General features: G+C 43.7%; 1 protein-coding gene across 1 annotated transcript; it reads right to left on the reverse strand.

Moving 5' to 3' along the window:
- Window positions 1-10801: 10801 nt before the first annotated feature.
- Window positions 10802-52894, reverse strand: LOC147423894 (protein KINESIN LIGHT CHAIN-RELATED 3-like). The gene is made up of 2 exons (XM_086501020.1): window positions 50880-52894; window positions 10802-11346 (listed from the first exon to the last, which is right to left on the reverse strand). Exons 1-2 carry the CDS (start codon window positions 52799-52801, stop codon window positions 11265-11267), a joined length of 2004 nt encoding a protein of 667 aa, XP_086357146.1. The 5' UTR covers window positions 52802-52894; the 3' UTR covers window positions 10802-11264.
- Between the last annotated feature and the right edge of the window lie 19195 nt (window positions 52895-72089).

The raw sequence follows: 72089 nt of genomic DNA on the forward strand, positions 1-72089 counted from the left end.
AATCTCCTCATCAATGGTGGTAGTACTCATTCCTTTCTATCCCCAAAATGCTTGTGAAAGTTGAACCTGAATAAAAACCAAGCTAGACCTATGATAGTAGATTGGATTGAGGGAAAAATACTGGTATCTTGACGTTCTATGGGAACCCTCGATTCTGAACTAGGGGGCATGCTACCTCAACTTTCTTTAGAATCCTCCCACCTAGGATGTATGATGGGATTCTTGGGACGGATTGGTTATCTAGAAATCAAGTTAGTATCCATTGTGGCCAAGGCAGTTTGAGATTTAGATATAATCAGGCAAGGCAAGTCAAGGTACAGGGGAAGAATGGGATTCCAAGGATTCATTTGGTTAAAAACAAACCGTCTACTCCAAGTTTATGAGAGGAGGACAACACATATTTGTGGTCAAGTTGAATAAGGTTGATCCAGAATCAAGCAATACAAAACCCTCATGGCTTCATGAATATTCAGATGTTTTTCTAAAGACCTCACCACTCTTCCTCCTTATCGAGAAATTGACCATGAGATAGAGATACTCCTAGGAAGTGAACTTGTATCAAAGAGACCTTATAAAATGGTGCTACCAAAGGCCATTGAATTGAAGGAGAAGCTTTGTCAACTTTTAGAATAGGGATTTATTAGACTGAGCAAATCAGGTTAGGGAGCACCAATATTGTTCCAAAATAAAAAGAACCGGAACTCTATGACTCTGCATTGACTACAAAGGACTAAACCAGGTAATCGTTAAGAAAAACTATCATATACCATGAATCGATGAATTGTGGACAGGGTATATGGATCAAGAGTCTTCTCAAAGATAGATCTAAGATTTGGTAACTACCAAATCAGAATGAAGGAATCACATATGCCAAAGACAGCCTTCAACACTCAATATGACCATTTTGAATTTATAGTAATGTCATTTGGTTTGATTAATGCACCGGCTACATTCAATAGATTGAAGCAGGATATCTTCAAGCCCTACCTAGAAGATTTTCTCCTTGTCTTCTTTGATGATATTCTAATATACTCAAAAATTGAGGAAGATCACAAAGCTCACATGAGGAAGGTGCTAGATATTCTTCCATAACACAAGCTATATGCAAAGATAAGTAATTGTTCATTATTCCCTCCAAGGATTGAATACTTGAGATTCATTATTCCGCAAGATGGAATCTCAGTGGACCTTGCTAAAGTTCAACACATTGTTGAATGGCCCCAGTCATCTAATGTAAGCAAGCTTAGAGGATTCTTGAGAATCATAGGATAGTGTACAATCTTTATAAAAGATTATGCAATTATCACTTCACCCTTGATCAACATATTAAAGAAAGGGGTGAAGATAAATTGGGAACCACAACACCAAGAAAGATTTGACAAACTTAATATATCACTATTGCACCTTGCCTAAATCTACCAGATTTCAACCAGTCCTTTGATGTCTTCATTGATGCTAGTGGTATAGCAGTTGGAGGAGTATTAGTTCAAGAAGGAAGACCAATAGCTTTCACCTTTAAGGTTCACAAAAAGAACTACACAACCCATGACCACAAACTATTGGTAATCATTCATGCTTTGAAACTATGGATACATTACTTATTGGGGAGGAAGATTCGACTTATAACTAACCATAAGAGCTTAAGGTGGATCTTTACTCAAGAAACCTTGAATATGTGACAAAGGTGCTAAGTAGAACTTCTACAAGAATTTAAATTTTGAATTATCTATCACCATAGAAAGGAAAACTTGGTTGCAAACTCACTCGATTGAAAACACTTTTTGAGTCTCATATCAACCCGATAATTGAAAGGATTATGGAAGTTGCATCAATTAATCTAGAGTGTCAAAGGCAGCTTGCCCTTCTTCAAACCAAAGAATCAAATAATATACCTTCAATGTAGCACTTATCATATTATGACCATTGTCTCTATTATAGAGATAGGTTATGTGTACCAAAGGATCCTAACTTAAACAAGGATACCTTGGTCAATGCCAATGATAGTAGGACACCCAGAGTATGCAAAGACCCTCAATGCAGTGCAAAAAAGCTTCTATTGCATTGGGCAAAAGGCGACTGTGTTATGCTATGTTCGTCAATGCTTGACATTCCAAAGGATCAAGGCAAAGAGAGTTAAGCTCTGGAATAAACTTGACATTCCCCAAATGAAGTGGGAGTGTATAAGTATGGAATTTGTCATTAGATTTCCTATGGTGCAAAGAGGATATAATTCACTTATGGTGGTTGTTGACCTACTCACTAAGGTTGCACATCTCATTCCAGTCAAGACAACCTTTATCGCCTCCGACATTGCACGACTATTTTTTAAAGATATTTTTAGATTGCATGGATTGCCTGAACAAATTGTAAGCAATCAGAATGTGAAGTTTACTTCAAATTTTTGGACCTCAATCGTCAAGTCCATTGGAACAGAATTGAACTTTAGTATTGTGTACCATCCCCAATCAAATGGACAAACAGATTGACCAGCCAAGTCATTGAATGTTTTCTTAGAGATTATTGCAGTAGGAAGCCTAATAAATGGATTCAATTTTTACCTCTAGTAAGTTATTCTTACAATGCTTCACACCATCAAAGCATTGGTATGAGCCTATTTTGTGCCTTGTATGGTCAAGAATATGTCTCTCCACTCAACTTTTCAGATTCTACCATAAGATTTTAAGCAATTAGGAGGATGCTCAAAGAGATGGAAAACCAAACAAAGGCCATCCAAAAGTATATTCAAGCAGCTTAGGATCGCTAAAAGCGGTATGCTGATGCTAACAAATCTGAAAGAAAATTCCAGGAAGGAGACAAATTCTTTCTTTGGATTCATCCAAAGAGAAATAGCTATTCACTTGTTGGGAGGTACAAGAGGCCATTTCACATTATTGTGGTCCTTATGAAGTAATCAAGTGTATAGGTATCCAAGCTTACAAATTGAAATTTTCATATCAGATCAAAGTCCACAATGTATTCCATGTATGCTTATTGAAACCGTATATTTCCAGCGACAATGATCAACTCCTTGATGATGAACATATTTTCATGCTAATTCAAAACATCTTGGAGTTCCAACCAAAATTTTTGGAATCTCGAGAGAAAGTACTTCAAATAGAATTCTCAGAGAACATCTTGTTCAGTGACAGGATTGTCCTAAAAAGGATGCAACATGAGAAGATGAAGCCACCTTAGCGAAGGACTACCCTCACTTGTTCTCGAGATGAGGACATCTCAAATTCCTAAAGTGGACAGTTTGCAATATACCTGAATTTTTATCAATAAATTTTGCTTCCACTCAAGGTCTTTATTCTAAGTTTTGGAGCATTTTTAAGTGTATGGATAATTAGGGATTTTTGTTCGAGACAATCGGTTTTAAATCGTACATTATATGTGCCAATTATGTTAATTCTATGTTTTATATCTTAAGGAATAAAGAGAAGGTTTTAGATGCCTTACTTTTAGAAAATTGGATGTTGAATATTTTGTGACTCTCAGATAACCGACAAAAAAGGATTCCAAAAGGAGAGGCCAATGTAGAGTCATAGCTAAAAGAAGAGATCATCCATTATTGACTACACGAAAAGCAATAACGTGAGAGACTTGCAACCAAAAATAGTGATATGCGAGGTAAGAATCCAAAAAGCGCTTGCCAAGAATAACGAACCCCGATGTCTATAAAAGGAGGCAGAGGGTGAGCACAGAATGAATAGAGAACAACAAAACTTTGCAGTAAATGTTTTACATGACAGTGAGAGCATGCGATCCCGGCATTACATTCTTCACCTCTCCCGCTCCTTGACACCCTCCCAGGCGGAAACCAAGGCATAGTCCTTGGTATTCTTTGCAACAAGGATACAAAAGCTTTGTTGGCACCGTTGGTTGTGCACAAGGGACAACCGTTTACCCGGACTCAAAACTTCTCGGGAGGTCATCGATCCTAGTATTGTTTCAGTCAGGGAGCGTTTAACCGCAAGGTAACTAACCATTGAGTTAAACCTCTTTTTTGTTTATATCTTCAAAAAAATATAGGGTTAAGCTTGAGTTTTTTGCTTACCTAAGCTAAAACATATGAAAAATAAGCATATGAAGGAAGCTATAGGATTAGCTAAGCATGCATGTATGTGGGTGTATTATGGACGCATGCACTAGTAATTAGGGAGTGAAATCCATTGTTTTTGTGTGGTTATATTTATTTCAATCACCCTTTATGTTTCTATTACTCCTTAAATACCCTCTTCCCAATCACTTGGATGTGAAGCAGACTGTGTAGGCGATAAGAAGTGTTCCTAGATAAATGGATGCATAAAACTTTCAATAGAGTCGTATTCTTATGTAATTTACAAATGTTTTATAAATATATCTCCTTGTTGTAACTAAAACTCATGTGGTTCCGATTGATTTAAGTCTATATCCTTTTATCTTCTCTATGCGTGAGAGATTGCCCCACCAAGAATAAGAACGTGAAGCTCCAATGTCGTGCTTGAACCTCCAATCAACTCTCAACTTGTGGCACTAGAGAATAAGGTTGTTGGAGGTCATCCTCAAATGTAGTTTGTTATTGCACTCGCTCCTAATTTGGTAAGCCAATTGTCAGTTTCTGCATTATTCACATATAAGTTGATTGTAGTACAGGAAGCTTAGGATATCCTAAATTGACCAAGAATGTGATTATCATCACAAGAGACAACCATGTGTTTTTATAAATTAAGTTGAAAAAAAAATTAACAAAAGAAGTGTTTGATCTAGGGTAAACTTGTTTGATCACTATGGAAAGTTATCCGTAGAAAAGGAAGTTACTGATAGGGCATGCTCTTGCCTGTGGAGCTCGCAGTTAGTGAGAAATATTGTACGGAGAATAAGTTGTGGTTAGCATCACTTGCCTGTCACGGTGAGTATCCCTAATAGTTAGCAACAATACAAAAATTTTTGATTGTTGGCTTTGTGGTTAGCGCATAACATTCGCAAAGGCTCTATCAGTTAGATTGACAAAGTCCACGTGTCAGTGCGCGAATGCGGTGCGCGTGCGGAGAGTGAGAAGGGGAGAGGGAGAGAACACAGGATGTGGATGGAGCAGCCTCAAGAAGTAACTCAAGTGTATGAGTGAGGTGCTCCTTATTCTTATCTATAGAAAGAATAAGGAATTGTGTATACACAGTTGGCAGTCAGACAGTGGATGTCTGAGCTGGCAAAAGACGAAGCACCTTTACCCAACAATCTCCCACTTAAAGACGATGCACCGATAAGTGAGACCTACTAGCTAAACCACTAGTATGTACAAGAAACTAGGTGAGAGACTCTCTCAACATTTGCCCACTGGCTTACTCTGTCGATCTACACACAGTCGTATCGGCTCAAGTGGTAGGCGAGCGTGCGTACCACCGCTAGAACATGCATGTAAATCCCGCAGACTACTTTGTATTGTCTGCAAAGCTCCACAAAGCATCATGCTAGTGTCAATCACCGTACGACTGACTACCCGTACGCTAACTACCCCTGCTGCAAATGCTCCCACTACAACTGCTAGATCGGGCCTTGACACTAACAAGTCAAACATGAGACACCCAAAATCTGACAAAATCTACACAAACCTGGATGTACTCGCCTCCCCTACACTATCTGCAATCACTGCATCATCAAGACTACCCATCGCGTATGGATGTATCACTAGGGAACATACGTCCCTCTCACCCATAGGCAAAATTGTGCGTCCTGGACCCAACTAATCAGCATCTAACATGAGCATATCAAAGAACTCCATATATGTCAGCTTTGTCTCTATCTCTAGGGAGAAGACCTGCTCTACCTTTGCATGCACAAAGTCTGACAACACCTATTGTGTCTCACTAAAGCACTGCCTCTCTACCTCTATCTCTATAGAGTCTATTGGCACGTCTTGCACAGCTAAATGCTCTGTCTCATGAGCATGGTGGAGCTCACCTGTGAAAGATACACCTCTCATCTCTTGCTCAAAGCATGCTAGCAACAAAATCGAGACCACGTCATCTCGAACCTCACACATGCATAGGATATACCAGGCCACTGCAGCTCCTCTGGCAATCACTAGTGAACCACAACGCATCTGGAAAGACTGCTCGCTAAGTAGTATCTGACAGCCAAAAGCTGCTAATAACTGTCTCACTGAGATCAAACTCTATCTCAGCTGAGGAACATAACGCACATATCGTAGCGTGTAAGATGCACCACTGGGCAAAGACAAACAAACGTCTCTTGCACCCTCTCTGTCAAATGTTGAACCATGAGCAAGTCGCACACGACCAAGTCTCCCACTAGAAAAGTGATAAACCACTCACGATGCAGTGTAACATGGAAAGCAACATCGCTATCTAGTAACCACTGTGGAGAAAGTGTGTTATCCATGGACAAATCTGCAAGAGGTACACTTGAGGCAAGTGTGTCATCATTGTCACTGGCATAGACTGCCACTAAAACTACCTCTCTAACATGTGTCAAAGACGTATCTGCATCTCACATACGTCTTTGTTGATGTCTCATATGTATGAACATCGACGCCTAATATGCCATGTGTGACCACAATGCCAACAACGCAAGTATCAGCAAGATCGAGACCTCCGTCTCTCATGAGCCGTCACTATAGACTCAATTGTGTCACACATCATGTCAATGCATACGCGTCAAAAGTGGGAGATCACTCAACCCCTGCGCTAATCAAGCATAAACCAACCAGAGCTGAATAGTGAAAACCTGTAACTTGCATGTTGTAGTCTCACGCTCGGAATATGTGTCAATGTGAGAACATGAAGCAAAATCAAAGGAAACATATAACCACTACGACCATACCATAAATGTATGGCTAAGAACCAAAGTATGGCGAGAAATCTGGGTAAAATCTTACAGAATCTCCCTTGCAAACTGAGCAAAACCTCAAGTACAATCTCAACCATAAACCATGCCAAACTGGCAACAAAGTGGGAGGTAACTCAACCACTACACAATGCTCAAAAGCATGATCAATTGCATCAGAATTGATGCTCACATATGCATAAAACAACTCCACAATCTGCAAACTCTGCAAGCATAAACTGGGACAAACTGCTCAACCGAGCGTAAAGTGCATAACCACACACGCAAGTAGAGAGCAAACTAGTTCACAACACGTCCCACAAGAGAAATTTCCTGCAGAAATTCACAAAAACGTGACTAGCCTGTATTGTAGCCACACAAGCATATGCAAATCCTCACTCCTGCAAGAGTGGAAACTAGAACATCAAATTGTGTCCAAATTGACAAAACCTATCAAGAGTAAATACCTGATCACTGTCAAAATGGGAATATATCGACCACTGTACAAGATGTCATAACATTGCAAACTTTTATGGCGAGAAGATGGGGAAAAACGAACAAAATTTCCTTTACAAAATGAGTCAAAACTCAACGCAAATCACAAGCCAAAAAACTGCAGATAACTGCCAGAGTGGGAATCAACTCGACCACTAAATTATCAGAGAGCAAACTGTGAATACGCATAAACCATGGCAAGAAATCTTGGGAAAAATCTGACAGAGTTTCCTCTGGAAACTCAACAAAAACTCAAAAAATCTCACCAAATACTCATGACAATAGACATTGTCTCAATAGCAAAATCCACAAATGGTCTACATGCAATGCCAAAAGCCTGGCAAACTGGCTCACTCCTGATCGAGTAGCTCTATGGACGTGTACCTGTCCAAAAAACAATGCAAACCTTTAAACCTGCTTCTCGCGAGCTATGGCTAGTTCAAACTGTATCCGCATAATGCATACATAGTATGAAACTACACAAAACTGTACTAAAAAAGCTCTCTAAAATGTCCCACACAGTCAAACAATGCGCATGAAACCGCATCCGGATGTGTAACATTTCGAAAGTCATATCCCAAAGTATCACTTGCATACGCAAAAACAAGGTGAATTCTCTTTCAAATAGCACCACAGTGTATCATACATAGCTAAAGATACAAACCGCATCACTCTCTACACTTTAGGAATCGAACTACAGAACCTCGATATGTCGAGATTGTTGACAGGCTGCTACAAAAAAGTCAACGCTAAGAATTTCACTATTTTGATATGGCCAATGCGTTCGGAATGTGCCAAAAACTCAGGGTAGACTCATAGATCACATGTATTCGAGTGCGGGTGTAAAAGAGATGTCAAAAACCTCCGTTGTCGATCCAAAAACGCGGCATAAACTTGTTGTTGTTGCATTTGCTGTAATTTAAAGCAGAATTTCAAAAAATAGACATCACCATTGCATTCGGAATGTTCCAAAACCCCAACCTAAACTCCTAGATCATATCCATCTGACTTCGTGCGACCGAGATATACAAAAAACACTGTTTCGAGAGCCAAAAACAATAAAAACGAATTGCAACACTTCTTGTTTCTGCTCTTTCTCTGCAAAATTCAGCAACGGCTTGCTACACAAGTTGAACATACATGTCTAAGCTGAGATCTAACACCGTCGAGCCTATCGACCACCGCCGAACGCAAGCCGCCATAGTCCAGCTCTGTCGCTTCCGTCTCACCGCGGAAAGCCGTCGCACTCGCGACACCAAAGCTCTGATACCAATTGTGAGTGCGGAGAGAGAGAGAGAGAGAGAGAGAGAGAGAGAGAGAGAGAGAGAGAGAGAGAGAGAGAACACAGGATGTGGATGGAGCAACCTCAAGAAGTAACTCACGTGTATGAGTGACGTGCTCCTTATTCTTATCTATAAAAAGAATAAGGAAGTGTGTATACACAGTGGGCGGTCGAACACTCGACGTCCAGGTAGGCAAAAGACGGAGCGCCTTTACCCCAACACCGTGGGGAGAATAAGTTGTGATTAGCAGCACTTGCCTCTCGCGGTGAGCGAGTATCTCTAGCAGTTACAAACAAAGAAAGTTTTGATTGTCGGATTCGTGGTTAGCGGAAAAAAAAAACCTTTGTAAAGGCTCTATGAATTAGACAGAGAAAATCTGCAGGTAGCAAAAAACTCATAAAATTAGATAATTCTTTTTGTTAAAATATAGGACTGTTTATAGATCTTAGGTATATCAATGAGATTTTATTTTTGAAATATAGGATCTATATCTCATTATAGCCTTTGATTTATCATGGCTTGTGGTGTATCACCCTTAAATCAAAGGCTATAGGGACGGATGAACTAAGGTGTGATCGTGTGCCATGTCCATATGGACAACGAGCGCGCTAGCATGGTGGTAGGGCATTCGTATGGCAACCGAAAGGTCTTGGACTCGACCCACACCCCAAGGCAGGTGAGCTCGGGTAGGGGTGAACTCAGGTGGCCTTTTTTGCCCCGACTTCAGCGATGCGATCAGATGGTTGAGATCAAAGCCGTTGTGCATCCCAAAATTTAGGCCATAGATCCCCCCTGACTGAGCTCGTGAGAGATAGTGGCGAGGGATGTGGGGGAGGGTTGCAAAGGTTATTGATGGAGCAAGCCAATGGAAAATTGATGGGAAAGTTGTGCATGTGTATATGTGTATGTTTATGGTAGTCTTCAATCATCCTCTTATATTTTAATATAAACCGATCCACATGATCCTTCCACACGTGAAATACAGTTTGAGTGTAAGTTTCAATATATATTGAAGGGGTATATTCTAAGGGTTTTCTCATGTTGAGAGAGTGTGAGTGTTTGCTAGTGTGATCTCAAATTTTCTCGTGTGTGTGAGCATCCACGTACACGTGTGTATGTGAACTATGTTTTAAGTGTTTTGCATAGAGAGAAATGTAATGTGTAAATTTAAGAATCAAAGTAACTGCTAGTTTCCTAAGGTTTTTGTAAAAACTTCGCACACTAAATTTTACACTCTTAGTTGCGCGTGCACACTGAGGTGATCACACAATGTGCACGCACATGGAACACATGAAAATACTCACAAAATCACCACACACACACACACAATCTTCGTGGATCTTATGATGCAAGACAATTCCTAGCGTCAAAAGCGAAAACAGGGTTTCTCATGGCAGTATGGGCCGAGGTGTGGGCACTTGCCATATTGTTGAAGGGGTCGTCAGGGATGGCCACTTCCTCCTTTCCATGGATGGTAGCATGTACGTAATGCAAGGCCTGCAAAATCATGAAGAGCTCTGCAAGTGTGGTATCCACGAGGTGATCAGCCTTCTCTTCTTGTGCGCTTTGCTCGGGCCTGACTCCAGTTAAAGCCCGGAATGGGAGTTGGGCGGTTTGCATGTGGCTTGGTTTGGCATAAGCGGTTTGGTGCTGACTGTTCAGTCCTCCCCTTGGCAGGTGCTCGTTTTTAGTGTGGCTTTGTTTCCTTTTGCCGCCTGTGTGTGCACAGCTTGCTCGGGGACAAGCGTCTTCCTATGGTGACATCCATGTAAGCCATGGTTGTGTGTTCTGACTCGTGGGTTAGGCTTCCCTATAGAAAGCTTAGTCTTATGAACTTTCCGGAATCACCGGTTACCTTTGTCCCTCATGACAGTCTCTCATGAGGACTCTTTTGTACAGGTTTTTGGTTTTACTTAATATAGTCTGTCCCTAAGAGAATTGCAAAAACTGACACATACACAATGCATAACTTACCCATCTTTTGCCTTCTGCCTTGCTAAATCATTCAGCTTTCTCGGAAATGCACCCCCCCTCCCCTTTCTGCTAGAACAAAAAAATTAGGACTCAATAACTGTGGCCATTGTTACACAAGTATTCTTGATACATTCAATGGAGGTTATCATTGTGGGCATATGTTTGTATAGCTTCAACACCGTTCTGCCAACTAAAATCAATAGACATTCTCAAAACTATCGATAAGAAGCTCAAAATCCTGGTTAGGAAGCTTAGGGCATGGTAAATACATCCCAAATAGTCAAAAAATTTTGAATCTTGCATAACATATGCAAGTGATATGCTCCAAGACTCGGAAGTACATTCACCAAGCAAAACAAAGTAAAATTTAAGATTGACGCGGCACAATCGACCAGTGTGCAGATCTATTCCCATATAACAATGCAAATATCAACAAGTTGTGTGCATGTCCATAGGCATTGCCTCAAGGAACGAGAGAGGAAAAGCCTGCTCGCTACCAGGAAACCTGGGCGTAAGGAGAGAGGAACTTCATTAGCAAACCTTAATCATCTCAGATACGCTGACTATACTTGGAGCTTCATAACCAAAACTTTCAAAGCTACAACCACTACAGGAAAACGTATGGAATGAGCGTTCTTTTAAATGCTGTTGATTGCAGCAATTCAAAAACCCAAGTAAAGGTATTGCTTACACCTCTTCACCCTTCTCAATGGCCATCATCTTTAACAAATCATTAGCTGCCTTGTCACAATCCACTGCATCCCTGTGCCTGCACAGACGTACAAAAGCAGATCTCAGTACAATCTACCCTTTCAAGAAACAACTGATATTTTCTTCACAAGACACTCAATAAATTTGGCTCATCAGCTACTAAGTTGTGCATTAGCATGTGCCCCAATAAATCTGGCTCATCATTTGATTACATTTGAGTTGGCATGTAGCGGCAGCTCGAGAAGTTTCCATACAGTGTACGAATCCTCATTGCATGCAAATATTGCATACTCTACGTCCTTACTGTAAGACCGTACAATGCAACACACCGTACGATTTTAAACAGTTCTTAAGAGTTTTTTAAAAAACACACCTGAATTATATGATATAATTGTAATACACTGGATTTTCCTGTACGAAACCATACCGTACTTTCCTGTACGACCATATGGTGATAACCTTGGAGGCGGGGGATCCTTGTGTCTACTGACACAGCAAGAAACAACTCCTTGCCTCATTATCCATCTTACCTTCTCATGATTAGAACAATCTGGATAGTAACCACCCCCTATGCCTACGACGAGCCCAAATTTGTGTGCTTGTAAACATGAGAGCAGTCCTAAAACATGAGCTTACAGTGTATAAATTGATCCAATGGGACCTCTCCAGCGATGCCAAGTACATCACTCATGAGTCATGCCATGGTGCATCAAGCCAGGGAAACCCATGTTAGTTTGGTGATGTATTAACATGGAGCATGTGGAGCTTGTGGCCCAGATTAACTACACTTATAAGCACTTTTATTTAAATATTAAAGAAACACCATGTGAAACAACTATAAAATATGATTTGAATGTTTGCAATCAAGTGCCAAAGAGCACCTTTTAGTTACCTCAAACTACGTTCTACCATCTATTTAAACATTCTCCCTCCCTCTAATTCTCCATCCACTCCACATAGCCTACTCTCAAGAATCAAGCTCCATATGGAGCCAGAAGGGCACCCCATGCCAACTGATAATAGCATCCGGAACAGACTTAAAACACCACCAAAACAAATCTGCAACACCTTATTCACTTTAATTGAGGAGAGAGGGCGAACTTGGCACTGTAGACAAGAAAAGACACAAAGTGGCAGGAGTTCCATTCCCAATGCGCTGGCCCCTAGCTAGGCACCCCTTGGAGTATTTCTTTAATCTCTTCATGCATTCAACTGCCGGAAGGAGCTTGGTTCACTACTGATACCCAAAACTCCCCAAAGGCCCTTAATTAGAAAGGCATTGTGTCCTAAAGCAGGTGGCGAAAAACAGGCACCCCAAAAGCTCTACCAATTAAAAGCTAGGGCTGCAAAAGTCAACTACTTCCAAATCTAATGCCCAAAAGCACCAGCGTCCATCTGCCACGTCAGTAACGTGTACGGTCTGCCACGTCAGCATCGTGAAACGCAGTTGAGCCCACCACAAACTCTGCCACATTTTGCGTTGCTGCCATGTCAGACTAGTGTCCTCCATTCGGGTCCAACTCTAGCATGCTTGTAATGTGTGGCAGAAGTGATTTATAGTGATAACTCAAGATGAGTGCTATGTGCATACTCTCAAGGTTCCTTTTACTTCACGAGAGAGATGTGCAATAGACTAGAGAGAAGAGAGAAAGATATTGTGAATGAAGGTTCTGTGAGTGATAGACTAACATCGGATGGGGTCCCAAACCCCCCTCCAAGGGCCCCCCTCTCTATCGCTAGAGAGGTATTTGCTTTAGATTGCACAAATGTTGATACAATGGTCCTAGATGCTGAGATGCTGATGGAATCTTGCGTAGATGCTTGGATCTATGAGGCTAAGGGCTGAAAATAGAGAAAGCTAGACTTGAGGACTTGGATCTGCAACGGTACTACATTAAGGGTATGCTGAAATCTGTCGTCGCTGGTGCTTGAGGGCTGGATGCTGAAATCGACGAGGCTAATGAGCACTGGAAAACTGCAAGGCTGATTTCTTGCAGAAGCGCTAGGGCTGATCTGCAAGGGGATGCTGAAAATGCTAGTGGATCTTGGAGATTCCAGCTGAAATCTGTAAGTCCATGCTGAAAACGCTGCAAGTTCATCAAAGGATTCCAAAGAAAGGGGATCACATGATAGTGCGTCTCAGGGTTCCGATGATTGAGGCTGACGTGCCAATGAACAGGGAAGCTAAAGAAGCTACGCATAGGTCCCAGGGCACAAGGAAAGAAAGGAAAGAAAAAAAGAAAACCAGTTGGTAGCTCAGAGAATTCCCCAGACCCACGACAAGATTTTTGAAGCAGATCAGTATGATCTAGATCTCAATACTGCTTTTGCCAAGGTGCACGAGGCTCTTGAGAAGTCTCAAGCACGGCATAAGAAGGCAGCCGACAAGAATCGACGTGACTTGCAACTGAAGGAAGATGATTTGGGTGCTCTTACGGTTTGAGAAGGCACGCCTAAGAATGCTATACTATGGCCCTTTCCAGATTCAAGGAAAGATAAATGATGTACCCTTTAGACTGAAGTTGCTAGAAACTTGGAAAATTCACATTGCTTTTCCATGTGAGTCTCTTGAAAAATTTCGAGGGTGAGGTGCCAGTCAACAGGGAGCCTGAGGTGCAACCTGAATTGGAAGAGCACGAGGAGATACTCGTTTTGGAAGAGATACTGCCTCACCAGGAAAGAAAAGAGAAAGGTAAAGTGAATGGCAGTTCTTAGTTAGGAACCATCTGGCATTGAATGCGAAGTGGATGGAGGAGGAGGACCTAGCAGATACCCCTCAGGTTTGGAACTTTACCTTGACGCTTTTGGTCTAGCTTTGGCTATTCCAAGAGTTCCCGGAGATCAGTAGGTTAAATCTGGTGCATGCGGGACTGCACAAGAGAGGAGTTACTCCACTCCTTTATTACAGATTGCCTTGATAGAGTCACTGATTTCCATTTGGACTTAAGGGATATTGATGTGCTGACAGTATTCTGCGGGATGACTTTATGAAAGAAGTATTTTAAAATTGGAATTCCCGAGAATGAATTTGATTTTGTGGTCACTCATGTGATTGTGTCTGAGTGCAGGTTTGCAAGACAGAATGGCTGTCGCATTTTGGTCTTGTGAGACTATGGCCATGATCGCAATAAGGATTAGTTAATCCGACATCAGTGAGATCTGGGATAGATCTAGATACGATAGCTAAATACTTTGCCAAGAATCACGGTCCTAGATTCTATGTGATGTGATTTGAATGTGATGTGATGTGATTATCGTTTTTGTACTAGTACTGGATTTGTGTCGTCTAGTGCATTGGTACTTAGAGTCAGTGGCTACTAAATTGGCTTATGGCTTATTTTGCAAGCGTAATGGAGGGCCATCACAATTCTTTCAAGAGGGGGGTATGTCACAAAATGATGACGTGGCAGTATTGTCCAGCCGAACAGATGATGACGTGGCAATACAGATGCTGACTTGACCTTCTGCAATTTGCGCTGACAACAAGCTCACGTGGCAGAGGGTACGGACAGACAATATAGACTTCCGTGATTTGCACTGACACATGATTTGCACTGACAGTGCAAACGTGGCAACCTGTACGGATTTCTACAAATTGCGTTGATGCTTTTTCAGGCAGATTTTTGACAAGTTGCTTTTGGAGCTATTTGCTTTTGAGTTTAAAAGCTTTTCCTTGTAAATTTTTATGAGCCCTTGGGGCCTCACTCTACAGAGCATTTGGACGCAGTCTGAGACCAGAGGACCCTCGTGAGTTGTACTTTTGCAATGATTAATGATAAAGAAATACCGAAAGGGGCGCCAAACTTTGGGGCCAATCCCTCTGGGCACGGAACTCTGTCGGGTCGTGTCGACTCTCTCTCTCTCTCTCTCTCTCTCTCTCTCTCTCTCTGTGTGCGCTCACTCTAACATGGTATCAGAGCTCTAGGCTTGGATCAGCCATCGCCTACCCTTGGGAGGTCAACACGGAGGATTTCATCGCGAAGAACTGCTTCATCTCCATTAGCGTTTTTTTTGGGACCAGCGTTTTTGCTTCAGCCCTAGCGTTTTGTGGGTCTGCATCATCCTCTGCATCCCTCTGCTCTCGCCCTCCCTCCCTCTGCCTGATCGCCACCTGCTGCCCCTCCCTTGCATTAGAGTTTTTCAGCCAGCTTGGCCTAGGCCTAGTGTTTTCTACAGGAGGAGAGCAGCTTTGACGAGCGTTTTTCAGCCACACTACAGCGTTTTTCTTCTTGCCGATCTTGGACAGCCGGAGCCCCACTACTTGCCCCTTGGTCTTCCCCCTTGGAAGCTGAACAATCGTGACTATTGCCGGTGATTTCCCGATCAACTACTTGCTGATTTTCAGCCTGTTTTGGTGCATTTACAGCCCTCACATTACCTTCTCGGCATCCGGTGTTCATCACCTGGCGTTTTTGCTCAGACCCCTGCGTTCTTGCCGTGTTTCGAGCTCCCTTTTGCTGCAATTTCAGGTTTGGAAAGCACCTCGACTTTGCTCCATCAGCATTCCTTCGGGATTCCTTTGCCTCTCCAATCACGTACCCCCTACTTCGCGGTCTTTTGGTGTTCGTTCTATCCGGCGTGGTTTTTCGATTCCTATCCTCACCTTTGCTTCTGATTTTACACACGAGACTTCTCTGCTGATTTTTTGTCTGTACCTATGGCCATGCCCATCTTTCCTCCCAACGAAAAGCTTGACAGCTCCAACTTTGTCGTCTGGAAGATGAAGACCATGGTGATGCTTATGCAATTTGACCTTTGGGGCTAGCGTACCGATACTGCCAATGCCGGGTGTCTCGGCCTTGCTCCTGCATCTAGTGCTCTTACATCATCATCATCAACTACCACTTCTTTTGTAGTTACACGTGCTGGCTCCTCATCTACTTCTTCTCCTGGTACTGCTTTTGGCGGATCGGGTATTGTGGTTACACAGGCTATGGTGGATCAATGGAATCTGAACCATTGCAAAGTTTACTCGTCAACTGTTCGGATAGCGTGTTGATGTCTCTACGCTCTCACACAACTGCACATGAGGTATGGGGTTTCCTTTGCAACATGTACGAGGCGAAGACATCCGGAAGGATCCTCGCTCTGGAGAAGACTTTGATGGACTTACAGGTCTCGTCATTTTCGACTATCTAGGACTTCATATCACGCATGCTTCTGCTCCGTGATGAGCTAGCAGCTTGTGGACACCAGATCTCTTCCGAGGGCATGGCAACTCCGTTGCTGCTTAAGCTTCCCGACACTTATGATTCCTTGTTCCAATCAATTACTACCTCCACACGCCTACTCCTATCACTTGGGAGGAGCTCTTACCCGCTGTGCAGCAGATAGCTTCGTGTATTCAAGACAGAGCCACCTCAGCCTCTGCGGGTTCTACTGCAATGGTTTCTACATCCAGTAAGGGTGGTAGTGCTCCCCTACTGGATGTAATCAATAGGAGGAGCTCTTACCCGTTGTGCAGCAGATAGCTTTGTGTATTCAAGACAGAGCCACCTCAGCCTCTACGGGTTCTACTGCAATGGTTTCTACATCCAGTAGGGGTGGTAGTGCTCCACTTATGATTCCTTGTTCCAATCAATTACTACCTCCACACGCCTACTCCTATCACTTGGGAGGAGCTCTTACCCGCTGTGCAACAGATAGCTTCATGTATTCAAGACAGAGCCACCTCAACCTCTGCGGGTTCTACTACAATGGTTTCTACATCCAGTAGGGGTGGTAGTGCTCCCGAACAGTCTGGACCTGGTTGTACACCTTCTCGCCCTGACATTACTTGTACCTATTGTGGAAAGAAAGGTCATTTTGCAGCAAAATGTTATAAACGACGGCGGGACCACAAGAAGGATTCAGATCCTGAGGATGGGACGGCTTCTCGACAAGCGTCAGCCACCGCCATCTGTAGCCTTTCACAAGCCGATGGCTTCACGCTCTAGTTTCATCCACCTCCTTCTTCCCTCTTATGATCAAGATCACTTTTTGGCTTGGAGTTTGCCACTTTACCACCTTGGCTTTCTATCCTTTTGTGTCAGAGTGCTCTGCTTCAAGGGGGTTTCTCTCTCTCTCTCTCTCTCTCTCTCTCTCTCTCTCTCTCTCTCTCTCTCTCTCTCTCTCTCTCTCTCTCTCTTGCTGATCTCCACTGATGAGCTCCCTACTCGTCTTCCATCTTTCCCTCATATATATCCTCTTCAGTGACTTGTTCTGTTGTTAGCCTCTCCATCAACTTCCTTGTGCGACCTGATCAGCCTGACCTAGCTTCGGTCATCATCACATTGGTGCTGGACGGTTCGTCGTTTTTGTTTGGTTGGCGCTTCTTCTTTTCACACTCTAGATTTGTCACGCGTGTTGCATCTTCTTCCTTAGGGTGGAGCTCCGCCACTCTGTCTCGTGTCGCGCATCTCTTTCAGTTCAATTGTTGTTGAAGTGCTAAAAGTCTGTTCAGTCTGTTCTTTTCCGTTGGCACGTGGTGCCCGTCTCGTGACACTCATATCAAAGCTTCAGGCGTATGCTTTTCTGAAAGCATACCGATGCTACCAAAGAGCAAACAGAGCAAGATGGCGCTTCCAAAGTTTACAGGAAGTTTTATTAAGGAATCTTTGTGGCCCGACCCGGACTTATTAGGCACTCCCACCCTTACTTCAGCGCGCATCAGGCGCGCTCCCGTCTTCATCACTCTGTCTTACAGGGCATATGTAACAGACTTGGATACTCCAAGTCAAGAATCTACCACGACACCACAAATAATCACTTCAAAACACTTCACAATTCACGATTGATTCAACACTGGCCCGGCGGAGTTCCGTGCCTAGAGATATTGGCCGCAAAGACTGGCGCCCCTTTCGGTATTTCTTTTTGTATTAATCTGTGTTCACAGTAAAAGAGAGTAGGCAAGCGCTCACTCTCAGACTCTACGTCCAGATGCTCTGAGTTGTGAGGCCCTGCCTACCTATTTAAATGTTTACAAGGGATGCCAAAAGTAGAGCCCAAAAGCTTCAAAAGCTGTGAATTTTAAAAGCCTTCATAAATAAAGCAAGGCTCCCTCTCTCAAGGCTTGTAAATTAAAGCACTTGTGTAACAGACTTGGACACTCCAAGTCAAGAATCAATCACGACAACACCAAATAACCACTTCAAAACAATTTACAGATCACAATAGACTGCACTGGAGTTCCGTGCCTAGAGATATTGGCCCCAAAGACTGGCGCCCCTTTCGGTATTTCTTTATGTATTAATCAATGTCAAAGTACAAGAGAGCGGTTAGGGTTTCACTCTCAGACTCTGCGTCCAGACGCTTTGCAGAGTGAGCCCCTCACCGCTTATTTAAAGATTACAAGCAGAGCCCCAAAAGCTTTCAAAAATAAAAGCAAAAATTCTCTCTCTCTCAGAGAGTAAAAATAAAGCAATGGACTCTCTCCCTCTTATCTTTCTCAGATTGCGTCACCCAAAAGGCTGCTTTTCAGTGCGTAAAATCCGGAGGCCTGTACTGCTGCCTCGTGGCATTTCTGCCGCCTGTTCTAGGGTTTCCCGCCACATTAGGGTTTCAGCCAGCAGTTAGGTTTAGGGTTGGGGTTTCCAGAAATTAGGGTTTCTGGCAGAAATTAGGATTTGCAGGAATTAGGGCAAAAATTAGGGTTTTTGCTCTCGGTAGCCACATCATCAGTTTGTGACAACTTGATTTTAAAATTCTCTCTCTCTCTCTCTCTCTCTCTCTCTCTCTCTCTCTCTCTCTCTCTCTCTCTCTCTCTCTCTCTCGCGTCAATTTGCGTAGCAATAAGCAAGTCCAATCTGTGTAGCCAGAAAAAGCCAGCCCGCTGCCGTCCGTACCATCTGCCACGTGGCTGTACGAAATTCCGTGAAGTGCGCCGCATTTTGCGGGATGTCCGTACGCTGCAGTGCCACGTCAGCAATTCTGCAGGGCTTTCCGCGGGGCTGTTTTTAGCAGCAGGGGTAGGTCTGTATGTGCATTGGGCAGCCACGTCACCAGTTTGTGACATACCTCCCTCTTGAAAGCATTGTAATCGCCCTCGATTACGCCTGCAAGACAGACAGAGGCCATAAACTGTTTTAGCAAACACTGACTGTTAGTACCTACGCACTAGGAGCACACATCTAGCACATGTACCAATCGACAGTCACATCACATGACATCACAGGACATCAAAGGACATCACATGAAAAATCACATTCAACATTCATTCGGATCTTAGACCACGATTTATCGGCAATGCAACTAGCAATCGCATCTATATCCACTCAAGACCTCATATATGCCCGATTGACTAATCCCTATTGCAACCATGTCTATCAAGATCATTCAGACGAAAATGCTACAGTCATTTCGTCTATCAATTCTTGCACTTAAACAAGTCAAGAACAAATCAGTTTCATATTATCCGGAATTCCATTTCATAAAGTCATACGGCAGAATACTGTCAGCTCTCAATATCCCTGAAGCTCAAAGAGACATCAGTGACTCTAGTATTCAAAAATCGAGGCATTTGTTGACAAAGGAGCGGAGAAACTCCCCTCTTGTGCAAACCCACTGCACCAGATCTCCGGCCAAGCTGAATTCGGGGTTTCATTTGGAGTAGACTATGCTAAAACAAAAGCTTCAAGGTAAAGTTTCACAATCTGAGGAGTATCTACTATGTCCTCCTCCTCCATCCACTTCGTATCCAATGCAAGATAGTTCTTGAAATTAACCAAGAACGGCCTTCTCACTTTTTTCTTTCTGTCCTTATGTGCCAATATCTATTCAACAACAAGGATCCCCTCGTTTTCTTCCACTTCGAGTTGCTCATCAGGCTCCCCATCTTCGGGCACATCATCTTTAAAAGGTTTCAAGAGACTCACATGAAATGCATTGTGAATCCTCAAAGTGTTAGGCAGTTTCAGTCGGAAGGAAACATCATTGATCTTTTCGGAGATCTAGAAAGGTCCGTAGTATCGCATACTAAGCTTTGGAAAAAGCTTCTCCTTTCCCTTTTTCTTTCTTAAGCGTGCCTTCTCAAAACGTAAGAGCACCCAATCATTATCCTTCAATTTCAAATCACGACGATGGCGATTTGCTGCCTTTTTCTGTCTTTCCTGAGATTTTTGCAAAGCCTCAGGGACCTTGGCAAAAGTCGTGTCCAAGTCGCGCGTGTACTCATCAGCTTCAAAAATCTTATCTTTCGTGCTTAGGAAGGGTGGAACCTTCGGAGCACCTTCAATAATCTCAAATGGCGCCTTCCCCGTCCAAGAGTGTACCGTGTTGTTGTAGGCAAATTCCACCAAAGGTAGATACTTTTCCCATTGAGTCTTCTGATCTGAGATGTAAGACTTCAATAAATCTAAAACCACTGAATTGGCAATCTCAGATTGCCCGTCAGTCTGCGGATGGAAAGATGACGAGAACTACACCCGCGTGCCAATGTTCTCCCAAATTGCCTTCCAAAACAAACTCGTAAACCTGGGGTCCCTATCAGAGACAATCGTCTCGGGCATGCCATGTAATCTGAAAATCTGGGCCACAAACAGTCTCGCTAAGTGATCCGGCTTGATTGTTTTCTTCACTGGAATGAAATGAGGCTACTTGCTAAATCTATCAATAACAGTCGAGATACCATCGTGACCACTCTGTGTTCTCGGGAGATCAAAAATGAAATCCATTGCAATACTTTCCCCAGAGCGGGTGGGTATGGGTAAAGGCTGTAACAATCCCTGTGCTTTATGCCTGTTAAACTTGACCTTCTGGCATACCAAGCATCTACGTACAAACTCGCCCACATCCTTCTTGAGTGTCGGCCAAAAGAAGTATCTCTCTACCCCTTTCAAGGAAGGTGGTAGCAATGCCGCGGTGACCCGTAAAAGGTGGGCAGTGGCATTTGGTCATAACCTTTTCCCTCAACGGCTGTGTAACGCACAACATGGTTTTCCTCATCAAGTAGCCATCCCGAATGACATATCCCGCTACTGTCTCCCAATCCCGTATCCGTGTAAATAATGTCTACAAAATTTGTACCTGTGGCATACTGATCGACCATATCCTCAAAGCTCCTATGATGAATCGCAGAAATAGCCAAAACCAACCACTTCCAAAAGAAAGCATCTGCCACCAAATTCTTATGTCCCTGCACATGGACAATCTGGAAGTGAAACTATGACAAGATGTGCACAACATGGTTTTCCTCATCAAGTAGCCATCCCGAATGACATATCCCGCTACTGTCTCCCAATCCCGTATCCGTGTAAATAATGTCTACAAAATTTGTACCTGTGGCATACTGATCGACCATATCCTCAAAGCTCCTATGATGAATCGCAGAAATAGCCAAAACCAACGACTTCCAAAAGAAAGCATCTGCCACCAAATTCTTATGTCCCTGCACATGGACAATCTGGAAGTGAAACTATGACAAGATGTTCGCCCACCGCATTTGCTTTTCCAATAGCTGCTCCTGTGACAAGAAGTAGCGTAAACTCTGAGGGTCTGTAAAGATAGTAAAATCCGCTCCGAGTAGGTAATGCCGCCACTGAGTAAGAGCATGGATAACCGCCAAAAGCTCTTTCTCATAAATCTGTGCTGTCGATTCCCGCCTTGAGAACAATCGGCTCTCGTAAGCAATGACATGGTCTTCTTGCATTAAGACCGCACCCACTTCTGCAAGTCTGGCAAAGTCAAAACCGGTCACGTAGTCAATTTCTCTTTCAAAGTCTGAAAGGCAATCACCTCTGTGGGTCCCCACGAGAAAGGGACTCCTTTCTGTGTCAAGTTATGCAAAGGGGAAGCAACCTCTGCAAACTTTCTAATGAACCGCCTATAGTACGAACGCAAGCCCAAGAAGCTTCTAACTTCATGGACATTCTTAAAATCGGGCGAATCGCGGATAGTCTCTATCTTGGCCGGGTCCATCTGCATTCTCGCCTGTTGAGACAATGTGTCCCAAAAAGTGTATCTCTAGTCGGAAAAATTCACTTTTCTTTGCATTAATCACCAACTTGTGATCTCGTAATACCTGAAAGACCTGAAGCAGATGTTCTCTATGTTCTGCCTCATCCTTGGAGAAAACAATGATGTCGTCAAAGAAAGTGTCAACAAATAGTCAATACTCTCGAAAAATCCTGTCCATCATCCGATTAAATGTCCCAAGAGCATTCATTACGCCATAAGGCATCACCAAAAACTCAAGTAACCCAAAAGTCGTCCGAAAGGCCGTCTAGTAGACATCTCTCGGCGCAATTCGGATCTGATGATATCCACTTTTTAAGTTGATCCTGCTAAAGCACGAGGATCCCTGAAGTCGGTCAAGTATATCATCGATTCTAGGAATCGAAAATCTGATCTAATGATATCCACTTTTCAAGTCGATCCTGCTAAAGCACGAGGATCCCTGAAGTCGGTCAAGTATATTATCGATTCTAGGAATCGGAAATCTGTTCTTAATGGTGATAATGTTGAGAGCTCTATAATCGATGCACATTCTCCAAGATCCGTCTTTCTTCAAAACCAACAACACTGGAGAGCAGTACGGTGAAGTACTAGGCTAGACAAGACCCTTTTCCAAGAGGTCTTTCACTTGGTTCATAATTTCTTCGTTCTGGGCTGGGCTCAGCTCACACGATAAGGTGGCTGGTTCGGTGATGTGCTTCCAGGTATCAAATCAATGGTATGATCTTCAGGACGAACGGGTGGTAACTCGCCTGGCAGGCCCTCTGAGAAGCAATCGGCATGAGCATGGAGAAAATCTTTGCGTTCTTTATCAAGTTCAGACATAATTGTCCTATTTTCATCACTCAACTCTTTCAAAAAGATCGAGTAAACAAACAGACTGGATTTCATTAATTTTGAAATGGCCGAAGCCGATACAATAGGGACGGACTCGCCCTTAAGTTTTACATCGAGTACAATGGTTCTACCCTTCTCTGTGGTCAAAGTCGCTTTCCTCACTTGATAGTCGACCACGGCATTGTTCTTGTGGTACCAGGGAATTCCCAAGAGAACATCACAACCTTCCAAAGGCATTATGTAGAAGTCCTCATGCCCTAAACACCCCTGACAATGCAACCGAAGTTTGCCAATGACAGGTATAATGGCTACGTCCTTGCCGCGTGCTGCTAGAACTGCCTCTAAAAGTGGTCCGATCTGATCGGGAGTGATCTCGAGCCGCGCCGCCAATTCCGGTGAAATGAAGTTGGCCTTGGCTCCTCCATCAAAGAAGATCAGGGCTTCTTGGTCTTTCACTTTGCCCCAAGCTCGACAAAGTTCTGTTCTCTCATCCATCGTGCTGGGATCAGGACCCACGCAATCTGGAACCAGTCTTGTTTTCATCTTGCCTTTTCTTCCACGGTCCTCAGCTGCTCGCGAACTCTCAGGCCTTTTGTCGTCCTTGTCGTTCTGTTCTTTCTGTGCCTTTTTAGGGCACTTCGCGAAGATATGCCCAATTTCCCCGCATCCAAAGCACTTCCCCTTCTCTAAGTAGCGAGCCCTCTCTTGAGGAGTTAGTTTGGGTCGTGCATCCTTTTCTTTCTTTTCCGGATTACTCTTCCTCTTTCTACTTTCATTTGTCAAAGTCTATTCGGCTCTTTGCGTCATGATTTCATATGTGGGGTATGTCAAACTGCCCGAGTGAATGGCAAAACCCCGGCTCGCATGACTCATCAACTCCTGAATAGAAGCTGACTTTTGTTCTAAGTAGTGACCTCGGATCTCTCTAGGAAGAACCAAGGTGAACCGCTCAATCTATCCTTGAACGAGATCTTCTTAAATGAAGAGGCGGGTAGAAAAGAGCTCCAGAATCTCTCGCAATAAGCGTCCACTGTATCCTTCTTGGTCATCCGAAGATGGTTCCAAGCAATTCATATGTCGCGCTCATACTCTTGAGTCAGCCAAGAAGAATTAAAAAGCCTTTTGAATTTCAGTCATTTAACTGGTGCATGCTTGTTTAAGAGAAGCGTGGACCACCAAGTTTGAGCATTCCCCTTAGAGGCAGCCCTCCGAATCTTAGAGTGCTCTGAATAACACCCTCCAGAGAAAGCTATGTCAAACTATTGTATAAAAGACAAAGCCTTCGAAGCATCTCTATAACCAGAAAACGTGGCAAATTTTATTGACTGTCCACCTTCCTTAAAACTCTCGGACTTTCTTGCTTTTATCTTCCAGAAAGTCATACTAGTTGGCTTTATAAAAATTCTTCTTCTTTGCGTAAATGTTAGGTGCAGCAGAATGAATGTTTGAACTTTGCTCAAGTGAGTGCTACGAACTGTGCTCAAGGTTCCTTTACTTTCTTATGGAAGGTAGAGCCTTCCGTTCTTAATGAGAGAGTGCAATGACACTGTGCGTGCAAGTGTATAAGACTGAGAGATAGAGAGAGAAGAGAATACGACACTAGATGTCACAAGGCGGGCACCATGTGCTAATAGAAAAGAACAGACTGAACAACTTTAAGCACTTCAAATAACAACTGAACTGAAGTGGAGAGAGAGACGACACGCGACATGGAGTGGCGGAATTCCACCCCAAAGAGTATTGGCCCCAAACCTTGGCGCCCCTTTCGGTATTTCTTTATATTGCATCAACACAGTACAAGCCGGTACTCGAGACTCTGCACCTTCGTATTGAAGCATGCCAGAGAATGAGCCCTAGCCTCATATTTAAAGGCCCTTGGCTTGAAAAGCAGTTATAGTAAAAAGCCTTTAAAACTCAAAAGCTTCTGGTTCAAAAGCAAAGCCAAAAAGCTGTCAGCGCAATTACGGAAATCCGTACAGCCTGCCACGTCATCAGCCAGCGCAAAACGCGGAAATCCGTACAACCTGCCACGTCATCATGTCAATGCAATTTTCAAAATCTGTCTGTTGCCTTAGGGTTAGGGTTAGGGTTTCTGCAATTTTAGGGTTAGGGTTTACAAAATTAGGGTTTGCAGGTTTTAGGGTTAGGGTTTGCAGAATTAGGGTTTGCAGGTTTTAGGGTTAGGGTTTCCAGCATTAGGGTTTCAACGGTTAGAGTTTCTGGTAAAAATTAGGGTTTAGGCCCCTCGGCCACATCTGTACGTTGACTCCATTCTTTAGGCTTTGACACGTCAGCAGTTTGTTACATCTCCCCTTCTTGAAAGAGAGTAATCTTCCACGATTACAGCATACCTGCAAAACAACTCAATTTAGTTCAAAAAATTTCCGAGGGTCATTCCGAGGGACAATCAGTTTGCTCTTTTTATTAAGGAGTTAGCTTCTCCTTTCTGCTCTCTTGATCAAGGAGTTAGCTTCTCCTTTCGGCTGTTTTGATCAAGGAGTTAGCTTCTCCTTTCTCCAGATCGGAACTCTTGATATTCCGACGAGTAAAATTAGCCATCACACCCAAACCGTACTGATCTTCCACGGGTGTCTTGATGCACTAAAATTACATACCCAGGCAATCTCATCCAATTAGGAATATTCAGTGGTTGGCACGTCACAATGCAACACAAATGCTCACATATGCATGTTACAAGACATAGAAACATAAAGCTGTCGATGAACACTCCTCCCGCATAACCTAACAAGGTCCGGGCCGGGAGATATTCAACGATTCCCTCATCACTCCTCCCGCATAACCTAAAAAGGTCCAGGCCGGGAAATATAGAGGCCTTTTACAACCAAACGCCCCCCAGACCGCAGCCTGCGTCGTTTGGAGGTGCTGAGAGTAGCCACTGCTCAGACTTCTTAATACTCCTCCCGCATAACCATCCAGGTCAGGGCAGGGAGTCACAACAACAATTATTTTACAAGCATACAACCAAACGCTCCCCAGGCATCGGCCTGCGTCGTTCGGTGGTTTTCAAATATACAACGAAACGCTCCCCAGGCATCGGCCTGCATCGTTTGGTGGTTTTCAAATATACAACGAAACGCTCCCCAGGCATCGGCCTGCGTCGTTCCGAGGTTCAAACAATACCAAAACACTATTTCTCACTTCTCCACTTGGGAGTAAAATCACCAATCATTGAAACCAGAGTCAAACAATACAAATCGGCACCAAGACAGGTTCAAAACAGATACCATCCATTTCAAACAAAGTTTCAAACAATACTTTCTTAAACAAAGTTCAAAAGTATCTAACTATAAAACAACTAGAGAGTTCATTCAGGATTTTGTTTGGACAACCTAACTTTGAGGACGACTTGCTTGCCCTTCTGCATCACGGGGATGGTTCGGTTCCGGACTTGGAGAGTCGAATCATTCTTGTCATGCCAAGGCATGCCTAATAGAACGTCACAATTGCCCAACTTCATGATGTGGAAACCCGCTTTTCCATGCTAATCTTGAATAGTCACTAGAAGAGCACCAATGAGCGGTACTACTTTTTGAGTTTGCCCTGTGGCTAGCTCAGCTTCAATTTTTCCACCCTCTGCATCATAATCAAAGTGTATCTGCTTTAAGAATTCTGGATGGATAAAGTTCTCTATAGCTCCGGGGTCAAAGAAAATAAGGGCTTTGAAACCATTGACTTTGCCGTATGCTCGACACAATTCGTTTGTACTCTCAAGGCGTATGCCATAAATATCAGGAACTAGTCCAATAGCGGGTCTAGCTCTCTTAGCAGGAGGTGGCGCTGGGGTTCTGTCGACCATTGGTGCGGGCATCGGCTCCTCTGGTCTATCAGTGCGTTTGTGACAATTAGAATGATTATGCTCTGTTTGAAAGCATCCAAAGCATCGGCCTTCTTGTAGTAAGGTGTCTCGTTGTTGAGGCATCAAACGAAGCCTTTGCGGTTGATTTTCACGAGACTCTCGAAAATTTGTTCGTTGTTGCCAAGAGTTGTGGTTAGTGGCCGGAGATTCTTCTGTGGTAAACTCTAGCTTTCCCTTCATCAGTTTGTAGCCGACCGCGGCATGGTCCATAAGTTCTTGCATGGTAGAGACTTGCTTGGATAGACAATATTCTTGCAATGGTGATGGTAGTTCAATGGTGTATCGCTCGCATTGGGCCTCCAAGGGAACAGATCTAAAGAAGGACACCGGAATGTACACATCGAGAAACCTTTGGTTATATTCGTCCATGGTTTCAATGGCAAGCATTTTCGAGTTGCCCCATTCTGCCAAAATCCGCACTTCAAACATAGAAGTCATGTAACTACGTGCAAAAACTGTCTTGAAAGCTTGCTAGGTCCTTGGAGCATGCGGTTGTGTCGCGATTGAACTCCACCATTGCATAGCATTATCTTTAAGAAATCCCGCTCCTCGAGAAATCTTGGATTCTTCTGTATAGTTCCCTAAAGCATAGATGTTGTCGAATTGCTGTAGGAGCTGCAATGCTTTCTTGCGATCTTTCAGCCCGGAAAAGTGAAAAATTTGACTGTCGTGCCACCATCTTTGAAATCTTTGGGTTGGTTTGGCGCATATCCCAGGTATGGATAATAAGGGTATCCATATGGGCTCCAACCATTGTAGCCTGGTGGTGGTGGTGGTGGTGGAGTTGGGGGGAATGGCTGTGACAAAGGCGGTTGCACTGGATTAGGGTCAGATGGCTGCACCATATTCCTGAAGACTCCCCCGATCGGGACAGACGGCTGAGAAGGTTGCCGGTTGGAAGCTCTCGTACTTTCTGGTGCCGGAGGAGGAGGTACCACCTTGGGCATCAGAGGGGGTAACATGTAGTTCAAAAATTGTCGAAAACCTTGCAGCATTGGAAGATTCTGCTAAGGATGCCGTGAAAGAATGTCGTGAAGCTCGTTGAGCAGAAACTGCAAATATTCTGTTGAATCCATGAATTCCAAGTATTGGGTTCTTGATTGGCTTATGCCCTGTAAGACACTGCGGTGAAGACGGGAGCGCGCCCGATGCGCGATGAAGTAAGGGTGGGAGTGGCTAATAAGTTCGGGTTGGAGGGCGAAGATATCCTCAAATAAAGCTCTGTCTGCTCTTTTGTGGGCCCGGTATGCTTTCAAAAAAGCACACGCCTGATGCTCTGATACCACTGTCATAAGGCGGGCACCACGTGCCAATAGAAAAGAACAGACTCAACAGCTTTAAGCACTTCAAATAACAACTGAACTGAAGTGAAGAGAGAGACGACACGAGACACGGAGTGGCGGAATTCCACCCCAGAGAGTATTGACCCCATACCTTGGCACCCCTTTCAGTATTTCTTTATATTGCATCAACACAGTACAAGTCGGTACTCGAGACTCTGCACCTTCGTACTGAAGCATGCCAGAGAATGAGCCCTAGCCTCATATTTAAAGGCCCTTGGCCTGAAAAGCAGTTATAGTAAAAAGCCTTTAAAACTCAAAAGCTTCTGGTTCAAAAGCAAAGCCAAAAAGCTGCTAGCGCAATTTACGAAAATCCGTACAGCCTGCCACGTCATCATGTCAGCGCAATTTTCAGAATCTATCTGCTGCCTTAGGGTTAGGAGTAGGGTTTCTGCAATTTTAGGGTTAGGGTTTTCAAAATTAGGGTTTGCAAGTTTTAGGGTTAGGGTTTTCAGAATTAGGGTTTGCAAGTTTTAGGGTTAGGGTTTCCAACATTAGGGTTTCAGCAGTTAGGGTTTCTGGCAAAAATTAGGGTTTAGGCCCCTCGGCCACATTTGTACGTTGACTCCATTCTTTAGGCTGTGACACGTCAACAGTTTGTTACACCAGAGACGTTGTAAAACCGTCCTTCGAAGGCCCCACTCTCGTCGGAGAGAGTGGTCTACTATTGATTGCACAAATTGGTACAAACTGAATGCATGTGACTGATGCAAGTCTAGGCTATGTCGACGATGACCACGGGGATGGCGAAACCGACGTAAGGGCTCAAATCTGCAATCTTTTATTTGCTGTCCAAAAACGCTATGGACTGAAATCTGTTGTTGCCGAAAACGCTATGGAAAACGCTGATTTTGCTGGTCTTTAGGGCTGAAAATCTGCATCTACTGTAGGGCTGAAAACTGATGTTCTTTGGGCTGAATCTGCTGGTCTTTTAGGGCTGAAACTGCAGGTCTTCATTGCTGAAATTGCAGGTCTTCATTGCTGAAAATCGCCAGGGCTGAAATCTGTTCAAAAACGCTGTTGTAGCAAAAACGCTAATGGCTGAAAGTTGTTGGTGCTTGGTCTGCTGGAAAAGGCCAAGTACTGAGAGGCTAGGCGATGATGTCCAAAAATGCTAGGCTTGCTTGTTGGACAAAACGCTAGGTTGATGGGATCTTGCTTGAGGGAATCGCCCCAAAGGGGTTCTTGCTTGAGAAGTTGCCTGTTAAGCGGTGAAGCTCCTGCTACCTCTTCTGCCAATTAGTCCTAGTCTAGGTTTGCTTATATACAAACTTACTCAATTTGCCCTACCTACTTTCCAACGAAAGTCACTTAAAAATAATAAGTGAAAAATGTCAAAAATAGGAAAAATAGGCTAAATGCACTGGAAAATTCCCCTGAAGGATTCTGATGGATTCTTATGGAAATGCTTAAGATCATGTTGTGTGCAACCAAAGGATGTGCATCTACACTAAGTGCCTGGGTATGCACGGTCTCCGAACAGACTCACAAAAGTGCCTGATCACTTCCTATTCTAGACTTACTGGACTGACTAAACCCTTGTCGTGTTGTAGCTTGTCCGCAGACACATAGGGTTGGATGTGTCACGTGACATCCCCTCCTTTTCAAAGTGAGGTACTGGTACCGAACTGTATGGCATCGAGGGAGATCGCCAATAGCATCCGGAATCCTGGAAGGGACTCGTCGCCGGCCCACTCTGATGTGTGGGTCGTGCGGTACTTGAACTTCATAAAGGTCTGCAACGCTTGCTTCTTTGGGCCGCGCCGAAAGCGACACAAAGTCTTTTGTGGCTCCTTCAATGCTTCAACTTCGTCGAGAGTCATGCTTCTTTCTTTTTCAAGAATCTCCGTGGCTGAAAATTTCTGAAACCACCTTCAACCATGCAATGTAGGTGAACCAATAGACGGAGTGTCAAACCGTTCACCACACACGCAAACAATGAGATCGAATCTTTCTCTTATGATCTAAAGCAATCAACTGTGGCAATTCACAACAGAAATACCCATGCTTCGTGCTCATACTTTCTTGTGCTCGTTCTACGAATGTGTCATGCCAAGGAAGAGACATAGAATGTGACTTCCTTACATACATACCTTTCAACTTTTTATGAACAATCCGCATACATTCGTGCTCATCCATGAGTGAAACGTGCTCAACATACAATATGTCATGCCTAGGAAAAGGGATCACATAAAGACGCTAACTAAAATACAAGAAACGATCACAAATGAAACAATCGAACAATGCGTGCTGACGAATCATTCGAACACATAATACTTCCTGTAAGGGTTCTTGGGACCTAGGCTCGAGAGCCAAGATCTGTCCTTCCCGAGGGGGTTCTTTGGACCTAGGCTCGAGAGCCAAGATCGGTTCTTCGTGACTGATCGAATCTGCAATGAGGTTGGCTTCACTAGAGAAAGTATCAACGAACACATCATCCTTGTGAACAATCACATCATCATCATGCAACTCATCATGCTTGTGAGAAATCACATCTTGATCATGCAAATCATCATGCTCATCATTATCATTCAATTCATCATGCTTCTGACAATCATGCAAATCCTGTGTGTCATGCTTTGAAGAAGAAGAGACTGAGAGAGACTCCTTTTCCCGAATTTCTTGCATATGTGCTTGAACTTGAGAAAAGAGTCGCAAGAATTCTTTCATGTGTTGGTCGCTCTTTTCTTTAATGGCTTTGTTCTCGCGATCAAATTCTGCTTGTCTTTCAACGCGCTCACGATCCAATTTGGCTTGTCGTTCTTTGGCTTCCAAGCGTACTTGCTCACGCTCACACGCTATGGCTGTCATTCTTTCTTGGTGTTTGCGCTGCACTTCTGCTTTTCTTTCTGCATTTCTTGCTTCGAGTTCTAACTTCCTTTTCATAAACATTTGCTCCAACTTCTCCATAGGAGTTAGTGCAATCCTTGGTATAGATGGGGAAGGGGGAGGGTCGGAAAAACCTCGTGGTGGGGAAAATTCTTCTTCGCCTCTCTCATGCTCATCACCTCCAAGCGAAGTATCCATTCCGCTTCGAGTGATGACCATCCACTGAAGTCGTGGGTTCTTGTGGGTTCTTGTGGTCTTAGGTACTTAAGTTCACGAGAAACTTGGGTTCTTGTGGGTCTTGGTTCTTGGAATTCTTGAGGTTCTTGAGGGTCTTGAGGTTCTTGGGTTCTTCTTTCACTTGCAATCTGTGTTAGAGAAGGATCTTCTCTTCACCCGAGTTCTGCTCTTTTCTACGGGCGCACCCTTGGCGGCCTTGCGCTCACACCAAGGTTGCTTTTTCCCACCTCGCGTCGATTGGCCGGCCGCTAAGTGCACGGTCCGCTCTCAATGAGTGAAAAGAGGCACAAGGGGAGGCTAGGCAAACCCTTCTTTCTTGGGTTTCCTGTCACTCTTCAAAAACACGATTAGGAATCGACACGCCCAAGAGAACTTGGGTTCGTGCGACCTCAACAAGCAAAAAAAATTATGTGGTTCTTGTGGTTCTTTCCTTGAGTGATACAGAACACTGCCAAAGCTCTAATACCAATGATCAGTGCAGCGGAATGAATGTTTGAACTTTGCTCAAGATGAGTGCTCCGAACTGTGCTCAAGGTTCCTTTTCATTCTTATGGAAGGTAGAGCCTTCCATTCTTAATGAGAGAGTGCAATGATCACGACAAGTGAATGGACATTGTACGTGCAAGTGTATGAGACTGAGAGATAGAGAGAGAAGAGAATACAACACCAGATACGTTGTAAAACCCTCCTCTGAAGGCCCCACTCTCATCGGCGAGAGTGGTCTACTATTGATTGCACAAACTTGTACGAACTGAATGCATGTGACTGATGCAAGTCTAGGCTATGTCGGCGATGACCACGGGGATGGTGAAACTGACCTAAGGGCTGAAATCTACAATCTTTTATCTGCTGTCCAAAAATGCTATGGGCTGAAATCTGTTGTTGCCGAAAACGCTATGGAAAACGCTGATTTTGCTGGTCTTTAGGGCTGAAAATCTGCATCTACTGTAGGGCTGAAAACTGATTTTCTTTGGGCTGAATCTGCTGGTCTTTTAGGGCTGAAACTGCAGGTCTTCATTGCTGAAATTGCAGGTCTTCATTGCTGAAAATCGCCAGGGCTGAAATCTGTCCAAAAACGCTGTTGTAGTAAAAACGCTAATGGCTGAAAGTTGTTGGTGCTTGGTCTGCTTGAAAACGCAAAGTACTGAGAGGCTAGGCGATAATGTCCAAAAACACTAGGCTTGCTTGTTGGAGAAAACGCTAGGTTGATGGGATCTTGCTTGAGGGAATTGCCCCAAAGGGGTTCTTGCTTGAGAAGTTGCCTGTTGAGCGGTGGAGCTCCTGCTGCCTCTTCTGCCAATTAGTGCTAGTCTAGGTTTGCTTATATACAAACTTACTCAATTTGCCCTACCTACTTTCCAACGAAAGTCACTTAAAAATAATAAGTGAAAAATGTCAAAAATAGGGAAAATAGGCTAAATGCACTGGAAAATTCCCCTGAAGGATTCTGATAGATTCTGATGGGAATGCTTATGATCATGCTGTGTGCAACCAGAGGATATGCATCTACACTAAGTGCCTGGGCATGCACGGTCTACAAACAGACTCACAAAAGTGCCATATCACTTCCTATTCTAGACTGATTGGACTGACTGGACCCTTGTCGTGCTGTGGCTTGTCCACGGACACATAGGGTTGGATGTGTCACGTGATAGTAAAAGTAGCTGTCATCAGAGTCCGAACTATCTGAAGACAAGTCCTCTATAGAACTGTCAATCACGGGGCGAGATTTAGGCTTCTTTGCCTTTTTCTTGCCCTTTCCGAAGCTTTGCTTTTTGCTTCGCTTTTTGCCACTTCTGTCTTCTTCGCTCAAGTCAGATGAGCTAGAAGAACTGTCAGAAGAAGAGTCAGAAGAAGAAGAAGAACTGGGTACTCCTTCAAATCGAACACGCTTCTTTTGCTTTCTTGCCAACTCAAATGTAGACCGACGACCCAAATAACCCGGGATGTCAGTGCCTTTCTTCTGCTTTTTGTCGTGCTTTTTAGCTTTGTTCTGCGCGTCAAAAAGTTGAGCAATTCGTGCATCAACCACCTCTTCTAATTCTTGCTTTGTGTACATCCTCGGAGTAGGAGGTTCTGTCACAAGGCGGGCACCACGTGCCAATAGAAAAGAACAGACTGAATAGACTTTTAGCACTTCAATAACAATTGAGAGAGAGAGAGACGACAAGCGACACGGAGTGGCGGAACTCCACCCCAGACAGTATTGGCCCCAAACCTTGGCGCCCCTTTCGGTATTTCTTTATATTGCATCAACACAGTACAAGCCAGTACCCAGACTCTCCACCTTCGCCAGGAAGCATGCCAGAGAATGAGCCCTAGCCTCATATTTAAAGGCCCTTGGCCTGAAAAGCAATTACAGTGAAAAGCCTTTAAAACTCAAAAGCTTCTGGTCCAAAAGCAAAGCCAAAAAGCTGCCAGCGTAAATCACGGAAATCCATACAACCTACAACATCATCAGCCAGTGCAAAACGCAGAAATCCATACAGCTTGCCACGTCATCATGTAAGTGCAATTTTCGGTCATTCCAAGGGACAATCAGTTTGCTCTTTTTATTAAGGAGTTAGCTTCTCCTTTCTGCTCTTTTGATCAAGGAGTTAGCTTCTCCTTTCGGCTGTTTTGATCAAGGAGTTAGCTTCTCCTTCCTCCAGATCGGAACTCTTGATATTCCGACGAGTAAAATTAGCCATCACACCCAAACCGTACTGATCTTCCACGGGTGTCTTGATGCACTAAAATTACATACCCAGGCAATCTCATCCAATTAGGAATTTTCAGTAGTTGGCACATCACAATGCAACACAAATGCTTACATATGCATGTTACAAGACATAGAAACATAAAGCCGCCGATGAACACTCCTCCCGCATAACCTAACAAGGTCCGGGCCGGGAGATATTCAACGACTCCCTCATCACTCCTCCCGCATAACCTAAAAAGGTCCGAGCCGAGAGATATAGAGGCCTTTTACAACCAAACCACAGACCACAACCTGCGTCGTTTGGAGGTGCTGGGAGTAACCATTGCTCAGACTTCTTAATACTCCTCCCGCATAACCATCCACGTCCGGGCCGGGAGTCACAACAACAATAATTTTACAAGCATACAACCAAACGCTCCCCAGGCATCGGCCTGCGTCGTTCGGAGGTTTTCTAGCATACAACGGAACGCTCCCCGGGCATCGGCCTGCGTCATTCCAAGGTTCAAACAATACAAAAAACGGTATTTCTCACTTCTCCACCCGGGAGTCAAATCACCAATCATTGAAACCAGTATCAAACCAGAGTCAAACAATTCAAATCGGCGCCAAAACAGGTTCAAAACAGATCAGATACCATCCATTTCAAACAAACTTCAACAAGATCACCAAACAAGTTCTCAAACAGAAGTCAAACTTAAAAAGCAATCCCGACATCAGTCGAGCTTGAAAAGTCGATTGACTTTCCATCTTGAAACCTGCACCAAAAAATTAGGGTTAGGTTCATTTCTTAAAGTCGTAGCCGAGCACAGCATGGTCCATCAGCTCTTGAACAAACAGTGTTTCTTTGGCGACGATTGTAGTCCCAAGATAGCAATCACACTGGACCTCCAAGGTCATCTGCTCGTGGAGAGACATCTATTGAGAGATGTCGAGAAATTTCAAGTTATAATCGCTAGGGTTTCCATGGCAAGCATTTCAGGATACCCCACTCTGCCAGAAGTTGCACTCCAAAGGAAGATGTCAAAAACCATATAACTTCGGACAAAATTTTTCTTGAAAGCTTGCCAAGTACTTGGAAGTGTGCGGCTTGGTAGCTATAGACATCTGCATGGTACTGTCTCTGAGAAAAACAGCAGCTCGAAACAACTCTTGGATCCTTCTCTTGCAAGTGATCTTAATGGCTTATGCCCTGTAAGACATGAGCGGTGAAGACGGGAGCGCGCCCGATGCGCGATGAAGTAAGGGTGGGAGTGGCTAATAAGTCCGGGTTGGAGGCCGAAGATACCTCTAATAAAATTCCAATAGCTCTGTCTGCTCTTTTGTAGGACCGGTATGCTTTCAGAAAAGCACGCCCAATGCTCTTATACCACTGTCACAAGGCGCGCACCACATGCCAATAGAAAAGAACAGACTGAATAGACTTTTAGCACTTCAATAACAACTGAGAGAAAGAGAGAGAGAGAGACGATAAGTGACACGGAGTGGCGGAATTCCACCCCAGAGAGTATTGGCCCCAAACCTTGGCGCCCCTTTCGGTATTTCATTATATCGCATCAACACAGTACAAGCCGGTACCTAGACTCTACACCTTCGCCAGGAAGCATGCCAGAGAATGAGCCCTAGCCTCATATTTAAAGGCCCTTGGCTTGAAAAGCAGTTACAATGAAAAGCCTTCAAAACTCAAAAGCTTCTGGTCCAAAAGCAAAGCCAAAAAGCTGCCAGCGTAAATCACGGAAATCTGCACAGCCTGCCATGTCATCAGCCAGCGCAAAACGCGGAAATCCATACAGCTTGCAACGTCATCATGTAAGCGCAATTTTCGGAAATCTGCAAAGTCGTCAATTTTCGCGTGTGTGCGGGTCTTGCTTTATTTTAATCCTTTATGTCACTTGGGGCCCCATCAGACGGGGTCCCCATAAGTTGGTAGGACTTCTTCTTCTGTTACTTGTTCTTCTTAGGGTTTAGGCCCCTCGGCCAGCAACTGCAAGTTGGCTCCATTCTTTGGGCTTTGACACATCAATAGTTTGTTACAGTTTCCTTCAGGGCCGGTTTGAGGGGTGGCTCCGTGATCTGCCCAACTGTGCATGCACCTTATCGAAAGAAGTTTGGCTCATATATTTTGCAAATTTCGGGTCCTTCGCAAAATTAAGCATCATCTTTGTTGCATCGCTAATCAACGTCGACGCTCCATCTCTTCGAGCTCCGCCTGAGTAGGCCGAGGTGGGCCATACTCCTCACGTGAATCTTCGTTGTGGTCTCTTCCCGCATCTTCGGATGCAGAGGAAGTTGACTGATCTTTGTCTGAAGCCATAAGTGCCGCGTAAAAGGGATTGGATTTCCCGTAGAAGAGAAATCAGTCGTGCTTTGATACCACTGTAACAAACTTGGATACTCCAAGTCGAGAATCTACCACGACACCACAAATAATAACTTCAAAACAGTTTACAGTTCACAATTGATTCAACACTGGCCCGGCGGAGTTCTGTGCCTAGAGATATTGGCCCCAAAGACTGGCCCCCCTTTCGGTATTTCTTTTTGTTTTAATATGTGTTCATAATACAAGAGAGTAGGCAAGCGCTCACTCTCAGACTCTGCGTCCAGATGCTCTGAGTTGTGAGGCCCTGCCTGCCCATTATGTTTACAAGGGATGCCAAAAGCTTCAAAAGCTGTGAATTTAAAAAGCCTTCAGAAATAAAGCAAGGCTCCCTCTCTCAAGGCTTGTAAATTAAATCACTTGATTTTAAAGATTCTCTCTCTCTCTCTCTCTCTCTCTCTCTCTCTCTCTCTCTCTCTCTCTCTCTCTCTCTCTCTCTCGCGTCAATTTGCGTAGCCAGAAAAAGCCAGCCCGCTGTCGTCCGTACCATCTGCCACGTGGCTGTACGGAATTCCGTGAAGTGCGCCACGTTTTGCAGGCTGTCCGTACGCTGCAGTGCCACGTCAACAATTCTGCAAGGCTTTCTGCGGGGCTGTTTTCAGCAGCAAGGGTGGGTCTGTATGTGCATTGGGCAGCCACGTCACCAGTTTGTGACAGCATAAGCCATAAAGATCACTGCAAGATAAGGATCCAAGATTTATTTTTCGAGTCACTGTTTTTGTAAGGTGCAGCGGAATGAATGTTTGAACTTTGCTCAAGATGAGTGCTCCGTACTGTACTCAAGGTTCCTTTTGTTCTTAGGGAAGGGAGAGCCTTCTGTTCTTATAATGAGAGTGCAATGATCACTAACAAAGTGAATGGACACTGTGCATGAGTGTGTGAGACTGAGAGATAGAGAGAGAAGAGAATATGACACCAGAGACGTTGTAAAACCCTCCTCCGAAGGCCCCACTCTCGTTGGCGAGAGTGGTCTACTATTGATTGCACAAACTGGTACAAAGTGGATGCATGTGACTGATGCAAGTCTAGGCTAGATCGATGACGACGACGGGGATGGCGAGACCGATCTAAGGGCTGAAATCTGTTGTTCTTGTACTGCTGTCCAAAAACGCTACTGGCTGAATTCTGCTACTGCCGAAAACGCTATGGAAAAACGCAGGTTTGCTGGTCTTTATTGCTGAAAATCTGCTGGTTCTTTATCTGCTGAAAAATGCCATGCAATGGGGCGACTTGGGGGTTCTGGAAAACGCTAGGCTGAGGTTCTCTTGGCAATGATACCTGGAGGGAAAAACGCTAGGGCTGAGGTTATCCTGGCGGTGCTAGTGCCTGCTGAAAACGCCAATGCTTGGGAGGCTATGGCGATGTTGATGAAAAACGCTAGGGCTAGGGGAGTCTTTGCTTGGAGGAGAAAATGCCACCAAGGGTTCTTGCCGAGAAGTTGCTTGTTGAGCAATGGTGCTCCTGCTGCCTCTTCTACCAATTAATGCTAGCCTAGGTTTGCTTATATACAAACTTACTCAATTTGCCCTACCTACTTTCCAACAAAAGTCACTTAAAATAATAAGTGAAAAATGTCAAAAATAGGGAAAATAGGCTAAATGCAATAGAAAATTCCCCTGAAGGATTCTGATGGATTTGATGGGAATGCTTATGATCATGTTGTGCGCAACCAGAGGATGTGCATCTACACTAAGTGCCTGGGCATGCACAGTCTGCGAACAGACTCACAAAAGTGCCAGAACACTTGCTAATCTAGACTGACTGGACCGACGGAACCCTTGTCGTGTTGTAGCTTGTCCACGGACACATAGGGTTGGATGTGTCACGTGACAGTTTTTCTCAGAAGCAGTGCCATACAAAGGTTGATGTCTATAGCTGCCAAGCCGCACACCCCAAGGACTTGGCAAGCTTTGAAGGAAATTTTTGCCCAAAGTTATATGGTTTCTCGCAGCTTCTGGCAGAGTGGGTTACAATGAAGTGCTTGCCATGGAAATCCTAGCACATTATAACTTTAAATTTATTATTTCTCGACATCTCTCATCATGTGTCTCTTTTCGAGCTAAAACCTTCAAGGTCCCGTGTGATTGCTATGTCTTGGGACTAACATTGCCGCCAAAGGAACATCCAAGAGCTGATGGACCATGCTATGGTCGGCTACGACCTTATGGAAGGAACCTAACCCTAACTTTTTGTGCAGGTTTCAAGATGGAAAGTCAGTCGACTTTTCGAGCTCGATTGAGTCGAGATTGCTTTTTAAGTTTGAGTTCTGTTTGAGAACTTGTTGTTGATTCTGTTTGGAATTTGTTTGAAATGGATGGTATCTGTTTTAAACCTGTCTTGGTGCCGATTTGAAATGTTTGACTCTAGTTTTAAAACTAGTTTCAGTGCTTGGTGATTTACTCCCGGGTGGAGTAGTGAGAAATGTTGTTTTGGCATTGTCTGAACCTCGGAACGATGCAGACAAGATGTCTGGGGAGCGTTTCGTTGTATGCTTGAAAACCTCGAAACGACGCAAACGGCAAACGGTGTCACAAACTGGTAACGTGGCAACCCTATAAAAGTTGTTCCAACTTATGGCCAAGCGACGAGGGGACCCCGGGGACACTAAAAATTAAGTAAAGCGGCTGTTGATGTGGCTCGCATACGGATTTCTGCGAATTGCGCTGACTGAACGGATCTCCACAAATCGCGCTGCCTGCCGTACGGCATTTCCGGAAATTACCCTAACTGCTTTTAGCAATTTTTGGAAGACCAATTGCTTTTAGAAACTTTTTAGAAGCTTTTGGGGCTTTGCTTTTGAGCATCCCTTGTAAGAATAAATAAGCCTTAGGGGCTCACTTCTCTGGTCATCTGGACGCAGAGACTTAGAGTGAGCACCCGCGGGCTCTTGTACTTTGCACACACATCAATATAAAAAGAAATACCAAAAGGGGCGCAAGTCTTTGGGGCCAATACCTCTTGGCACAGAACTACGCCGGGCCGTGTCGTCTTTTGTGAACTGTTTTGAAGTGAATCTTTGTTGTGTCCAAGGTTGCATCCGTACGTACGTACGGATCATATCCGTACCGTACGGTACGTACAGATAGGTAGTGTACACGTTTTTTTTTTTTTTTTAAATTAAGCCCTATTTCAGGCGTTGGGGACTATATCGCAAAACGTCTTCTGCGGATGATTATTGAGCGCTTCTGGTTAGAACCTGCAGGTACCATGCAAGGTGCAGTTGACCAATGAGTGCTCCTCTCTTGCAGGTGATCAGTAAGATGCCTATGTATTCATGATTCACTATGTATTTATTTTGATGCTCTTAGTTTTGTGACCATGGCAGGAAACATCTGATACAATTTGTTTGTAGACATTGATCAATGGTTAGCTAATCTCAGCTTTGCGTTTTCATTGTTCGGTTAGAGTCGTGGACTCCAGTTTTTGGCATTTGTAACGGTGTACTGTTGATTTGCTAGTCTTTATTTGACGTCTTGGTGAATGCATAAGTAAATGTATGAAGTTCCCCCTGTTTTAGGCTTTGTAAAAAAACACATACCTAAAAACTCAATCCATTCTGTACTACGTACCTTACGTACCGAATTTGTACCGAACACTACGTATCTAACTATCTTGGTTGTGTCGCGGTAGAATCTTGACTTGGGGTGTCCAAGTTTGTTGCAGTGATATTAAAGCACGGCCAATTTCTCTTCTACTGGGAAATCAGATCTCTTCATGACACTTATGGATTCCGAAAAGAATCAGTCAACTTCTTTTGCATCTGTTGATACGGGAGGAGATCACGAAGAAGATTCAACCGAATTAACAGAGGAAGTGTATGGGCCACCTCGGCCTACTCAGTACGAACTTCAAGAGATGGAACGTCGACAGCAAGTTGGCGAGTGCACAAAGCAGATGATTAAATTTGCCAAAGATCCTTAGTGGCAAAAAGCGACCGAACCACCCATCAAATCAGCAATCAAGAAACCTCCTTCTCTGAGGATGTTTACAGAACAAGAACTTCAAGAGGTGGTTCAGACTCGAATCAGTCAGCTTTTATACGCGAACAATCAATCCAAAAAGCAAGTGAAAAAGCGGAAGAAGGGGATTGACTACCCTGGTTATTTGGGCCGTCTATCTTCTTTTGCATCTGCAAGAAAGCAGAAGAAGCGTGTACGCTTTGAAGGACTACCCAATTCGTCTTCTTCCTCTTCTTTTGACAGTTCTTCTAGCTCTTCTGACTCGGGCGAGGAGTACAAAAAAGGTAAAAAGCAAAGCTTCGGAAAGGGCAAGAAAAAGGCAAAGAAACCCACATTCCGCCCAGTTTCTGACAGCTCTACAAAGGAGTCATCCTCTGACAGTTCGAACTCAGATGATCATATCCTTTATGCAAAGAAGAAGCACTTCCACAGAGCCATTCAATATGACTTCCTTGAAGATAAAAGCAAGAAAGCAAAAGAATTTTAAAAAGGTGGACAATCGATAAAATTTGGATTTTTTTCTATTTCCGAGATGCTCCGAGGGCTTTGGCCTTCATCCAACAGTTTGACATAGCCTTTTCTGCAGGGCATTAATGATTACTCAGAGCGCTCCATGTCAAGCGACACATCCAGCCCTATGTGTCCGTGGACAAGCTACAGCATGATCAAGGTTCAATCAGTCCAGTCAGTTTAGGTTTAGAAGTGATCTGGCACTTTTGTGAGTCTATTCGTAAACCGTGCATGCCCAGTCACTTAGTGTAGATGCATCTCCTCTACTTGCACACAACATGATCATCAGTATTCCCTTCAGAATCCATGAGATTCAGTCAGGGGATTTTTCCAGTGCATTTAACCTATTTTCCCTATTTTTGACATTTTTCACTTATTATTTTTAACTGACTTTCCAACAAAAGTAGGTAGGGCAATTTTGCTAAGTTAATATATAAGCAAACCCAAGTTAGCACTTTCTGGCAGAAGAGGCAGCAAGAGCACATGCTCAACAGGCACCTTCTCAACAGAACCCCAGCAGGACTCCTGGCGTTTTTGGTTCCTCCATCCTCGCCGTAGAAGAAACCCTAGCGTATTTGGATTCCCTCAGCATCCCCATCCAGCCCTTGGCGATTTCAGCCCAGATCCTCGCCAACAATCCCCCAAGCCTGGCGTTTGCAGTTGCACCATTGCCAGCATACTAGAGCAGCCAGCGTTTTCACTAACGCCAGCAGCAAGTTGCAGATTGGCATAGCGTTTTTGCCAAAGCCCCCACATCTGCTAGCGTTTTGGGTTTTCAGCCATTCCGCAGCAGAAGAAACAGCGTTTTCAGCCTTCGTGGACAGCAGACCATTCAGCTCTAATTGGATGCAGAAGAACCCCCATTTTCAGCCATAAAAACGCAGCCAAAACAGTCATTTTCAGCCACCCAAAACAGCCCAAAGATTTGCAGATTTTCAGCAGTTAGAAGACCACAGATTTCAGCCCTAAAGTCGTCGTCGTCGTCATCGGCATAGTCCCAGATTGCATCATTCCATTGCATCGTCCTTGTACCACTTTGTGCAATCATAAGTATACCACTCTCGCCGACGAGAGTGGGGCCTTCGGAGGAGGGTTTTACAACGTCTCTGGTGTCGTATCTCTCTTCTCTCTCTATCTCTCAATCTCGTACACTTGCACGCACATTGTCCATTCACTTTGTTCGTGATCATAGCACTTTCCATTAAGAACGGAAGGCTCTCCCTTCCATAAGAACTAAAAGGAACCTTGAGCACACTTCGGAGCACTCATCTTGAGCAAAGCGCAACAATCATTCCGCTGCACCTAACATTGGTATCAGAGCTTTGGCAGTGTTTTGTATCACTCAAGGAAAGAACCACAAGAATCACAAGAATTTTTTTGCTTGCTATGGTCGCACGAACCCAAGTTCGCTTGGGCATGTCGATTCCTAATCGTGTTTTGTTGAAGAGTGACAGGAATCCCAAGAAAGAAGGGCTTGTCCAGCCTCCCCTTGTGTCTCTTTTCACTCATTCAGAGCGGACCGTGCACTTAACGGCCGGCCAATCGACGTGAGGTGGGAAAAAGCAACCTTGGTGTGAGCGCAAGGCCGCCAAGGGGTGCGCCCGCAGAAAAGAGTAGAACTCGGGTGAAGAGAAGATCCTTCTCAAACGCGGTTTGCAAGCGAAAGAAAACCTCAAGAACTCAAGACCCGCAAGAACTCAAGTTCCTCGTGGACTTAAGAACCCAAGACCCCCAAGAACCCAAGTTCCTCGTGAACTTAAGAACCCAAGACCACAAGAACCCACAAGAACCACGACTTCAGAATGATCATCACTCGAAGCGGAATGGATACTTCGCTTGGAGGTGATGAGCATGAGAGAGGCGAAGAAGAATTTTCCCCACCAGGAGGTTTTTCCGACCCTTCCCCATCTACGAATGGAGGAGTTGGAGCTGATGTTTATGCAACAGAATTTAAAACACGAAGCAAGAAATGCAGCAAGAATGGCAGAAATGAAACTCAGACACACAGAAGACAAAGCAGAAAGAGAAGCAGAAAGAAAGGCCTACGCAGAAAGAAGGGCAGCCATAGATCGTGAATACAAAGAAGGTATGGCAGCCATAGAGCGTGAATACAAAGAAGGTATGGCAGCCATAGAGCGTGAGCACGAGCAAGCACGCTTGGAAGCCAAAGAAAGACGAGCCAAATGTGATCGCGAGAACAAAGCAAGACAAGAGAACGGCGACCAACACATGAAAGAGTTGTGGCAACTTTTTTCTCACGTGCCGGCGTACTTTGCACCGAATCAGGAAAAGGAGTCCCTCTCACTCTCTTCTTCTCCCAAGCATGACACACAGGATTTGCATGATTATGAGAAGCATGAAGATTTGAATGATAATGATTTCCATGATGGTTTGGATGACAAAGATAAGCATGATGATTTGCATGATCAAGATGTGATTTCTCACAAGCATGATGAGTTGCATGAAGAAGATGTGATTGTTCACCAGGATGAGGTGTTAGTGGATGCTTTTTCTAGCGAAGCTAACCTCGTTGCAGATTCGATCGTTCACGAAGAAGAAGCGATCTTGGCTCTCGAGCCTAGGTCCAAAGAACCCTCACAGGAAGTATTATGTGTTTGCAAAATTGATACGCACGCATTGTTCGAGTGTTTCATTCGTGATCGTTTCCTGTATTCTCGTCAGCATTGTTATGTGATCCCTTTTTCTAGGCATGACATATTGTATGTTGAGCAGGTTTCACTCATGAATGAGCACGTATGTATGCGGATTTTTCATGAAAAGCTGAAAAGTATGCATTCAAGGAAGTCACATTCCATGTCTCTTCCTTGGCACGACACAGTTGCAGAAAGAGCACATGGAAGTATGAGCATCAAGCGTGGGCATTTCCATTGTGTTTTGCCACAGTTGCTTGCTCTAGATCATAAGAGAAAGATTCGATCTCATTGTTTGCGTGTGTGTGGTGAACGGGTTAGCACTCTGTCTCTTTGTTCATCCACATTGCATGCACAGTCTTTGAGGAAGACAAGATTTTTTCCATTCACTTTACATGGAATGGGTATGTTCATGGTTTGTGTTAGAAATGGTTTCAAGAATTTTCAGCCATGGACATTCTTGAAGAAGAAAGAAGCATGACTAAAGACGAAGATGAAGCATTAAAGGAGCCACAAAAGACTTTGTGTCGCTTTCGGCGCGGCCCAAAGAAGCAAGCATTGCAGACCTTTATGAAGTTCAACTACCGCACGACCCACACATCAGAGTGGGCCGGCGAAGAGTCCCTTCCAGGATTCCAGATGCTATTGGCGATCTCCCTCGACGCCATACAGTTCGGTACCAGTACCTCACTTTGAAAAGGAGGGGATGTCACGTGACACATCCAGCCCTATGTGTCCGTGGACAAGCTACAGCATGATCAGGGTTCAGTCAGTCCAGTCAGTCTAGATTTAGAAGTGATCTGGCACTTTTGTGAGTCTATTCGTAGACCGTGCATGCCCAGTCACTTAGTGTAGATGCATCTCCTCTACTTGCACACAGCATGATCATCAGTATTCCCTTCAGAATCCATGAGATTCAATCAGGGGATTTTTCCAGTGCATTTAGCCTATTTTCCCTATTTTTGAGATTTTTCACTTATTATTTTTAAGTGACTTTCCAACAAAAGTAGGTAGGGCAATTTTGCTAAGTTAATATATAAGAAAACCCAAGTTAGCACTTTCTGCAGAAGAGGCAGCAGGAGCACATGCTCAACAGGCACCTTCTCAGCAGAGCCCCAGCAGGACTCCTTGCGTTTTTGGTTCCTCCATCCTCGCCATAGAAGAACCCCTAGCATTTTTGGATTCCCTCAGCATCCCCATCCAGCCCTTGGCGATTTCAGCCCAGATCCTCGCCAACGATCCCCCAAGCCTGGCGTTTGCAGTTGCACCATCACCAGCATACCACAACAGCCAGCATTTTCACTAACGCCAGCAGCAAGTTGCAGATTGGCCTAGCGTTTTTGCCAAAGCCCCCAGATCTGCCAGCGTTTTGGTTTTTTAGCCATTCCACAGCAGAAGAAACAGCATTTTCAGCCTTCGTGGAGAGCAGACCATTCATCCCTAATTGGATGCAAAAGAACCCCCATTTTCAGCCATAAAAACGCAGCCAAAACAGTCATTTTCAGCCACCCAAAACAGCCCAAAGATTTGCAGATTTTCAGCAGTTAGAAGACCACAGATTTCATCCCTAAAGTCGTCGTCGTCATCGGCATAGTCCCAGATTGCATCAGTCCATTGCATCGTCATTGTACCACTTCGTGCAATCATAAGTAGACCACTCTCGCCGACGAGAGTGGGGCCTTCGGAGGAGGGTTTTACGTCGTCTCTGGTGTCGTATCTCTCTTCTCTCTCTATCTCTCAATCTCATACACTTGCACGCACATTGTCCATTCACTTTTTTCGTGATCATAGCACTTTCCATTAAGAACGAAAGGCTCTCCCTTCCATAAGAACTAAAAGGAACCTTGAGCACAGTTCGGAGCACTCATCTTGAGCAAAGCGCAACAATCATTCCGCTACACCTAACACTCCAAGATTAGGAGGGCTACATCTTTTCTAAAAAGCAATGCTTAAACATGGTGGTCCACTCTTCTTCTCAAGAAAGAAGCTCCAATCAATCAAGTGGTTGAAATTCAAAACGCTCTTTATTTCTTCTTGGCTGACCCGGAAGTACGAACGGGATATACGAACCGCTTGGAACCATCTTCGGATGACCAAGGGAGATTTTGTGGAGGCTTATTGCAAGAGGTTTTGGGACTCTTTTCTACCAACCTCTTCATTTAGGAAGGTCTCTTTTAAGGAAAAGATTGAGCGGTTTTGCTGCGGACTCCCTACAGAGATCCGAGACTACTGCTCGGAACAAAAGTCAAATTCTACTCAAGAATTAATGGGTCATGCGAAACAAGGTTTCTCGATACATTCGGTCTTTTGGGGCTTGCCTTTGGCTTTACCCCACTGATGAGATCTTGACTCAGAGAACCCGAAAGACCTCCAACAATGAAGTCGAAAGAAAAAGAGTTCCCAAGAAAAGAAGGATAAGGCTATAAAGAGGGTCAATTATATTAGAGAGGGGAAGTGTGGAAGGTGCAGCGGAAGTGAATGTTGAACTTTGCCCAAGATGAGTGCTCCGAACTGTGCTCAAGGGTTCCTTTTACTTACGGAAGGGAGAGCCTTCCGTTTTCTTTAGTGAGAGAGTGTAAATGATCACAAACAAAGTGGTAAACACTGTGAATGAAAGTGTTGAGACTGAGAGATAAGAGAGAGAAGAATACGACACCAGAATGTTGTCAACCCTGCTCCGAAGGCCCTAGTCTCTATGGCGAAAGCGGTCTACTATTGATTGCACAAATCTCTACACTGCAATGGACTTGCCGACGATGTCGACAACGATGAGGACAACGATGAGACAGCTGAAATCTGAAAACACCAATGGCTGAAATCTGCAAATCTCTTACCTTTTGAATTATGACTCTATGTCGGTGACGACGGCGGTGACGACGATGTGACGATGACGCGCTGAAAACGCAGATGCTGAAATCTGCGAATAGCGGGCTGAATGTGCAAACATTGGCTGATCTGACTGTGCGGCGAGGATCTGCTGCGGGAAGGTGAGATCTGCAAGGTTAGGGACTTGTTCTACGGTGTCTATATGCTGAAAATGCAAAACGCTGATGCAAAGGCTGAATCCGTCGCGGGGAATCTGCAAAACGCTAGGCGTCTTGCTGATCCAAAAACATTGGGGCTGATCTGTTGTTTCTGCTAACGCTGGGGCTGATCTGTCGCGGGGAAACCGATGCGGTGAAGATCTCCTACCGAAAGGATCATGTCGCAATGTCGTAAGGCTGAAATCTGCAAAACGCTAGAGCTTGAGGCTGATTCAAAAACGCTAGGGCAGATTTGGTGTCTGTTGCAAAAACGCTATGGCTTCTGCTGTCGGGGGAGTCTCGCTGAGAAGGTGCTCTGTTGGACACTTGGTCCCTGCTGCCTCTTCTGCCAGAGAGTGCTAGCGCTAGGTTTTCTTATATACTGACTTACTCAATTTGCCCTACCCAGTTTCCCAGCAAAGTAACTTATTAATAATAAGCGAAAAATGGCTAAAATAGAGAAAATAGGTTCTGTGCACTTGTAAAATGCTCCTAATGGAATCTGATGGTACTGCTGATGATCTTGCTATGTGCAACCAAAGGATATGCATCTACTCTAAGTGCCTGGACATGCACGGTCTGCGAACAGACTCACAAAAGTGCCAAAACACTTCCTAAGCTAGGCTAACTAAACCCTTGTCATGAAGTAGCTTGTCCACGTACTGTCACAAGACAGGCACCACGTGCCAATAAAAAAGAACAGACTGAACAAACTTTTAGCACTTCAATAACAACTGAACTGAGAGAGAGAGAGAGAGAGAGCGACGACACGCAACACGGAGTGGCAGAAATCCACCCGAGAGAGTATTGGCCCCAAACCTTGGCAGCCCTTTTCGGTATTTCTTTATATTGCATCAACATAGTACAAGCCGGAACTCCAGACTCTGCACCTTCTCCAGGAAGCATGCCAGAGAATGAGCCCTAACCTCATATTTAAAGGCCCTTGGCCTAAAAAGCAGTTACAATGAAAAGCCTTCAAAACTCAGAAGCTTCTAGTCCCAAAAGCTGCCAGTGTAATTTACGGAAATCCGTACAGCCTGCCACGTCATCAGCCAGTGCAAAACGCGGAAATCCGTATAACCTGCCACGTCATCATGCCAGCACAATTTTTGGAAATCCGTCGTACAATTGTCCCGTCGTCAGCTTTGCATGAGTGTGTGTGTGAGTCCTGCTTTATTTTAATCCCTTTGTCACTGGGGCCCATCGAACGGGGTCTTCATAAGTTGGTAGGACTTCTTCTTCTTCTACTACTTGTTCTTCTTAGGGTTTAGGCCCCTCGGCCGGCATCTGTAAGTTGGCTCCATTCTTCAGGGCTTTGACACGTTAGCAGTTTGTTACATCTCCCCTTCTTGAAAGAGAGTAATCGTCCGTGATTACAGCATATCTGCAAAACAACTCAAGTTAGCTCAAAAATTTCCGAGGGTCATTCCGAGGGACTTGACATTCCGGCATAGTAAAATTAGCCATCACACCCAGACTGTACTGATCTTCCACGGGTGTCTTGATGCACTAAAATTACATACCCAGGCAATCTCATCCAATTAGGAATATTCAGTGGTTGGCACATCACAATGCAACACAAATGCCCACATATGCATGTTACAAGACATAGAAACATAAAGTCGCCGATGAACACTCCTCCCGCATAACCTAACAAGGTCCGGACCGAGAGATATTCAACGAACCTCATCACTCCTCCCGCATAACCTAAAAAGGTCCGGGCCGGGAGATATAGAGGCCTTTTATAACCAAACGCCCCCTAGACCGCAGCCTACATCGTTTGGAGGTACTGAGAGTAACCACTGCTCAGACTTCTTAATACTCCTCCTACATAACGCATACAACAACAACAACAATTATTTTACAAGCATACAACGAAACGCTCCCCAGGCATCAACATGCGTCGTTCGGAAGTTTCCTAGCATACAACGGAACGCTCCCCAAGCAAACTTGCGTCGTTCCGAGGTTCAAACAATACCAAAACAGTATTTCTCACTTCTCCCACCCGGGAGTAAAAATCACCAATCACTGAAACTAGTATTAAAACCAGAGTCAAACAATTCAAATCATTCATCACATGTAACCTTTTGGTCTCATAGGTCATTTTTGGCCTTTTGAAGACGATAATATTACATTTCATTTCAATTCATTTCTCCCCTTCATTGTTTTCAATTCAGTTTCTCTTTTCAAGTGAAGTGAAGTAGCCTAGTGTTTGTGCGGAGTACTAAATCCGAGCGAAATCCTTCCGATGCACCAGACAACGTGCCAACTGAAAAAAACGGACTGGAAAAGACTTTTAGCACTTCAAAACAATTGAACACACATGCACACACACAGTCCACGCGAGGGACAGAGTGGCGGAGTTCCACTCCCAAAGAGCATTGGCCCCAAAACCCTAGTGCCCCTTTCGGTATTTCTTTTATATTGCTTCAATGAGGTACATAGTCGGGGGCTCTCCTCTACTTCCTTGAATACTCGAAATGCCAGAAAGAGACAACCATCATATGAACTAGCAGGAAAGGGGTTGTTTAAATAGGCTTAGAATCCCAAATCAGCCAGCCCTCCTAATAACCCCACGACCCAATAATTTGGAGATCACAGCGCCTGTAAATGGCCCCTAAAGTGGGTACTAGACAGACTGCCCGACGAGCTAACGTGGCCTGGAGGCTCGCCCAAACCAGATGCAACCTAAAATGCCATGCATGTGGGTGGCCAACCCAGGAGCACACTAGTTGTACAACTATGTCCTAACCCTACGTGAAGCAACAAAAGTGGTGTAACTGTAACAGAGGATATTGAAGTAGAAGTCCTTACAATATCAACCAACACAAGAGGGTGTGGGAGTAGCCGATGATGAGGGGGAGGATGTAGATGATATAGAGGGTGAAAAGGAACTAGCAAGAACTTAGAAGCATGGTCACCATGAAATGCATTCTCTACACAGAACCGCACGGCACAAGATAGACAATCGTCTCCACCAATGGTACATAATCGCCAGCCTTCAGTAGCCTGAGTTAGCCGGACAAGGTAGAGCTCCATCTCCTGTGCACCATGCCACGTCGGGATGTCATCAATAGCTATACGTTGTAGGAGAAGTTGGAGATCGGCCACGCCTCCTCCGAGAACTAGTGGAGCCATCAATCCAACTCACATTGCTATAAGCCAAGATGCATGTGTCTTGTGACCGTGTATCACAAAGATGAGCATCATTTGACTCATCTGCCACACCATCTCCTCCAAAGATTGAATAGGTCCTCTCTCTCCCCTATGCTCACGTGTTACCACGTTTCTAAAACGTCTCTTGCGGTTCACATTTCAGGGGTTTCTGATCCAAAAACGCGTTCCTCGGTTACTACACTTGCTCTCTAGAGACCGTAGTACTCATGCAAAAATGATGTACCTTTAATGGAGATTCAACCAATAGATGACTTGGCAATGGATGTCAACCCTCTCAAAACACTCATATATCCTCCTACCTAATGGCTTCATCCAACTCACCCTACAAGATACTCCTTGGGGCTGATGAACTGAGGAAAAGGCACTTATATCTAACTCCTACTAGCTGCAAATGACCTGAACCAAGCAGATCTAGGAGACTGATTTGAAGGTTTGTCTCCTTGGTGAAAGCTAGGACTTCTAAAGTATTTCAACGTTCAACGTTGATCACCTGGTTGGTGGTGCTTAATCAAAATCTAAGTCATGCCTGAGTTCTTGGGGAGACTCTGGGCCAATCTTGGGGCTGGAAGTTCGCCCTGACTGGGGCTCGAAATGGCCTTCAAAAATGCAGGAACTGCTGACCCTGACACTCTAATTCCGCCTGACGGGCTGGAAATGGCCAACAAAAACACAGGAAGGCTGACCCTGAAACTCTAAATTCCACCTTAGTGGCTGCAAGGTTCTATGAAGGTAGGGCTGAAAAACACTCTCATGTAGGGCTGGTCTGAACTGGTTGGATTGCCCCTGAGGAGATCTACAATACGCTGCAGGATCATCCCCTTCTTGGGCTTACCCCCTTCTTCCTTCTTCAACACGGAAGATGCTGACAGTTAAATGCTGGCTGAGAAAAGCTGTGAGGGCCCCTCTCCCTCTCTGTTTTTTCAATGCAGCAGTCTCCAAGTTCCCTCGGCTCCGCCCACCCACAGAACAACTTAACTTCCATGCCCTGTGTTTCATGCTTTAGCCCTGCCAGTACGTGGGCTGCAATTACAATATCGTAACTGATACACAGAAGCTTTCCATAACCATGCTCCATGACCCTAAATACAACACTGGGATTGTGACGATAACACTCATACAAAAAGACATAAACAATGAAAGCACACACCTGCGGCATGATTTGTAGAGGGCAGCTAAATTGTGATACATCGTTGCCCTCTTTGTTGAATCCAATCCCGAAATATTTCCACTTAAGTACCTCCTTGCAGTGTCCAACTGTTGTGGAGCTTCTTGAAACCTTCTCAGCTGTATATACGCTGCACCAAGATTGAAATGCAGATACAACAGCTCTCGAGCATGAAAGGTCTTCTTCTTTGAGAGGGAGTACTGTAAGTATGGTAAGGCTTCATTGGCTTTTCCCACCCGCAGTAAAAGAAACCCTATCTTTCCATCAATATCAGCAGCAGCAAAAGCTGGTACATCCTCAGGACGTATGCCTAGCCCATCTAGCATACTTTTTGCCTGTTTCAAGATATCTATTGCATGATTGCACTCTCTTTGCTCTTCATAAACCAAGGCCAACAATGCCAGAGACAATGCAGCATCGGCAGATGGCTCTCTGCTTCGTATGGCCTCCTGGGCCTTTACACAGTATTCACTAACACAATCGTTTTTCTTCGTCCTTGCACAAGCCCTTGCAGCTGTGAGTAATGCATTGAAATGAATTGCAGTTGTCAGTTCCGAGGTTTTGATAACTTCTTCCAGCTTCGCTAATGACTCAGGGTGACGTCCCATGAGTTGCAGACACTCTGCAATGCTGAAATCAAGATAAGCCACTTCTTCCACATCCTCAGCTTGATGCAAAATAGGCCTGGCTGCATCAGCTTCAGCCAAAGACTCCTTGTACTTCCCCATGTCACAATACAGTCCACATAGGAAACTTCTTACTTCAGCAACCTCCAGAGAATCTGGACCAAATTTCTTAGTGTACATGTCCAAAGCTTTGAGAGCTGCACTCAATGCTCCCTCAACATCCTTCAATCCTCGGAAGCCACGTGCTGCTTGTAGGTAGGATGTGCCAAGATCAGGGTCATCTGGCTCCAAAATCTTTTCCTTGAGCTCAAGAAAGTTTCGGTAGTGTGTAATAGCTTGAGAATGTTGTGAGAGAAGCATCTTTGATCGCCCCAAAAACGCTTGCACTTCGGGCTTAAGGCCATTACAATAATCATTTTCCCCCCCTATCTCCGCCAAGTGAGCCAAAGCTGAGGTACAGTGTTCAAAGTACGATACTGCAGTTGGGTAGTCTTCCAACCTGAAATAAGCATACCCTAAGAGGTACAGACACCGAGGATAATCTGGTATATCTCTGTGGGACTCATAAGCTCTTAAGGCTCTTTGTGCGTACAAAAGGATTTTGGGGGGCTCCTCATCAAAGTATGCAAAGGACTGGGCTACATGTAGACATGCTTCACATACTAGATAGTCGTCCTGCGCTGCAAATGGCAACAACCTATCAACTGCAGACTTGAGATCCTCTAAAGCTTCTCCCTTTGCAATCCCACCGCGAAGCACCTGCATCTTGGACCCCAAATCAGCCCATGCTGCGTCATCTGCGACTGGCTTCATATCAACACCGGCACCAGCTTGTTCTGCTACCATATGTACGCATCTGCAGCTCAGCATCCTGTGTCTATGTGCATCTCTGTGGTGATACATCACAATGCCTCGGTGAGGATTGAGATAAGGAGACCCCGTCAACCCCCTGCGTACATTGTAAGAACTTCTTTCTCCATACACGTGCTGATGATGTTGAGGATAATGAGTGCTCTGGTGGGAATGATGCCGAACCACTACGTCTCTCTGTACATGATTATTCTGCGTCTTTTGCATGATAACCCCAGGCCGATGCATCCAGAAGTCCCTTGGTTCATGACAAAGGCGCTGGAACTGCATCCTACTGGGGTTTACGAACAACTGTCTGTTGAGAGCTTCAATAGTGACTTTGGTGCCTCTCAGAAGTAGGCTTTGTGAAGTGTCCTTGCTACTAGTGAGCAAAACAGCGAGAGGCTTAGCGGAGGCTGTGCAGCCCATCCTCCGTTTAACCAGCTCTGTGTACTGGAAGAAGCTAGTCGCCGCCCACGGCCTCAGAAGAGGACTCCATAGTTCAAAATATTTTGAGGTTTAATGATATGGCCGTAAAATATCTATCGAAAGTGATCATTAGAAACTGATATCTGTGTGAACCACAGTTTATCCAACATTTTTTTGCCTCATGGCAGAAGGTGATGTCAACTACCTCGTTTTTCTCCTGGATTCATGGTTGACAAATAGTCATCTTAACTCTATCTTGCTCATTAGTTTAATAAGATCCTGAGTGGTTGATGCAAGTTGCAGTACAGCTCTACTACACCAATCTTGTGTGTGCAAGTAGGCGTACCACTAAACGTGTCTCAAATGAGTCCAAAACAAACTAGCTACACCAATCTTGTGTGTGCAAGTAGGCGTACGACTAAAAGTGTCTCAGATGCGTCCAAAACAAATTGACATAAGCTCTTTGTTCATAATTGAGGATGCCTCTCTATGAGGAATCACATCGTGACAGAAGCTTCAATATAAGATTATTCTTCGTTCTATCTAAAGAGTTCCATTTTACGTTTCTTGCAATGGACCAGGGGGAGGTGGTTAGTGCTTCACAAGCTCTCCAAAAAGAGCAACAAACCTTTGTTATAATTGAAGACAACTTTGGTCACAAAATTAAGAGGAAGATTGCCATCACCTCTCGCATAATTAATTTAGGAGATTCGCGAATAAGTATTTAAAATATTATAAAAATGAGATAGAGGGACAAGTATTTAAAAATTTAGAAGATTCGTGAATAAGTATTTAGAATATTATAATGAGATAGAGGGACAACTGTATGAACAAAATACCAACTTAGAGAGAGAGAGAGAGAGGACTTTATGTATTATAATCATCATGCAGCATCTTGCTAACAAAGGTGGCCTTTTCATCGTCCCAACAAAGTGACCTTCTGTAATCAAGACAATAGTTTGACCTTGTAGGATCGGAAACGTAGATGCACAAAGAGTCATCTCAATGTAGAAGCTTCATCTTCTAACTTATTTGGAATCTCTTTTTGATCCTTTAGAAGCTTTATAGCAAATAGAAAACTCTTAGAAACATGCAAATGCTTCTCATGGGGAAGAGCCATACTTACAATGGTTGTATGACTCATGCATGGAAACCAAATTCTCCATCATAGTCTCTGGAACTTGGTGAGAATAACTATCAAACGAAGATGCTGAGACAAAAAAATAAATGCGAAGTGAGCTCTCAAGTGACCCTCTTCCTCTTCTCAAGCTAAAGAAGACTCTTACATGACACAAATTACAAAGTCGATCGACAACCCAGTCACCCGAGCATAAACTTCCAACATGGAATGTCATAAAATCTAGTATCTAACTAACGCAAATGATTTTCACATATTGAATTCATCATTTAATGTGGGAAAATAAATGGGAACAAGAGTTAGAATATAGGCATGTGCTTTTAGATCTATCTCAGCACAGGACCAAAGGGAGAGAAGGCAATGGGTCCAAAAGGGAGATGGTCTATCAAAGAGCAATGGCCAGATAATGGAGCTTCAAAGACCTTAGGGTTAGCTTCATTAATGACCTCCAAAGGTTAGTGTTAAAAGTCCTTAGACCTAGGACCTTAGGCAAGCAGGGGTTGATCTTGAGGTGGGAATCTTGCCCAAGCTTGAGGTGTTTGTCATGCTTGCTGACTAAGGTGCTTGAGGTGTTTGTCGTGCTTGCTGACTAAGGTGCTTTTGGTGCTTGTCATGCTTGATTATTAAGGTGCTTGAGGTGATTGTCATGCTTGAGGGATAAGGTGCTTGAGGTGCTTAAAGTCAATGGGATCCCTACATAAGAGGGGGCGAGCCTTGAAGCTGGGGGATGAGAGAGAACACACTCACACACACTCTCAAGGCAAGCCAAGACTTAGGAGGCAACAAGGACACATGTGAACCCTCTACCAGTGTTGCCCTCATGGTGTTCTTGGATCCTATTGGATAGCCCTTAAAGAGGTCCAATGAAAATTTAGTCAATTATCCAAGCAATATTCAAGCCCTCTCTCCTAAAGGGGTAAGGAGGACACTTGTCCAAATGCTACCCTTGTTGCTTGATATGACTAAAGCATGTAATTGGGTAGGCTTGTGGAGGTCCAATCAAGTCCAAGCTTGAGCTAGAAGGGGGGATCGACCCAAGCAAGAAGGGGGTGTGCTTGTGGATATACACTCTCTCCCACACACTCACACACATTCTCATTGTGTGAAGTGCAAGGACTTAATTTCCTTCTCCAAGCTTGAGAAGTTGAGAGCCTACATAAATACCTCTTGGCTCTGGAATGCAAATCCAACCAAGAGCCATGCTTCAGAGCTATGCTTGCCATCTTTTGCATCTCCATTACTATGATATACTATGCTATGCTCTATGAGTAATGGTATGGGAGGACACTACTTCTTTCTCGTATGCTACTTCTTCTTCCTCTTCCCTACCCTCACTCCCTACTAGCTCTCTCCACCTTCGAAGGTGTTTGAGGTTTGGAATTGAGGCTGGGGACAAGTTAATGCTTTTGTTAAGTTAATTACGGGCATAATTGTGGTGCATGAAGCCAACCATCTTCATTGCACCAACGAGGTCTCAAGGAACACAAGCTTGTATTGTACCAAGTCTCTCTTTATGAGAGAATCTACAATTCAAAAGCCTTTTGGAGGGGGGGACTGGCTCCACATAAATCCGGTCCTCAACTGTTGTCAATTTCTCTAATTCTCTCTCTTGCAAAGTATTGTTCATTCCAAGCTAATTAAGTATAATAAATATGTTGCTATCTCTAATCAAGTCTTCTATTTATGCTCTTGAAGAATTCCCATAAAAATACTCACTACAGTTATCTTTATTCCGCTACGCTCAAAATTGGCATTGATGAGAGATCTGTAGACATGTAGTAGTGTTAGTGTGTATACGCGCTTCACCAGGGGCACTTTTCTCCCACTGGGTTTTTCCCCCTGGACACTTGGTGTGAAAGGACACCTTATCTCTTAGGGTTTCATATAAGCTTTGTAGCTCTGAGTTATAGACAAATTATTATTCCAATACAGAGAGACAGACTACAGAGATCTCGTACACAAGCTCTGTGTCTTCTCCTTCTCCATCTTATTCCTACTCTGAGTTGCTGTCTTCCTTCTGTTTCCTGTTTCATCATCTTCAACAATTGGTATCAGAGCAAGGTGATTTCCAGAGCCTCTACTTGCGTTTTCGCGTCCACGCGCGCAATCGCAGTTTTCAGGCAGTTTTCGGAAAATTTGTTCGTGGGAGCATCCTCGACGTTCCGGGAGTATTCTGAGCAGGTGACCTGCGGTTTTACCCCCCTTTCGAAGCCGTTCGAGCCCTCAGAATTTTGTTCTGAGCAGCGTAGCAGAAGTTACTTTTCGGAGGCGTTTAGATCAAGAGGGTGTGCTTTTTGACAGATTTTCTTCAGGTAAACAGTTCTTTTGGGAAGCAGCTTGTCTTAGCTTTGTGCTGAGATTTTGTGTAGAGTTTTGCTTGGATTGGAGAGGAGATTTGTGAATCTCTTGGAGGTTCTTTTGCTCTCTTGTGTGCATCTACAGTATGGCTCAATCTACGGAGAAAGAGATTTTTGGTGCGTTTACATCCGAAGACAAATTGGATGGTACCAACTATTCTCTTTGGTCTTTTATGGCCAAAAATGTTTTGGTTGGTAAAGGATTGTGGGATTATGTATCTGGAGATGAAGTTCGTCCAGGTAGCATTGCACCTGCCACACCTGGTCGTGGTGGAGCTATTGGGGCAGGACCCTCACAAGTCACTCCAGAGCAAAAGAGATGGGATACTAAAGATGCACAGGCTATGGCTGTGATTGCCTTAACCATAAAGAGGACAATCACACCACATATCAGATCTTGCAGAACTTCTGAGGATGCTTGGAACACTCTGCAAGCTATGTTTGGAGGAAGAAATGCTGCCATAATAGAGTTTTTGAAGAAACAACTTGACAAAATACAGATGGACGAAAGTGACGATATTGTCGAGCATCTTACAAAAATCAGGGATCTTAAAGAGCAATTGCTTAGCATTGATGAAGTGATTCCAGAGAAGGACTTGGTTTCCAAAACACTCAATTCACTACCACCATCTTATTTGACTTTTCAGACTTCTTTGACTCTGTCTTTGCGAGCTAATCCTGACCCTCTTCATTTTGAAGAGTTAGTGGCTTTGCTATTGCAGGAGGATCAATCACGTAAGAACAAGTCTTTACAGGTGGATGGTATGGATCATGCTCTTGTTGTACATAACAAAAACAGGGGTAAAGAGAGTGCTCATCACTCCAAGTCTAGTGCAGGACAATCTTTAGAGAAGTCTAAAGGTGATTCCGACAAGTCCAAGAAGAAAGGTAAATGTCACTACTGCAAGAAACCTGGTCACTACATTAGTGAGTGTAAAAAGCGAATTGCTAAAGAAAAGAAGAAAGAGTCAAGTTTGATTGTTTCAGCTTCTGGGGATTCTTCTACAGCTAAAGAAGAGTCTGCAAACTTTGTGCAGGATTCTTATGCTTTTGTAGTATGTTCAGATTTTTCTGCTTACAGTGTTGACAAGACACAAATGATTTGGTACTTTGATAGTGGTGCATCCAGGCATATTACTTCAAGGAAGGATTTGTTTTGTTCATTGGATGCAGCTCCAGCAGGAAAGAAGGTGACATGTGCAAATAATGCTACTTATCCAATCAAAGGCGTTGGTAAGATTTTGATTACCATTTCAGATGGTTCAGATTTATGCTTGCCAGATGTCTTATATGTTCCAGGGATCAAGAAGAATTTGTTGTCTGTATCCTCTCTTGCAAAAAATGGTCTTCGGGTCATTTTTGAGGATGACAAATGTGTTGTACGAGATCGAGAGAATGGTTATTCTCTTATCACTACAGGTACGCTGGAAAATGGACTATTTGTGCTAGATCATTATGAAAAGCAGATTCAGGTATGTATTGCAGAAACAAAGACTCAGGCCATGCAGAATGCTGAGTTGTGGCATGCTAGATTCGGGCATGTTAGTTATGGCAGTTTGATGACTTTACAACGTCATAATATGGTGCATGATTTGTCTTTATTGGAGATGCCACCAAGACATGTATGTGAAGGTTGCGTTCTTGGAAAGATGCACAGATTTGCATTTTCGCAGGATGGTTCAGTTAGAGCGACACGAAAGTTGCAGCTTGTACACAGTGATGTATGTGGTCCTATGAGGACGCCATCTATAGGAAACAGCCTTTATTTTGTGACCTTCATCGATGACTTTTCCAGGTTTTGTTGGGTGTATCCACTCAAAGCAAAGTCAGACGTGTTTGCAGTTTTTCAACATTATGTCGCCATGGTTGAAAATGAAACAGGTTGCAAAGTACAGACTCTTCGTACCGATCGAGGAGGTGAATACATGTCAGGTGCATTTAAGGATTTTTTGGGAAAGAAAGGCATTAAACACCAATGCACTATGCCATACACACCACAACAGAATGGTGTTGCAGAAAGGAAGAACAGGTCTTTAATGGAGACGGCTAGATGTATGCTCAAGGCTAAGAGTTTGCCTCATAAGCTATGGATGGAGGCAGTTGCTTGTGCAGCACATGTTTTGAACAGGTGTCCTACTCGTGCCTTGAAGACCATTACTGCATATGAAGCTTGGTATGACAAAAAACCTTCAGTCAGTTATCTTCGTGTTTTTGGTTGTCTTGCTTATGCTCACATCCCTCAGCAGTTACGTGGGAAGCTTGATGATAAGGCAATCAAATGTATATTTGTGGGGTACAGTAGTGGAAGTAAAGGTTATAGACTTTACAATCCTGCTACAAACAAGATTTTTGAAAGTCGTGATGTAATTTTTGCAGAAACTACTGCTCAACCTATGGTTGCTTTTGATGTACCTCATATGCAGAAACATGATGTATTTGAAGGTTTGCTTCCTTCTTTTGTGGAGAATCAAGAATCACAACAGGTTGATAATCTTGATCAATCTTTTGATCAGCATGTGACACCTCATGATGTAGAGGAAATTGTGCGTGAAGAGCAAGAAGTTCTCAGGGAAGAAAGAACCTTGCCTAAATGGGTTCAGAAAACTTTGCAGGATAGCAAGTTGGATGCACCGTTGCCACGGAAAACACGTGCTGGTACTACTTTTGGCAGAGAGTAAGTAGATTTGGCTTGCTTTAGCACTCTTTGTGATGCAGATGAGCCTGATTCATTTGAACAAGCTTTAGAGTGTGTTCAGTGGAAAGATGCTATGCAGCAAGAAATTGATTCTATTCATAAGAATCATACATGGGATCTAGTGGACTTGCCTACAGGTAAAAAGCCTATTGGTACAAAGTGGGTTTTTAAGGTAAAAAGGAAACAAGATGGTACTGTTGACAGGTACAAAGCAAGGCTTGTGGCAAAAGGCTATGCGCAACAGAAAGGCATAGATTATGATGAAACCTTTGCTCCTACTTCTCGTGCGTCCACAGTTAGATCACTAGTTGCAATTGCTGCTCATCATGGTTGGAAAGTGCATCAGTTGGATATCAAAACTGCTTTTTTGAATGGTGATTTGCAGGAAGAAGTTTATGTAATTCAACCAAGTGGTTTTGTTGTAAAAGGTCAAGAGCAAAAGGTATGTAGATTGCGTAAAGCTTTGTATGGTCTCAAACAGGCTCCAAGAGCATGGTATGAGAAGATACATACTTATTTGATTGGCCAGGGATTTCAGAATAGTCCAACAGAAAGTACTTTGTATGTCAAAAAGAGAGATGGAGTTCTCATTATGCTAACACTTTATGTGGATGATATGCTTCTTACAGGCAATACTGCAGATGAAATTGAAGCGTTTAAAGATGCTTTGAGAAAAACCTTTGAGATGTCTGATCTTGGTTTGCTACATTATTACTTGGGTATTCAGTTTGTGCAATCAGAGGATGGCATATACATGTTGCAGGCAAAATATTTGCATAAAATTTTGGACAAGTTTGGTATGCAAAATTGTAAGCCAATCTCTACACCCGTAGAAACTGGATCAAAGTTGAGCATGCACGATGCTGGAGAACCTTTTGATGTACATACTTATGCAGCAGCCGTTGGTTGCTTGATATATTTGGCAGGCAACACTCGTCCAGACATTCAATTTGGGGTTTCACAAGCAAGCAGATTTATGCACAGCCCAGGTATGCATCATTGGCAGGCTGTGAAGCGCATACTTCGTTACCTTTCAGGTACCCCTAATCTTGCCATGTTCTTTCCAAGGGGGGATATGTATGGAAAGCACAGTTCTATGCAGCTTCTTGGTTACAGCGATTCAGATTAGGCTGGTGATTTTGACACACGACATTCCACAAGTGGCAATTGTTTTTTCTTGGGAAATGCATGTATATCTTGGCTAAGCAAGAAGCAACCCACAGTGGCTACATCAACTTGTGAAGCTGAGTACAGGGCAGCTTTCACGGCAACAGTTGATTGTGTATGGATACGCAGGTTATTGGCAGATCTTTGTGAGTGTCAACAGGCACCCACTACCATTTTCACTGACAGTCAGAGTGCTATGGCAGTTGCAAGGAATCCAGTATTTCATGCAAGAACAAAGCACATAGAGGTTCACTACCACTATGTCAGGGAAAGGCTACATGCAGGGGAGATCACACTAACTTACTGTCCTACACAGGATAACATTGCAGATCTATTTACGAAGGCGTTATCACGAGAAAAGTTTGAAGCTTTCCGAAAAGCTTTGGGCTTACTCTCATACACATGATGATCTGCTACCTTGTACGGATTCACACTATCACTACAGGGGGGATTTGTAGACATGTAGTAGTGTTAGTGTGTATACGCGCTTCACCAGGGGCACTTTTCTCCCACTGGGTTTTTCCCCCTGGACACTTGGTGTGAAAGGACACCTTATCTCTTAGGGTTTCATATAAGCTTTGTAGCTCTGAGTTATAGACAAATTATTATTCCAATACAGAGAGACAGACTACAGAGATCTCGTACACAAGCTCTGTGTCTTCTCCTTCTCCATCTTATTCCTACTCTGAGTTGCTGTCTTCCTTCTGTTTCCTGTTTCATCATCTTCAACAAGATCCACGTGGAGTATCTCATGATTTCTTAGGCTTCTTAGCCTCTTGAGGGCACGGAGAGGTAGATTATCTCTTGTTCCTCTTAGAATGTAAGGAAGATCTACCTCGCCATTCGCTCTTACCCGAATTGCTCTTAGCAAAAGTATTCTTAGGGTAGGAAACATTTCCTTTCCTCTCTTGGTCATGGTAAACACACGCTAATGTAGAGAGAGAGAGAGAGAGAGAGAGAGAGAGAGAGAGAGAGAAAACGTCAACTTGTACCGTGTAAATCTTGAAGTTGTTGTGTTTTTTATGCTTGGCGACTTTTGCGTTGCATGCAATCCTCGCCTTGCGAAAATTGTAGCGCTTCATGTCTTGTTCTTTGTAAGAACACCTTCGTTGATTCTTCACAAAAACTTGTTGTTTTTGCGAAGGAATTTGTTCACTTGTGAAGCTTCTTTCTTAAAGAAAAAGGAATTTTGGAAGAAAACTTGTATTTCTCTAAGGAGTGAAAACAAAGGGTGAAATTACTTCCTTGAAGTTTGTAGCTTTCCTTTCTTTCTAGCTTTCTCTGTCAACTCAAGTATGCTATCTTTCCTTGTTGTATAGAACAAGTCTTAATAGCTTGGATGGTAGGGTGTTTGCCTCTTACCCTCATGGGGTGGGATAAACTCTCCTTCACGCAAGGGTTTAGAGGGCCTTCCTACGCGCGTAGCCAATGGCAATGGAGCCTCGGTGCCGTAGAGTTGCCGATCGAGTTTGCCTTGGTTGCTTGCTGTGGAGAGCGATTGGGGGGGGCTGCGGCTATTGCTTGTTGTCTGTCCACGCAAGCTACGCACAAAACTCTGTGTCTCTCTTCTCTTTTGCTGTGTTGTGGACTATCGTCTTCCCCGTCTATTTCCTGTGGATCATGGAAGAGGAGATGTGCGTCACATGCATATGCAACCCCTTTCTCAAAATAGCTTTGATACCACTGAAAGGAGGGGAGTGATGCCGTGTGCTAGTCTCCACCCAACCATGCTATCTTATAGCCTCCCCCTAGCGTACACACTATCCAGTCATACCGGTGGCCTTGCCCGTAGGACTCGTGTTCTTACAGAACACCTAGAAATATCTAGGCTAAGAAAGTCAAGACATGAGAGATCAGTAAGTAATTTATCTAGCTTGCAGTATGTTTATTGAATATTTTTGTTTTTGGTCCTATGAAGGAAAAAATGATCTTCAGTCTTTGTTTTCAGTCCTATTAAACAACAAGTGATCTTTAGTCTTTGTTTCTTTTTCTGGTTGGATAGATTTTATACCAAAGAACTTATTGCATTGCTTTGAGGGTAAATTTTGAGGATTCAAACTCAACTCTAGAGTCCGTTTACTAGGTCTATGGGAAACCTCTCCATACATGGCTTATTCATATGGGATTCATATTAGGTCGTGCTTAGATTACATTACATCTTATGCAGTTACTTCCACTCTTGAGAAGCTAAACTACTAGTATGTAGTACAAGAAACTAGGTGAGAGACTCTCTCAACCTATGCCCACTGGCTCGCTCTCTCGATCTACATGCAGTCGTATAGGCTCTAGTGATAGGTAAGCGTGCGTATCTATGCTAGAGCATACATGTAGGTACTGCAGACAACTCTGTATGGTCTGCAAAGCTCCATGATGAATCATGCTAGTGTCAATCATCATACGACTGACAATCCTTGCTGCAATGGCCCATGTCCAAACTGACAAGAGTTGTCAACAGTGGGAGTCAAACTTGACTACTAAACCATTAGAGAGTAAATTGCAGATACACATAAAACATGGTGAGAATTCGGAAAAAATTTGACAGAGTTTCTCCTGAAAACTGAGTAAAAACTCAAAAGTCTCACCAAAACCGCATAAAGCAAGAATAGACACTCAATGTCTTAGTAAACAAATCCACATGTGATTATATATAACCTGCCAAAACCTTGGCAAACTAACTTACTCCTGAATGAGTGGCTCTATGGATGATTGCATCTGTCCAAGAGACACCTTTAAATCTGTGAACATGTTATTTATGAGCTATAACAAGATCAATATGTATCCCCATATACATACATAGCATAATTGCACAAAACCATGCTACACACTCTTTGAAATGACCCACACAGTCAAAATGAGTACAAAGCCACATCTGAATGTGTAACATTCCGAAACTCACATCCCAAAGAATGACTTGCAAACACAAATGCAAGGTAAATTCTCTCTCAAATAGCACCACAGTGTTGTGGGGAAGCCGTTCGGTGAGTGTAAGAGAGGGAAGGAGAGAAGGGGGAAGGAGAAGATACTACACTTTGGTGGAGCTATTGAGAGTAATGTGTCTGAACTCCTTATTGTCATTATACCAAATAAGGATAAGTAAGTGGGCAGACGCACGGCCATAACTGGCCACGGGACCTGAAACCTAACAATCTCCCACTTGAAGGCCAACGTGGCCCAAGTGGCTAAAGAATGTAGGGGCTATTATGTACAACTATACAAACATGAAGCATGACCATAGCTTCACCCTACACCCATCATCTCTATGCAATGTGCAAACTGCTCTGAGGCTAAGCTCTTCGTTAGAGCATCCGTTGGGTTTTCATCTGTGTGAACTTTGGCTAACTCAATGCGTTTGCTAGCCAAAATGTCTCGTACCATATGATACTTGACATTTATGTGTTTTGACTTGGAGTGAAACATAGGGTTCTTTGCTAACACAATTGCACTCTAACTGTTGCAATGTAGCACGAGAGACTGGTGTATACCAAGTCTCCCACTAGACGAGATAACCACACAGCTTCCTTACTAGAACTAGAAATTGCAGCATACTCTGCCTCAATGGTGGAAGACAAATGCAATTCTGGAGACATGATCTCCAAGAGGCTACCGCTCTAGCAAACAAGAAAACATAGCCAGATGTGGATCACCGAGTGCCCACACAACCCGCATAATCCGAATCAGTTTATCCAACTATGGATGCATCACTGTTCCCAAAGCATAAGCACTTGTTGGCCGAGACCTTGATGTATCTCAAGATGTGCTTCACTTCTTTCCAATTATTCCTACCTAGATTTGCCATATACCTACTGAACACTCCCACTACATATGCAATGTCTGGCCATGTGCCAACCATGGCAAACATGAGACTGCCAATTGCCGAAGAACACAACACCTTTGCCATCTCTGTCTTTTCAGCATCTGATTTGGGACAATCATGCTTGCTAAGTTTTTTTTGTATACAGCCATTGGGGTACTCAATGCTTTCCCCCCTTGCATATTAGAACGTTGCAAGACTTTGTGAGCATACTCTTCCTGCAAAAGTTCAAGTATACCACGTTTGCGATCTCTCTTGATATGCATACCAAGAAAGTGATGTGCATCACCCTAATCTTTCATAACAAACTGCTTGCTTAAGGTATCCTTGAAAAATGCAATCTCATGTTTTGACTTCTCAGCTATGAGCATGTCATCCATGTAAAAAATTAAAATGATGAGGGAACCATTGTTCAACCTCCTTGTGTACAAGCAGTGATCCTCTTGGCTCCGTACGTAACCCTGGGACTGAATGTACTTATCGAACTTGATGTACCATTGCCTTGAGCCTTCCTTTAATCCATACAAAGCTTTCTTGAGTGTACACACTAGTTTAGCCCGTGTTGGCTTCTCAAGCTTTATCGCAAAACCTTCTGGCTGTTTCATGTAGACATCCTCTTCAAGATCCCCATGAAGAAACACTGTCTTCACATCCTTTTGGACCAATTCCATGTCCTCGATGGCTACTAGACCAAGCGCAAGATGCAATGTAGTCATCTTGACCACAAGAGAAAAGATTTCATTGAAATTCACGCCTTTAGTTTGCTTGAACCCTTTAGCACTCTAGCCTTATACTTAGGCTCGGGATCATCTATGGTATACTTCTTCTTGTACACCCCTTTGCATGGCAATGCCTATTTACCCGCAGGTAACTCTGTCAATTCTCAAGTTTCATTTGCCAAGATCGAGCTATACTCAGATTGCATAGCCTCTTTGCACTTCACACTATTATCCATTTGAATGGCCTCTTCATAGGAAGTGGGTTCACTGTAGCCAATGATTAGCAAATAGTCCAATCGTGGCTCAAAACACTCAGGTGCACGAGATGTACAAGTAGATCTCCAAAGTGCTATACTGTTGGATTCCACTCTCTCTGGAGCAACATGTGTGTGTGTGTGTGTGTGCTAGTGGAAGGTGCATCGTTAGCACGTCCAATATTCTGTATAACTGACGGTGAGGCAACATCCTCAAACCGTACTCTATGATACTCAATGTCTTTCATTGACTGATTATGCAGCTTAGACTCGTTGACTATCACCTGTGAGCTTCGTATAAACTTCTTGGATTCCGGGTGCCAGAGATGACATCCCATCTCTCTGTCCACACCATATCCAATGAAGATACACTTGTGTGATTTGGGGTCCAACTTTTGTCTAAGCACTTTTGGCACATGTGAGAATGCCTCACACCCAAATACATGTAACCTGTCATAATTGGGTTGTTTACTTGTCCACGTTTCTTGCGGAACCTTGTACTTTAATGGTGTACTAGGTGACCAATTAATCAAATAAGTAGACGTCGTAACAACTTCTCTCCAAAATTCTTAAGGTAAGTTGGCCATAGACAACATAGAAGTGACCCGTTTCCGAATGGTTCTATTCATCCTCTTAGCCACACCATTTTGGACGGGTGTGTAAGGCATGGTAAACTGTTTTCTAATGCCTCATTTACTGCAAAAGTCCTTGAACTCAAAGGAGATGTACTCGCCTCCATTGTCACTTTGCAAAGCTTTAAGCTTTTGTACCCAATTAGTTCCCGACCAGAGCTAAGAACTTTTGGAAGACAGTAAAGACGTTGCTCTTTTGCTTCAAAAGATAAACCCACACCTTTCTAGTAGAGTCATCTATGAATGTCAGGAAGCATAATGCCCCCCCTAGAGACTTGACTTGAATAGGTCCGCACAAGTTGCTATGAACGAGATCTAGTGGTCTCCCTAACTCCTTGTTTAAAGGTGATGATGTCAACCTAGTCTGTTTGCCATAGATACAATGCTCACATAAAGAGAAGTTAGAAAATCTAACACAGGGATATAACCAGAATGTTGTAAGACTTTCATTCCCTTCTAACTCGTATGACCTAGCCGGCTATGCCACAACTATGTAGATGGAATCTTGACTTCACAAATAGAATTCTCTTTCATGGAAGAGACATAAAATAAGTACAATGAGCCAGAACTCTGTAGATGGAAGCTTGACTACAAAAATAGAATTCTCTTTCATGGAAGAGACATAAAGTGAGTACAGTGAGCCAAAATTCTGGCCTTTAAGCATGACCAGATTCCCCTTCTTGATAATCCAAGAACCATGAGCAAAAATGGTAGTGTAACCCAAATAATCCAGTGCCATTACGCATAAAAAAACTTGATTTTGTCCACACCGCATACATCAAGCTCATAAGAATTTCCTAGCTTCATTGTGCCATGTGTGGTAGTGTATACATAACACCACTCTTTGTGAGGAGTCACATGAAAGCTAGCACCTAAGTCCACAATCCAATCTTGCGCATAACACTCGTCAAGAGCTAACAATGGATCAGGACTCAAATCCGATGTGAAAATCAACACATCATCTGGCACGTCAGAACAGGCTCAATGACTGGAGACTCAACCACATTAAGCTCTTCAATTTTCACACTGCTTTTAGGTTTGTCAGAGTTCTCGTTCTCCTTGCCTTTATCACACTACATTGTGCTACAATCTTTCTTCAAGTGGCCCTTTTTATGGCAATAGTAACACTCAACATTCTCTTGTCTTTGTCGTGACTTGTGCTACGACCTTGCCTACAATCTTGAGAACGACCGCGGCTACAACCACGCTACCTTTGCTTGTAACGATTGCCACTAGCCACATATGCATCACCATGCCCACTTGCATCAAGGGATTGACGTCGAATCTTCTCAATGAGCAATGCACTAGCAACATCGCTGAAAACTAGCTTGCCATTAGGTGCATAATTGCTTATGGCTATATTAAAAGTATCCCATGACGATGGTAGCAAACATAGGAAGAAAATGGCCTTCATTTCATCACAAAAATTGAGACCTTTTGAAGTAATCTATGAAAATACGTTGTTGAACTCATTCAAGTGAGAACTAACATTAGTGCCTTCTTTCATATTCATGTACATAAGCTTCTTCATAAAGACAACCTTGTTTGAGGCATTGTTGCCATCCCATGCTACACATAGAGCATCCCATAAATCCTTGGCATTGGTCTTATTCATTATGGTAAAGTAAATGGATCCACCAAGCTACAATTGAATGGTTGCCATGGCACGCTCATTCAAGTCTCCCCATTGTTCATCAATGTACACATTCTCTCTTCTTTCACACAAGGGTGCTATCAAACCTTTGCTGATCAAAACATCTTGCATATGCTACTGCCAAATAGCAAAGTTTGTGCCATCAAACTTTTTGATGTAGTACTCTTCTCTTTTGGAAGGATTACTCACAACCATGACTTAAGAGAATGTGGCCAAAACTTTATGGCGAATATCCTGGGATAATTTTGGCAAAGTTTCCCCAACAAAAACTCAAACTAAAAGTAGTAAACTCACTGTGTAAGAACAACCAAATGTGCAAAGAACGCATAAAATGGACTCATAGAAAAAATCGACCAGAATCTCCACTATACGGGGAGCAAACTCTCAAACCCGACATGACAAAAGTAAGCGCTCAAAATAACCAATGGGCATAAAATGGTCAAAACCAACTACTGTGTGACCGCCAATTCAAAAGCAAAAGAAACCGTCTAGATACATATCCTATATATGGCGATGGTATTGTAAGAGGGGAACTATAGCTACTTGTATCATTAAAGAAATCTCAACATTTGAGAATACCCCAGCTCAAAGAAAACCTTACGCAACAACCCTCCAAAGACTAAAGTAGACTCAAAACTACTAGCCATATTCTCAAAAAGGGCTCTTTCGGTCCAAGTCTCCAAAAAGGCCAAGAAAATTGCCATAGTATCACACCAAATTGGCACCACAAACAACGTACATAGGGAGCAACTATAACTCAATGTACACGAGTGACTGCGCATGAACAAGCGCCAAGAACTGCTGCGTGCAGTTAAAAGGGATCCTTGCAGGGATATCTGCTCTCAAAAGAGATCAATAGTGATGGAACGGTTGTGCGGGTGCAAGAGAGGGAAGGAGAGAAGGGGGAAGGAGATGAGAGCAATACACAGTGTATGGGTGGAGCATTAGAGAGTAATCACTCTCTACTCCTTAATTTTCCTTATAACCAAAGAATAGAAGAGGGTGGGTGCCCGGCCGTAACTAGCCATAGGTCACTGGCCTATAACCCAATAATCTCCCACTTGAAGGCCAAGTGGCCCAAGTGGCTAAAGAATGTAGGGGCTATTATGTACAGCTATACAAACATGAAGCGTGAGTGTAGCTTCTCCCTACACCCATCATCTTTATGCAATGTGCAAACCGTTATGAGGCTAAGCTCTTTGTTAGGTCATCTTACCGTAACAGGCCACACAGGCCACTGGCCTATAACCCAACAATCTCCCACTTGAATGCTAATGTGGCCCAAGTAATGTGAAGCGTGAGTGTAACTTCACCCTCCGCTCTGTAGACGGCAGCTCGGCTATACAAATAGAATTCTCTTTCACGGAAGAGACATAAAGTGAGTACAATGAGCCAGACTTCTGGCCTTTAAGCATGACCAGATTTCCCTTCATGATAATCCAAGAACCATGAGCAAATATGGTAGTGTAACCAAAATCATCCAGCTGCCCAATTGACATCAAAAGCTCTTTGTCAATTTGGGTACATGTCTGACATTACGCAGCATAAACTCAATGCCATTATGCATAGAAAACTTGATGCTGTCCACACCGCATATATCAAGCTCATACGAGTTGCCTAGATTCACTGTGCCATGCGTGGCAGTGTACGTAGAACCTTGTGAAGAGTCACGTGAAAGCTAGCACCTGAGTCCACAATCCAATTTTGCGTATAACACTCGTCAAGAGCTAACAATGCATCATGACTCAAATCCAATGTGAAAATCAACACATCATTTGGCACATAAAAAACTATCTCAATGGTTGGATACTCAACCACATTAATCTCTTCAATTTTCACGCTGCTTTTAGATTTGTCAGACTTCGCTTTCTCTTTGTCCTTATCATGCTGCATTACAACAATCTCTCTTCAAGTGTCCATTTTCATGGCAGTAGTAACAATCAACATTTCTCCTGTCTTTGTCGCGACTCTTGCTACGACCTTGCATGCGATGCTGAGAATGACCGTGGATACGACCACGCTGCCTTTGCTTGTCACAATTGCCACTAGCCACATATGCATCACCATGCCCACCTGCATCAAGAGATTGACATCCCATCTCCTCAACGAACAACACACTAGCAACATCGCTGAAAACTAGCTTGCCATTAGGTGAAAAATTGCTTATGGCTGTGTTGAAGGTATCCCATGACAATGGTAGCAAACATAGCAAGAAAATAGCCTTCATTTCATCACCAAAATTGAGACCTTTTGAGGTATTTGCAAAAAGATGTTGTTGAACTCGTTCAAGTGAGAAATAACATTAGTGCCCTCTTTCATATTCATATGGATAAGCTTCTTCATCAAACTAGCTTGCCATTAGGTGAAATATTGCTTATGGCTGTGTTGAAGGGATCCCATGACAATGGTAGCAAACATAGCAAGAAAATAGCCTTCATTTCATCACCAAAATTGAGACCTTTTGAGGTATTTGCAAAAAGATGTTGTTGAACTCGTTCAAGTGAGAAATAACATTAGTGCCCTCTTTCATATTCATATGGATAAGCTTCTTCATCAAACAAACCTTGTTCGAGGCATTGTTGCCATCCCATGCTACACATAGAGCACCCCATAAGTCTTTGGAATTGGTCTTCTCCATTATTATAAAGTAAATGGATTCACCAAGGTGCAGGCGAATGGTCTCCATAGTACGCTCATTCAAGTCTTCCCACTGTTCATCAATGTACACATTCTCTCTTCTTTCACGCAAGAGTACTATCAAGCCTTTGCTGATCAACATCTTGCATACGCTGCTGCCAAATAGCAAAGTTTGTGCGATCAAACTTTTTGATGTAGTACTCTTCTCTTTCGGAAGCACTACTAGCAACCATGAATCAAGAGAATGTGGCCAAAATTCTTATGGTGAATTTCTTGGGATAATTTTGGCAGAGTTTCCCCTAGAAGAAGAGTAAAAACTCAAACCAAAAGTAGTAAATTCATTGTGTAAGAACAGATAGAAGTGCCAAGAACGCATAAAATGGTCTCGCGAGAAAAATCTAGCAGAGTCTCCTCTGTACCGGGAGCTAATTCTCAAACCCGATAGTACAAAAGTAAGCGCATAAACTGCTAAAAAATTACCACTCGCATAAATTTCTTAAAAACACTATTGTGTGACCGCCAACTCGGCGTAAAAAACACACCTTCCAGATACATATCCTATGGACGAGGGTACCGTAAGAGGGGAACTCCAGCTACCTGTATCACCGAAGGTATCTCAACATTTGAGAATACCCCAGATCAAAGAAAACAACATGCAATGACCCTCCAAAGGCTAAAGTAGACACAAAACGATAGCCACGGTCTCAAAAGGGCTCTTTTGGTCGGAGTCTCAAAAACCGTTGAGAAAACTGCCAAAATAGCCTTTGGAGGGTGTTGCATGAGGCTTTCTTTGAGCTGGGTATTCTCAAATGTTTAGATACCTTCGGTGATATAGGTAGCTGGTGTTGGGTTAAAGGCCTGTGTGCCCGGCTGCCCGTTGTTCAGCCGCCCATGTACAGCCATTCTTTTACTCATTCATAATAACTATACTCATAACTACACATTGTAGTGTGAGTACCGCCCCGCCACACACTGTGTCTATCTCCTTCTTCGTGCTGGCTCTCTGTGTGTGTGCTCTTCGATCCCAACAAGTGGTATCAGAGCTTGGTTGTGAGAGCATTGAGAGCTTCATCATCATTGTTGAGTGTGCTGGAAATTGCTGCTATTTCATTGCCATTTTTCGGTCTCGTGCAGGCACGCATTTCTAAAGAGCAAAAGGTTTTTCCGAGATTGGCATTGGAAGGTTCAGCACTCCGCGAGTATTTTCAACATGTGTCCTAGAGTTTAACCCCTCTTTCGGAGCCATTTGTGCCATCAGAAATCCCATCCGAGCTACAGACTAGGAGCTACGTTTTTCCAGCTCTCTTTGGTAGTTTTCTGCTACCAGAGCTTCCATAGCCATTACAGGTGCCATTGCTGCAGTGTCTTCCACTTACGTGAGCCCACAACTCATTTGAGAGTGTGTAGCCTCTTCTTGGAGTGGCCTCATACACACAGACAGAGTGGGAGTTTGGCGGCATTGTCTTCTTCAACTACAGGTACAGGTGCAGGTACAGGTACAGGTTACAGGGAGCTTTGGATACAGGTTTCTTCTATGGTTACAAAACATGTATTTTGACTGCGGGACAGCCATGTATATGGTTGTGGTTTGAGTGGGAGCTTCTACTTTTCTGGGCAGTCTGTTTATGCGTGTTCTTGAGCTACAGGTTTACATCATCTATGTATGTTGATGGATGTATGTATGTTGATGGATGTGGATATGGCAGTTTGACAGACACTCTTTATGCATGATATTGTGGAGATTTGGTTCACTTATACATAGAGCGGGTTTGCTCTTGCTTGCAGTGTTGCGGTTTGAGTACAGACAGGTACTTGGTTGACAGTAGAGATTGGACTTCGTTGAGCTTGTGCATTGGTTATATGCTCACTTGGATCCATTTAGGCTCACGGATTTGTGTAAGCTTGGTCAGCTTATGTCTCTATTGTGGTTATTCAGACATGGAGTATGTTTATGCCTCTATGACAACTCATGGTTGATGCATTTTGTGGCACGATTTGCCTAGGCCGGTTGAGTTACAGGTGTCACAGGTTTATGCATTTGTTTGTGGATTTCTACGTACGTTTTTTGACCATATTATGGGCTGATTTATACTCTATGCGTTTGCTCTTTGATTGAGCAGCAGGTGTTGTCAGATTTGCAGCACTACTTTGTTGTGGCAGTTTGTTGGTTGGTTACAGATTTCTGATTGTTGCATTCTTGTTGTAATGGGCACTAAAGAGGACA

The sequence above is a fragment of the Adiantum capillus-veneris genome, chromosome 26 (assembly GCF_014529385.1).
Source record: "Adiantum capillus-veneris isolate H3 chromosome 26, ASM1452938v2, whole genome shotgun sequence".
In the NCBI taxonomy this organism is placed as follows: Eukaryota; Viridiplantae; Streptophyta; class Polypodiopsida; order Polypodiales; family Pteridaceae; genus Adiantum; species Adiantum capillus-veneris.

Excerpts from the sequence above, each read along its gene's own strand:
- LOC147423894 (XM_086501020.1), bottom strand. The coding sequence starts at position 52,801 with ATGGGCTGCACAGCCTCCGCTAAGCCTCTCGCTGTTTTGCTCACTAGT. Across the intron at positions 11,347-50,879 it reads CTCTACAAATCATGCCGCAG|GCACAGGGATGCAGTGGATT; the intron begins GTGTGTGCTTTC and ends ACGTCTGTGCAG.